We start from the raw sequence: 72,089 nt of genomic DNA, 5'->3' as shown, positions 1-72,089 counted from the left end.
TCAGGGATGGTGATTTGTGAGTGGGCCCCTAACCCTTTAGTGAGAAAATCAAATTATAATTGCATGCATTCTACAAGAAATGACTGTACTGAGCATCTGAAGAGCCTCCACTTTCTGAAATACATTTACAGAAGGTATTTATTGACTCACCTTCAATCCCAATTGAGTTCAGAAATCTGAAGTTTGAAGCACAAGTAGTTAATACAAATGATCAGTGGCAAATATTCTGGCTTGTTTTAAAATGTAGTCGTTTCTCTTCCTTCAGAAAATCTGGAGAGGTGGAAAAACAAGTTTGTTGTGGGGAACCAGTGAATAGCATCGTGTCCTCAGTGCTTAGTACAGAAAAGGTCAGACTACAGTGAGGGCTTCTAGAGGAAAGAATTTCAGATTTCCCAGAGCTCAGTTGATGCTTCTTTTTGCCAAAAGGAGTTTAAAATCAGTTTCACACTCCCCCAGCATTCTTTCAGGAAAGAGTAATGTAAAAATTAGGGTGACAAAAGCAGCTGTACCTTCACTTTGGGAAAAAAGAATCAAATTATTTGGCTTCCAATTCTTAAAAAAATATCATGGGAGTTCCAAATCCTTCAGCTGCTGCTGCTTCATCCTCAAAAGGTGACTGAGTCAATAATTTTGGGAACTTATTTTTGCATATTTACACTGGTAACAATATTGAAGTGCAAAATAGTGGTCAAGAAACCTTATCTGTGCAAATGGTGACATCACATTCTCATCTCTGCCAGCTACCCTCTGGGACTGCAGCCTGCTGGGTTTCAGTGTGGGTTTTGTTCTTCATTATTTTGATGTGGCATTGCTAATGAGTTGTGAAATGTCTTGTGCTGAGCATTCAGAGCCTTGAGCACATTCCTGCCTTTGGCAGCTGTAGGAGAGGGTTATGGCAGAACTGCATTTTGCCATCTGGATGGTTTCTTTTCCAGAGGCCCTGCAGGGACAGGCAGAGTGTAAATCTTTACTTGGCGCTTTCAAAGGGTTAACAAAGGAATTAAAAAGCTTCATTAGCATCGGAGGAGGATGGCAGTCGGCTGCTGTGCTTACACACGCTGCAGTTTGAGACAATTTTGGCACTAAGGAGTTGAGAGGCTGAGGACAAGTAAAATGTAGCAGGTTTTGCAGGAAAAGACAGTTACCTTAATGAGTACATGGGCAGTGCTGAAGGATTGGAGCACAGAACAAGATTCTTGATAAAGCCATCTGGACACAGGGGCAGTGAGGATAGATCAGGAGGAAGGAACCAGTTTATAACCTTGTGCAGCAGTATTAGAAAGTTGCTAACAATGAATTTTGCAGCTCTGATCAGTTTTTGGATTAGAATACCATTACATAGTTTTTGAAGTGATAGATATTCATTGAAATCCCAATCTAATTTTGGATACTTATAATTCCATGCTCAAGAGTCAGAGAAATTTAAACCATTACTGTGCACACAAACAACATTAAAAGGATGATATTAAGCTGGTGGAGATGAATAATGTTCTTTAATGCATTTCTGTGCACGTGTGCAATTTGCTTGGTGTTTTGTTTCTCAAAACTATTTTCATCTCAGGGATTCATATTGATATTTGCATAGGTCAGCAGTAGACTGGGAATCATTAAAGCAGCAGAATGTGTCACTTTAAGCTAATGAAGTATTTACCACTGCCAGCAGCAATATTGCTGTGAGTCCACAACAGCTTTGCCAGTGTTTCATAAGCATTTACTGAACAGCAAAGAAAAGCTGAGACTTGGGACTGAGCTTCTGGTTCTGTCTCAACAAGGGTTGATACATTCCAGGGGACAGAAACTTCCCTCAGTGCTCCTTTCCTAAGCCACACTTTCTAAGCTGCTGTGGTTGATCTTTACCAGGCCTTAGCCCTGAACCATCTCCTTGGTAGGGGGTTCATCTCACTCAATGACATTATATTGGGGTTTTGTGGCCAGTTTTTTGTAAAGGGGAGGGGGAGGAAATGCACTACAAATGTCTGTCTTACCTGGTTTTCTAAGAGCCTCTTATAATCAAGTACAGGACAGTACATGTTTAACCTATTTAAAACATCTATTTTGGGCTGAGAAGTGTTGTGCTTTGCTAGCGTCTTAAAGGACCTACCTGGTTTAATTGAAATAACTACCAGCTACCCCAATTCCAGGACAAGTGTGCTTCTTCTTCTCTCTTCCTACTGTACCTTCTCCATCAGCAGCTCTTCAATATTCTCCTTGATTCAATTTCTGCTCAGTGATAGCCTGGGATTCAACAAAATCATTTGATTGGTATCTGACCTTCCTCTTCTTCCTGCCTTTCTTTCCCTGCCCTCATGTCGTTTTCTTTGCACAAGGATGTTAATGACCCTTGAGGAGGAGTAGCCATGTGAGGAGGGGCTGAGGGCCCTTGGTCTGTTCAGCCTGGAGGAGACTGAGGGGAGACCTCAGTGCAGTCACAGCTTCCTTGTGAGGGGAACAGGAGGGGCAGGCACTGATCTCTGCTCTGTGGGGACAGTGACAGGACCCGAGGGAATGGCCTGGAGGTGTGTCAGGGAGGTTTAGGTTGGGTATCAGGAAAAGGTTCTTCCCCCAGAGGGTGGCTGGGCACTGAACAGGCTCCCCAGGGCAGTGCTCACAGCACTGCACAACACATCTTGATTTTGACCACACTGCTGAATAAAAGAGGAGCAGGGACTGATTTCTGGCTCCCAAGGTCCAAGCAGCATGGGCAGGCTGGTGGCCACAACACCAGGTCCCACTAGAGCAGATAGTTTGAGTCTTTGACCTGTCCTGAGGCCCCTCTCACCTGAAACTCATGTGGTCCTAAATCAAAGGGATTATTTTGTGCGGGGCTCTTTGCAGGCCAAAGGCTTGCAAGGAATTAACCTCCACTGCAGCTTTTTGGAGAGTTCTGTTTATAACATGTAAAGAAGGGCATGAATTGCATGCTGTAGGGCATGACAAAAGGATATATAGGTGTATTTAAGGACACAAAGCCTGGAGACATGTTAGAAGACTTTTTTAGTTGAACAAGACCAAACAGGATAATCATCTGCTCAACAGTATATTTTTGTACCAGTTCTGGGAATGAACAGTCTATCAAATTTTATATCATGTTTTGGGTGGTCAATTTGGAGGATTGGAATGCAGTACTTAGCCTTCCTCCTCTTGTTTAATTTAGAAATATAGACATACCCACAGAAACCTCAAATTCTTTCTACATGTGCTAGTTCATGCATAAGAAACTGTGTAGTTATTTAAGCGTAAAACTGGGAACTTACTAATTTGTTCTACTACTTTGAATCAACATTAGCTTTCCAATCATGGAGTAGAAAAGCTGTAAGAGTCTCCATTAGTCATGTATGGGGAGTTATAATTTTATATAGTTACATCTATATTAATATTTGTATAAAAAATTTTTATCTAGGCACATACCAGATGCACAAAACAGCACCATCCATCCTCTGCCAAGTGTGAAAACCAAAAGCACAGAAACACTAGATCTTAAAAAGTCAGAATTTTCAGAAAAAAATTAAAATGCAGACCAGCATTTTTCTGTAGCTTCCATTAAAAGAATAATTAAAATGAGACAGCTTAGAAAGTGGCTCTGCTGGGCAAATCCCTGCCCAGTTCTCTCCAGCACTGCCCAGGATTCCTAGAGCAGCAAGTTCCTTTGGCAGAAAACAGTAGCTCAGTGCTCAGTAGGTGAGAGCAAGGCACTAATAAACTTAAATCTGCACCAAGTGTCTGGGAAAAAATACACAACTCTTGCTAAGTCAAAAAATACTTTGGTTGTTATTCTCCCAAAGAAGGAAAACACTGGAGGTGCTGGTATATTGAAACCAAACTGTGATCCAGTTCCCTAAATTGAGGTTAGTAGCCTCTAATTGTCTCAGTTCAGTCAGATCCAGCACTGGAATGTCATTGCATGTAACACTGGAATTATGTGTCTGACTCTAGCAGTTACCAGTGCTTTGAAATGCAGAGACTTTTTATGCAAAAAGAATAAAAGAGGAAAATTTTGCTGGAAAACTCTCTCAAAATCTTCCCTAAGTTTTGAACAAAAGTGTGGAAAAAGGTCTACTCTGTGCTCCCAAGGATTATTTTTCAGTCAGAACTTTTTTGTTTTACATTTTTTTTCAGAGCTTTTGAAATTTATGTTTTAAAGTTTAGTACATTGCATTAATAAATCAGAACCTTGTGAAAACAAATTATGAGGCATAGTTACATGTCAAAAAGATAAATCAGAACTTAATGGCCAGGATAGAAGATATTTTCTAATCAGTCAACTCGAGAACTAATTAATGCTATAATTTGTAAATCAACCAAAGAAATACATCCATGTTCTTAGCTGGAATGCATAAATCTGATGGCAATGTTACACTTATAATTTGGATCATTTTGTCTAACGTTTATAAATCAGTCTGTTAAATAAGATTTGAGCAAGATCTATAAATTAACACACTAAATTAAAAGTGTTTGGTTTCTGATGGTAAATAAGGATTTACAAGCGTTGGAGGTAACCAAACAAATTTACATTCCTCAATTAGATGGTAGTTAACCATTATAAATCAAAGCTGTAAATAATGTTTATCTCCTCAGATGTTCATGTTTCAGAAAGCCCATCCTAAAGAAAAAGAGAAAAGCGTTGAATTTAAATTGTTTCCTCTTTAGCATACAAATGGAGTACACACTAAAGACTGAGAGAAGCATGACTAGATTCTCCTATTTAAATGGCCACAATACCAGCTTTTGTTCTGCTTTCTCTGCAAGCTTTGCAGCAAGAGATATCCTGGAATATAACTTGCTATAAGACTGTGGTTCATACTATTAAGCATATCTGCAAGCAGGAGAATGTTTTTCTCCAAAAAAGTGAACATGACCTGACAAGACAGAAGAGAATCAGACTTCCCTCTGTGGATTTTCATCCTTCCCCTCCCCTGCTCTGAGTGTCTGTGCAAACAATGGAAAGCTGAATACGTCTCATGCCAGAAGGCAGCAGGTTACTAAAATACCCATGACATATTTATGCAAGAAACATGCTGTAGAACATATGGGCCTTGGGAGCCTTTCCCACCTTCTGTCTCTGTGTATTTTTTTCAGCTGAGAGAAGGCCTGATGAAGAGATTCATTTAATTGGGAAAATGAATTTTAGGCCAGAATGAGAAAACAAAGCAATCAAAACAGGGGACTGTAGACATGAGCCTGAACTTCAAAGCACTTTAGTAGTTCTAATAAAATAAATTTTGCAAACTCCAAGTCAAATTCCTAAACATAATCCTGCGTTAACAGGTGGAGAAATCTCAGCCTTAAGGAGGCGGAAAACAAATCATCCATCAGGAGCCACCAATTTTGAGTGCTTGACTGGACAAATACATGCTGGGCTCCAAGCTAAAAACAGGAACATAACAGCAACATAAATCAATGGTTTCTTCTGAAAATGAGGCCATGGACTGGGGAAGACTGGAAACATAGCTGTGTCAGCACTAGAGCTCACTCCTGTCTTGCTGCTGAAACCACACTCCTTTCTGAAGACCTTGTCTCAAAACCTCCACTTAGCAAGAGAGCTTTAAGAGTGTAAAGAATCACAGAATGGGCCAGGTTGGAAGGGACCACAAGGGGATGAAGGGATGAAGGCCCCTCTCAGATATCTCAAGGTTGAACAGGCTCAGCTCCCTCAGCCTGTCCTCAGTGAGATGCTCCAGTCCCTCCATCATCTTTGTCACCCTCCCTGGACCCACTCCAGGAGCTCCACCTCTCTCCTGTCCTGATGAGCCCCAAATTGGACACAGCACTCCAGGTGATCCTCACAGGGCTGAGCAGAGGGGCAGCATCACCTCCCTGACCTGCTGGCAGTTCTCTTCCTAATGCACCCCAGGATCCCATTGACCCTCTTGGCCACAGGGACACGGTGCTGGCTCAGGGGCAGCTCATTGTCCACCAGGAGCCCCAGGTCCTTCTCCCCAGAGCAGCTTCCCAGCAGGTCAGTCCCAGCCTGTCCTGGTGCCTGGGGTTGCTCTTCCCCAGGGCAGGACCCTGCATTTGCCCTTGCTGGGTTCCAGGAGGTTCTCTGCCCATCTCTCCATGCTGTCGAGGTCCTTCCCAAGGGCTGCAGGGCTCTCTGGGGTACTGGCCCCTCCTGCCAGCCTTGTGTCACCAGAGAACTCTCTGAGGAGGCATCGACCCTCATTGATGAATAAGTTAAAATAAGGAATAAGAATGAATAAGAGAAATAATGAATGAGATAAATAAGTTGAATAGTGCTGGGCCCAGTACGACATACTGGGGGACACCACTGGTGTCAGGCCTCCAACTGGACCTTGTGTCACTGGCTAAAAGCCTCTGGGATCTGCAGTGCAGTATTTTCACACTTCATAGTCCACACAATGAGGAAGAATTTTTCTGCATATTATTCACCCTATACAAATTTAGAAGCATCCACTCATATACCCAGCCTGGGATCAGTTGCTATTGAAATTAATTGCTGAGAACCTAATTACAACAGGTGAATATCTGAGCAGAGTTAGTAAGGAAAGCAGCAGCAGCAAAATGAAAGCTTCAATTTCTGTCACATTTTTGCTTCTTTTACTCCTTTGCTGCATCCTAATCATCTCCAGGGTCTCCATCTCCTAAACTAGGATTTCCTATTTGTCTTTAATAGGGTAGAGTATAAAATGCCAACCCTGATTATTAACCAGGTTTCCTAGATGTCAGTCCTACAACATCACTCTCATGTATCAGTCAGCTCATTTGAGGTTTGGATGAGCACAGTTAGCATAAGACAAATTGCCCTAATCATTGAAAGTAGTTTCAGTAAGTAATTTTGAACACAAACTCTAACAGTTTGTTGGACTCTTGGGAACAGAGCCTTGGGAAAAAAAAAAAAAAAAGACTGTACATATACAGAGAATTATCCACTAGAAACAAAAAATAGCTGAATATGTTTCATTTTTAAGAATGCTATTTATTTTTAATTTATTTTATATGTTAATATTTTATATTGTTATTATTATTTAAATTGTGGTAAATAAAATAAGGTTTTATGTAGATGGATGTCTTTTCTTTCCTCTTTGAAACTGATTGTGTTACTAACAGTTTCTGTATTTCAGCTATGAAACTGGATAGTACCCTTAATTTAAAGATTCCTGGGCAGCCATGGGTGAGGAAGCACACAGGAATAGTTACCATTTACATTTATGTAATCAGCACACATGGATAAGTGTCCCTGTTCAGGCAGCAGGAGATGTGCTGTCTACAAGCACGCTGGCCTCACTTTACTGGGAGAGCCATGCATCCCTAATTTAGCTAATTAGGGAGTAACAAGATGGGAGCTTTATATTTCCTACTTCTCTCCATGAGGGGTCAGCCAAGGTGACTGCTGGTGTATATTGGTGCTGTTAAGTCTGTAGTGATCTGTGAGCATCTGAAAACTTCCCCAGTTCTGGTAATCCAAGTGAAAGGACAGCTTTTTTGCAGGAATATGTGATCTCACTTTTTCTGGATCTCCTGTGGAAGGGGTCAAAAGTGAAAAGGGAAGTGGAGAAAATTACCCACCCCATAGCTGTCACTGCACAATTCAACATTTCAAGCAAAATATATTTTAAAAAAAGAAGAAGAAAAAGAAAAAAATAAAGCGGGAAGATTTCAGAGAAGAGGATAGAGAATTTTATTTCTAGCAATTGCAAATTTTGGTCAGATTTACATTTGGGCAAATATTATCTGACAAAACAGGCTATTTGATGCACTTGGGATGGACCTTTTGTTTAGCTCTTCTTCAACAGAAATTGGTAAAATACCCTGATAGATACCATTCAAAAATGGGAGCTAATACTGCAATAGCAGCACAACTGAAATCCCTGGAGTCAGACCATGAATCTTACAACATCACATACAAATTGCTGAAACAGTAATCATGACAGTTTTGATGCAAGTAAGGTGCTGCTGCATTCAAGGTAGAACCTTCAGCTTCCTCTGTAGGGTCACAGTATTGCTTCTTCAGCGAGCAGAGAAATGTTGTGCCCAGCTTGTTTTGGTACAAAAGTGATGTAGTGATTTCCCTTTATTCTCTGGTTTCTGCAGTGGAGGAAATGATGTGGGCAAGTTCACAAGGAGCAAATATCCATCACCAGCTTGATGTATTACCATAGATTTCCATAAGGATAATATGATATATTAGACAGATACCTGCCTAAAATGCATGTCACATTTGAGGCACACCATGCCTCCAGACCCCAGGCTCAAATGGCCCCAGGTGTGGCTGAGAGTCACTGCCACTCCCTCCTCAGCTCCCAAGGCCAGGAGCAGTGCTGGTCTACACTGTGTCACATCCCATGAAGTCATTTCACATGTGATGTGATGCAACCTGACACAACATGTTTGGAGGGCTGAGAGAACGTTATCTCTGTGTCCACAGGCACTGAGCACCAGCTCCTAAGCCTGAGCATGCAGGCAGCGATTCGGGGGATCAGTGAATAGGGCTTTTCTTTTCTTTTGGGGGATTACATTGAGGCATAGTCATGAATCATTTTTTACTTACTTTACATAAGTCATACTAGGAGTCTTAAAATTCAGGTTTTATGCCTTTTGATATATATTTTTGCACCTCATAAGAATCAGCAATCATGCAGAGAACTTGAGCAAACCCCAGGATTCCAATGCCGGTACAGACGTCTGGGTTTGAAAAAACACTCCTTTCAGCATTAGATTTATGAAATCTGGAGGTGGTGGGTTTCTAATTTGTATTTTTTATTTATGTTAGAAACTCGTTTATGTTTACCTAGTAGAGACCCATGAACAGGCATAGACCTATTTGTACAATGAGTGAGGAGGATGCAAAGGGCTGAGTGGTGACCTATCAAAATTAATAAATGTAGATTCTGTTTCCATCTTTACCTATCCCTGAGAATACGATACTATCACCTGATTTTTCTCTCTGGGCTACAAATAGTGAAAGAATATCATAAAACAAAATCAGTAGATGTCTACTATTTTTAAATATAAGGATCTCTCAGTCATATTTTCTCTGCTTTGATTTAATTCTCACTAGAAATAAACTTCAAAATAAAAGATAATTTTATTTTCAATTAATCCAACTTTTTTCTTTTCTGAAAATGACAAATCAATGTATTTTGACAGCTCTGGCATTTTTACCAAATGTAAATGTGATTAAAACAATTCTGTCAACAGATGTATTCTGATCAAAAAGGCATGACAACCAAAAGCAATGTTCCTGGTCAAGTTAACCTGATAAATAGTTGGTGATTACTTATTTTTCTCCAATGAAGGCAGTTAGTGTTACTGACTGCTGAACATGTGCTGCACTTGAAATTTAGTTGCTTTAAATACATTTTCACTGAAACCCTACACGGAGACTGGAATAGGAGTATCTGCATCACCTTCCAATCCTCATTCTCCCAAATGTTTTCCCCTGGTAGGCAGGTCTTGGGTTTTGTGTTGCTGGAATGGTTCCCGAGGTATTAAAAAGTCTTTTTTCCCAACCCCGCAACCAAAGAAGAAGTTGAGATTCCTCAGCTCTGGTTTTCAAGGTTGTTTATTTTCTCTTATCTAACACATTCTTTCTATGACCTGCCGAGGTCTGTCCAGAAGCTTGGGTTGAAGCACACTGCCCACCCTTGGGGCAGTGTTATCATTTTATAGTAAAACCTACATGTACTTTATTTACAATAATTTTTCAATACCTGTCACCTATGTTAGACAGTTTGTCTCTACTCTAAACCAATCCAAAAGTGTCACCATCCCAGCAGAAGATGGAGGTCAAGAAGAAGAAGAAAGACAAGACACACCCAGATTCCTCCATCTTGCCTCTTGAACCTCCATTCCAAATCCCCAAAATTCTACTTTTTCACCCTGTGATAAATTCACTAGCATTCTACTCAAACCCTTGTGGCTTGTAACTCCTCACACAAAGTTGGTAATTGTTTCCATGGGTTAAAATTGAAGGCACAGGTGTCTTTGACTCCACGCCAAGGTTTCTGAGCCCCCAGCCAGGGTCTCGAGTCCTCCAGGGCAGCCAGAGGAATCTCCTGGGTTCCGACAGGCAGGCACATAAAGAGCATTTCCAGCATGGCAATCCTAATGTCTAATCCTGTTTGGGGTGGCTCTGTCTCTGGTCCAGCCAAATCCCATGTGGGACCCAGGTGTCAGCTGGAGGTGGGGGCAGCACTGTCCGGGTATCTCTACCTAGAGCTCCCCCAGGAGCCCAGGGCAGGACAGGGAGATGGAGGAGAGGGGCTGGATGGGGCTCAGCCACCCTCATGTCCAGTGTGTGCCTTGGTGCTCACATGTCCCGTTCTTGACTGTTTCTGATGGCCTGGAAAGGCTCGGGATGGCCTTGGGACAGCCTGCGCTCCAAAGGACGAGAAGAATCTTCAGGTTTTTTTCTCGGTCTTCAGTGTTTATTAGTTTTTATCTACAAGATTTTCTCTCAGCCCGACAGAGGTCTGCACAGCACGCCAGCCATGAGCACACTGAGTGCCCTCGGGGCGGTCACTTATCTTTATACCCAAAACTACGTATAAGATATTTACCTATTTTCCCCAATACCTTTCACCCTTATTGACAAGTGCACTTTTAGTAAGAACCAATCCCAAAGTGCCACCACCACCACAGAAGATGGAGGCCAAGAAGAAGAAGAAGAAGAAGAACAGGACACACCCCAATTCCTCCATCTTACTTCTCTAGACCGCCCTGTACCGAAATTCTAAAACCTGTGTTTGACACTATAATTAACCTATCCCTTCACCATTTATCCCACTGAGATCCTCCCATCCTCATACAGGTGTCGTCTCCTGTGCAGGATCAAAGTCCAGCCACCAGACACTTCTGGCAACATTCCAGGACATCCGAGCCCCCCAAGGGTTATCTCGGTGACTCTGCACATCAGGACTGATGTGCTGAGATCCCACACTCAATGGCATCACACAGCTGTTGGTGGGGATGTACCCCAACTCTGCTCACCCTGCACTGTCTGAGCCATCTGCCTTAGCTCTGGTAACAGAACCCTAAGTCCTGCTGTAACCTCTCTTTGCAATAGGTCTAGAGGTTTCCAAATCCCCTGCAGCCAAGATGTGCAGGGTGAGAAGGGAGCAGGCAGCCTCCGAGCCGGGGGTGGTGGGTGGGAACTGATCCCTTCCTTACCTCAGGAGAGTAGAGCTGTGGCTCAGTGCTGTGAAACCACGGCCTGCAACCAGCCCCAGCCCAGCCTCCCAAACACCTGCTGCTTGTGGCGCTGCTCACTCAGGTGTGAGTTACAGGTTGTGAGAGCCAGGCAGAATCCCTGTTTGATTCCCCTCTCTCCCTCCCTGTGTGGTACCCACATCTTTTCTACTCCCAGCAGTGTGTACGTGCTGAGAGCATCCCTGACTGGAAGGGAGATGTCTCAGTCTGGAGCATCCAGAACTCTCAGTGTGTTCTGTTGCTATTTGCCATTAGATGATGCCTGTCCCTTTGATCAGTCCCTGTCACAGGTTCCCATGTGAATGTTCTTGAATGAGCAAGTGAGTGAATGTGCCTCAGAGAAAGCAGGTTTTAGGGGAAGGTTGCAATTCCAGCTGACTCAGAACAATTTTACTGTCACCTTTTATCAAAGGCAGAAATCAAAATTTTTGAAGGAAACATGAGTAAGCTATACTGTGCTGGAAGTGCTCTTTTCAAATATATAGGCACATTTACTAAATGTAGAAATACAGACATACCTATAGACCTGCTTATCATAACATATATGCAGGTAATATCTCATTTTTCTAACTAGTCAGTTCAATTCATGATTTACAGATGCTTATATATTCATTAGGCCATTAATTTAACAGGTTGACTGGAAGAGAATAATTATTCTAATTTCATCTAATCATGAATACCTCCTGCTTAGTCATCTAGTGACAAGAAAGGAATTGCATTATTTTCTTTTAAAGGTGAGAGATTCAATGTTCTCTGACAAAGCATGGCTTGTATTGTCTCACTGAAACCATCATTACTAGTTGTTTTTTGAGCCTGCATTTCCACAACTGACAGCTCTGAGACAACTGTGTAAATAGCATCATAAATAATAGCCCCAGTAAGGGCATATACACTGTGCTGTCACTGCCCCTCATTAGTGGAGAATTTACATTTTATGAATAAGTGGCAAAAAGTAATTTTAACTGTTGACTGAAGTATCAGTAATTTTTAGAAGGGCCAAAATTTCATCATGTCTGTGAGAGCCAGCTGCACGTGCTTTGCACTTCCCTAATGCCTCTTCTGTTTTCTGAATTGTTTAAAAGACAGAGGGAAGAAACAAATTTCCCTGTACTGAGTTTCCCACATCTGCCTGGCTGAAAAACCACACTGATAGATGGTGAAATACAGTTATGATTTTTTTAACATGGAAGGCAGGAGATGCAATAGCTTTTAGACTACACTTAAACCTAAATTAGAGGCAAAATGCTTCAGCACACAACTGAAGCAGTACAAGGGAAGAAAATGCAAATCCCACACCCCCCTGGATAATTAGTACCCTACACAGCCCTGCACACTTTCTAAATGTTGCATTAAATAAGTACATGGAGTTCTGATTAACCATTAGATTGCTGACAACTTTTTTCTCACTTTGATGGGCATTGGACAGATTTTTCTCTTGGGAAAAAAATGCTTCACATAGATTTTTGTAATTTGTCTCTGCTATTGTAATTTTCTGCTATTGTAATTTTCTGCAATTATTCTAAAGCCCATTACTTCAAACTGATTTTGCTACCTGAAAGAATATGACCTCACAGTGTGTCTAATGGTATTTTGATAGCAGGAAACCATAAAAATTAGAAATATATGTAGTTAACTTTACACTGTAAAGGAAGTTAAACAAATCCCACCTTTTGTGTCTGGGAAAACAATCAATTTGCCATGGGAGCTGCTCCAGACATATCACCGTTGGTTTTGGTTTGTTGTTTTTTTGGGGGTGTTTTAATATGTTATTGATTTTTTGAACAGTTGAGTATGGTTTATAATAGCAATAATCTGCATGAAGCCAGCCATCACACAGGATAACACCAAGTGTAGAGAACATTAAATTATTAACTTTTGCCTTTACTAGTTAACTGAGAAATTAGCTTGAAAGGTGGGGGTTAGTTTTTGTTCATTTTGTTGTTAGCAATGAGTGACATTAAGGTGAACATTACTTGCATATTTCCAGGTGCTTTTGGAGTGGAGGGAAAATATAAATGATCAGCTGTCACTTTATGGTTTTCTAAGGCATTAGCTGGCCAGTAGTTTTGCAACTGGATCACATAAAAGCTGCATTTCATCAACTTATTTAAGTATGTGTTTACTTCCTACTGGAGTTGCATGGACTGAAAGTTAAACACGAATTTAAGGGTTTTGGCTGACTTGGTTTGTTTAAAAGAGCTTTGTTTCCTAAATGAGATGTGGCAAGGGCTTATTTGCATGTATCCTAACTCAAAATATTGGAACCTGGTCCTCATGTTTTGCCCTAAAGCAAGTAGAATACTGGCCAATTTATCATGTGCATTAGATGTGAAGGATCCTGGGTTGTGTTCAATTCTGGTATTATTAAGAAGCCTTAAGACAAGAATATTAAAACTATGAAACACACAAATTATTACAAAAGCATATTTCAAGTGTACCTCACTGCAGGGTGTAGCTGTCATCTTCTCATGCTCTGCTATCTGCCCTGCAGCACTTTTTACTGACTCCATCTCCTTTTGCTGCTTTTTACTTTTTTTACCGTTTTTTAATAAGCATATTGCTTTCTAACACACCTAGCCTGCAAGTTTAGTGAGAAGATCATGTTAATTACTGTTGGTTGTAGCTAATTTATTATTATTCATCTTGTTGTGGAAACTGAAAGTCGAGAGTTTTTAATCCTTTAATCACAAAACTATTTATGCCATGGTGTCATTGCTTGTACCGTGTTCTAGTTCATTTCTACAGAGGTTTGAAGTGCTCCAGAACAATTTTGTTGGCTTATCTCCCAACTGGTTGTTTCATTTTTGTATATATGTACTAGACTTAAAATTTTTGAGAAAAAAAAAATCCAGTCACTGTTATATAAAACATAGCAAAATTTCATATTCTTTTTTTTGGTTTAAAATATGTTCAAGTTGACAGGGAGTTACTTACAGGTACAGAATGTGAAAATGTCCAGGCTAGGGTATGCTCTGATCCATAAATATGAAACACTACAATAGTAATAAAGATAATTTGCAATGGTTTGATTCTGCTCTTCAGTCTGAGGTGCTTGGTTCAGGCCTCTAAGCTCATTTGTCTTTAATCAACACCTGTAAAACCTACAGTTTTAAGGGACTCATTATTCATAGGGAAAGCTTTTCTTTCTTGTATAAACCTGAAAATTGAAACAGCAGCCATGCAGCTCTCAGCATGTACAAAACTGAAATATATTCTGTGTTTCTTGGTGAACTACTGGGTTTGGGGGGCCTTTCTTGGTTTTTGTTTTCACATGAAAGTATGATATGCACAAAAGGTGCCACTCTTGAAGGATTTATTGCTAAAAGAACTCTGAAAGCCAAAGGACAGTAAGCATTTAGGCTCTGTCTATCAAGTCTGATATTTTGACCACTTTAAATTGTAGTCTTCTACTTTTGGCACTATTTTTGGTAATTTTTTAGAATTAATTCAGTGGATTTTGCATTCAAATAACAAAAGTGGGTAAAATCTAAGCTTTAAAGGATTGCATATTGGTTGTTAAATAGTTCATTATGACACCTCAAAAGCTGTGTTTGGATGAACTTAGTGGAGCTATTAATTACTTTCTGTACTTATTACTATTAATATAATTTATACAAGCCTTGGAATTAAATATGTAAATAAGATATTAAGCTGGCTGAGTATTTAAAAGGTTTAAGGGAAAAAAGGCTTATTAGGCTGTTTAGTGTTTAAGTGACCTCCAAAGGACAGATAACAGAGTAGACCAGCAAATTCAGATATTCACTGCAAAATAAATTAACTTGTTATTATCACATATTAACACATTATATATCCCTCACTCTGCCAAATTATGATTACTTGTCTGGAAGCTATAAAAACGTAATTAATTTCTCCATATTTTTATTAGAATGCAAATGCATCTACACAGAAGCAGGATGATTTGTGGGTGGGTGGATACCTTGATTTCTTTTAGACTGCAGAGTAAAAGAACAATGAGAAAGACAGGAGAGACAGCACAGTAGAAGCTAAGGATTTGGAAAGACCAGAATGCACAAGGAAAAGACAGCTAAATCTAGAAAGGCAAGCTTTGGTTAGGTCCACATTACATTAGATTTTCTTGCCAGCTTAGTATATTTTCCGTACAAAATATATTTTTTAAATTTGTGTTTTCATTCATAAACTAAGAGCCGTCAGCTTCCATATTAACTGAAGCCGTTCCTCTCTCAATGGCTGCACTTCAGAACCACCCCATCCCAAAACTGGAGGGAAGCATTGCACAGCCCAGCTAGGTTTAAGCAGATAAACAGACGCGTCTATCAAGCAGAAATATATTTGGAAATAAATTTCAGGGTAATTCAGTAACAGGAATCCCTGGATTAAAGGCCATTTATGAAATTCCAGCTAATGGTGTGACAGTGACCATGCAGTGAGGATGGCACTGGCTCCTGGTGCTCCTCTCAGGAATGTGCCACCTGTGGGCTGGGACCTTCTGTGTCCTCAGCACCTCCACCATGCAGCTCCCTTGGCACAAACCTGATGTGGGATTTGGACTTTTCAGCCATCAAGTGGAGGAATGGTCATGTTGAGCGGTATTGTGCAAAAGCTCACAGCTCTGCAGGGACTAGAATTCCTTGTCAGATAGCCAGTACTTTCCATTTCAGAGGCACTGGAATCTGTCTACAGAAGTTGTTAAAGTCGTCTCAGAATGCTTTGCTTTTAACTGAAAATTCTAGTAAACCACTGATTTTGAAAACCTCCTGCCTTTGCTTTTAAGCAGAAAGATGAGAGTCTGGCTTTGGATTCTTAATTTGAATGGAACAGATCTTAATCTGTTTTCTGATTACCTGATTTCAGATTTATCTAAAATCAGATAATCAGAAAAGACAAATTTATTTATCTGATTAAAGATAAATTTATTTTTCTGATTTCAGATATTACTCAGCTTTTCAGTTTGCAAATCTATTCTTATTCTATATGTTCAAATTTACAATTGTAGTATAAGTTTTTAAATTGTGATTTTTAAATAGCTCTGGAATGTTTAGTAATTGCCACTTGCAGCATATGAATTATTTTCATCTGTCAGTATATTAAGAGACAAGGAAACATTCAGAGGGAAAATGGAAATATTTTTCTGGGAATTATGTGAATTGTGTTGAGAAAATAGAATGCAATCTTAAAACAGAGAAGACCGGGGCTGAAGTAAATTCCCTGACAAAGACCTAAAGAAGTCAGAGGCAATATGGTTATCTTTCATAAAGCAAAATATAGCCTCTTATTGAATCTGATGCACGGTATAAAACCTGGCAGATTCCTCTAGTGCCTGGATGATTGCTGTTCTCAGCAGCCATAAGAGAGACAGGTCTTTGTCTCTTGATCTTGTTAAGGACACTCCAGGCTTTGCTCAGCCCTTGAGAAAGGAAATGTCTTAGACTGCTCTGCAATGATTGTGTTATTGCCTGCAAGGAAAGTTGTTTACCTGGGATTATATTTTATGCAATCATATAAGGACGTGGCACATGATACAAAAAATTCTGGAGACTTGGAGTTAAAATCTGATCATGCAAATAAATTGAGGCCTGTGGAGAATTATGTGGAGAATGTTTCACATTTGGATGACCCAGGGTTAGCTGTGAATTTCTTTCATCTCTCATTTGTTGGGGCTTTTTTTGTCAAACAGGCTTTTAAAACTCTTTTCATGTACTGCTTTGATGCATAAATAACAACAACAAGTCAACATCAACCATCTGTTGCACATTAAGAATTTTCATTTTAAAGCATCCACTGGTGCCCGGTTTAATGGTCTTTTTGACTTAGTTGCCAATATCAGCAGGATGAGCTTGATAATTGACAAGGGCATGTAATTGATTGTCACAGGTGGAAATGCACCACTTATTACTGTGTACACTGAGAACAGAGTCTCCAGAGATGGTGGGGTTTGATCTCTAAAAATGTAAATCATTTTGGCTTTGAGAGATGAAATTTGGACTTTGAGGCACAGAGAAAGGCTAGCTGAAGGAAGGATAAAAGGGTCCATTGAAGAAAATGGAATCTGAGCTGCAGTCTTGCTATAAATTTCTGGCAAAATACCTTTTCTGCAGACCCAGTTTTCAGCAGCAGCTTTGACAAAGGACAGTGAGCAGCAGTGGAAACTCAAGAGCAGAGCAGGTGCTTCCAAGAAATTGTCAGTGCTGTCATCCAAAAGCAGTAACCAGGATCTTGTGTCTGATGACAGTTGAAAAGGCAGTGTGGGAAAAAAAAGTCTTGTCAGCACTGGAATTGCTTTTAAACACGATGTTTGGCTTGTTCCACAAGGACAAAGGGGAAATATGCATCATTTCTCATATCCCAAGCTGAACAGAAATGGGAAATTCTGCTATGTTTTGAAGGGAAAATGCAGGCTTTCAAGTCCAATACAGCAAAATAAAAGAATAACTTTGCTTTTGTTTTCCTCACCTTCACAAATGGAAGCTAGAAAGAGCAATAAAGTAGTTTTCTTAGAAATAAACGGGCAGAAGTTTTGCACTCACCTATTTAAAATAGCTTTTTAATCTAAGAGTCAAGACACATGCTAAGCTCTTTTATGTTCAATACACTTCAAAATTTTCACCACAGATGGTTCACCTGTGGAAAATATTTCTCATCAGTACTTGAAATTTCCCCTCACACAGCAAGGTAGTATCTTCACAAGGTAGTGGAATTCAGGAGCTACAAATTACAAGGGGAGACAGGAGATGCCCAAAGATGCCAAGGCAGCATTTGTTCTGAAGCTGGGAATAAGATATATGACCTTCCTGTCATCTCCAGGAATGATAGATAAGTGAAGTGGGCTAATGGAGCAACACAAAAGTGCAGTGTGAGCTATTCATCCAGAAAAATGTTATCTGCATTTTAATGTTAGGGGTGGTAGCCACCTTTGAAGCTGGTCTAAGAAAATAAGTTTTAGAAGTTTTGCTACTTCACTGTAATGGATGACTATACAATAAAGTCAGACCTGTTACAACATCAAAAAAAATACCACTACTACAAAAGAGCAGTGACACTTCCATGAATTTGGGCCAATACAGCTTGCAGCTTTCTCTGAGCTTTTGCTTTTCCTTGAGGTTTTGTGACATTCTCTGGATAATTATATATGCACAATAAATTCCTTACTGGAAGCCTGCTTCCCCCTTTAGCAGGTTTTGGTTTTGGTAAACATGCCATTTTTACTCTTCTTCATCCTCCATTAGCTTAACAATGGGGGAAAATCTGCTCCAAAGAGAATCCTGCAGCACACGCTGAATGTCATCATTTGTCCGGAAGTTCATTTATCAACTAAATATTTCAGCTGAAATAATACATTTTCCTCTCTTGAATACTTTGAAACAGGCTCTTTAGCTTAACTTTTCCCACAAGATTGCAACCACCTTGACGCATCATGGTCAAAGACTTGTCTAGTTTGACCCTGCCTTGCTGAAGTTGTTGAAAGTGAACTTTAGGTTGGCATTAGAAGTCTGCAGGAAGCTCACAGAACAATCAACACAGCAGCCCTGCTGGATCAGGAATAAGCCATGTATGAACTTCCTTCCATTTCCATCCCTGATGTGCTGAATGTCACCACCCAGACTGGAAATCCTTGTGCTGGGACATGGACATGAATGGGGCTCTGTGGGACATTCCCGGGTGCCTGACCAAGAGAATGTTGTCTGTGCTAAGTGTGAGAGAGCTGCAGAGCTGTGCATAACTCCCACCAGTCACAGAGCCCAGGCACAATTCCTTCAGACCACTGCCCTGCCCTGCTGCAGCTCTTGGAGTTTCTGTCCTGCCCACATGAGATTCTGCTCTGGTCTGCATAAATTCCTACAATTCGTTGGTGATCTGTACTTTTAATGGCAATCCAAATAATCCTTTTCCTTGGGGCATCTTTTGTGACTGAAGCCTGTGAATTTGTTTTTCTGAGTTTATCACCTCACTGATTTATTTGTACTTAATAATCTTAATCTGCATAATAATTTTAGAAAAAGTATTTTCTTCCTACTGGAACTGGTCTCCAACAATTACTTTTATCTAAGAATTTTGTGAAGAGTGGAGAATAGAAAAATTCTTCCTTTTAAACTGTAAAATGCCAGAAGTGGACTCATTTTTATAAAAGCTGTCAAAGTTTTGTGAATCATGAAGAAATTAGCAAGACTGCAACCTGTTTGTAGATGTCTTGTGTGGATCATTGCATACATTATTTTTAATGGCCATTTTTACCACTGTTAGCTCAATCAACACAAGAATTATATTTCTGAAAGCTAAGACAACTTGGACACATTTTCCAAATTTCTTTCCAACATGTTGGAAGCAAAGCAAACTACTGTGTTTACTGAAGAGGACAGCTTTCCTGTGCAAGTTTATTTTTATTCCACTTCTTTCTCAGTTACAGGGAAAGATCCTATAATTATCGACTATCTTTTAGTGGTGATTTACTTGACGAAGATTGATTAGCACAATCAGTCACTCTAAAGCAATTTTCATCACCAAATATTAGATGGTTTCTTTCCCTGCTTGATTAGCAGTCCTGCTGCAGGTTACACTGTAGATGTAATTCTATAAACATGGTTTGCAAAGTGTTGTTATATGAAAAATCCTCATCTAAATAAGGAAATTCTTAAATATTTATGGGTACTAATTGTGTGCATGCACATATGTGCACATGACTGTGTCTCTGTATATATGCATATGAAGAAAATCTGAAAATGATTCTATTCTAAATATGGAGCTAAAGATTTGTATTCAGAGACTAATCTTCCATATGTGTATATTGATAGTATTTTTGTTTGATCTTATCATCCTGCCCCAGCATAATCTGGGTAAAAGAAATAAAAAAGTCCTTGCATGTGCTTAGCAGAAAATAATTCAGATTTGCCCTTATCTGAAAATAATTCAGATTTGCCCTAGCTTAATACATTTTGGCTCAGGAAACATGTTGTGCTGCTTCTGGTTGGAGTAAAGTTCTCCACCCCTTATTCTGCACCGTTTATGTCATGCTCACATCCTACACTATCCAACAATTTAAAGGCATGTCCAATACAATCTCCACCACTGATCATTTTGGACCAGGCTATAGGGTTTAACATCACAATTAACTCCTCCCCTCGCTCCTAGGCTTCCTGCTATAGCAATTTCATAACACTCCACTCAAATCATGAATTATTTTCACATAGCTTTCATGTAAAACAAGCCAAAATCAGCCCATATTGTTCAGACTGATTTGGTTTCTTGTGTTTTTTTGTTTTGCTTTTTATTTGAATGTTTGCTTATTGAGCTACTCTGTTATAAGCTTTCAGCTTTAAAGGCTCCACAGTTTGTGCCTGTTTTCTAGGGCTGACTCAGGTGAACTGCTATTCCAGCTGAAGAAATCACGTGTAATTCCTATCCTAAAATCTTTCTCAGACTGATAAGAAAGCAGAAGAAACTGTGATCAACCACAGATTCAGCAGAGCTGCTAAAGTGTCTGCAACCCCAGGTATTGCAAGGCAAAGTGCATGGTATAGATCAAATAATGCAGCTCACTCTCAGAGCCATGTAAATAATACATTTGCCTATAAAAATGCTATGTGTGCATTAACAAGCCACATTTTATAAGCAACTGAACAAGACTGATTTTGTGTTTTGGGGCAGTTTCCTCTGCTGTGCAAACAGAAGGGCGAGTGAACTGCAGGTGCCACACAGGGGGCACAGAATATCTGTCTGATGGGGGGTTCCTTGCCTTGAGCAACTTCTTAACCTGGGGCTGATCTAGAAAAAGGAAAGAGACTTTTATTGCCAGACCATGCCTGGGGCAGCAGCCTCCCCCCAGCAAGGAGCTGTGGCTGTGCTGGGAAAGGAGAGGCTGAATGGGAAGCCACTGTAGGGGATGCAGGACTTGGGAGAGGGACGAGTTCCAGGGGCTGCAGCAGGGCCCTGTCTCCCACCTGTGTGGAGGCCAGCATCAGGAGGCTCCAAGTCTCCTTCAGTTCCTGAGATCAAATTATTTCCTGATTTCCCCAGAATTGATTTTCCTGCTGAGTAAATTCAGTTCTTCACTTTGGTCTTGACCTTCCTTTCAGTGCCTTGACTTTCTGTTCACTTCAGTTGGAACTGGCTACTCAGTTCCAGCAGTGGACACAGGATTTCAGACCAGAATTTTTTTATGAAACAGAAATGAAAGCTTTCTGAAGCTTCAGTGCACTTTCTCAATTTTTAAATGGGACAAGTCATCCAGTCCATAGTTAAGCAGAAGTGAAAATATCTGTATCTATATCTGTCTCTATATATATTCTACTCTCATATAATTCACAAAGGAAGATAAACCCAAGACAATTTTTCCAAAACTGAAGAAGGCTGCTGTTTTTCCCTTGAATTGCTAAATTTATAGCCCTGTTTACAGTGAAAACTTAGCTCTATTTATATCTGTTACTTTTCTGTGTACTCATGTTGTATCTAATATAAGAGTTAATGGAGTTGTAGCTTACCACATACAATAAGCGAACATTAGAAAATTAGGTTTTTATGCAAAATCACATAATTGATATCTTATAAAATACTGAAAAAATCATATTTTTGCACATATATCTAGATTTATATAAACACCCAGTGCTAGAGTAAAATGTGTAAAAATTATTCCCTCTGATCTGAGGACAAAAACTGTGTGTTCCCACAGGAGTCTAAGTTTGAATTCTTGCTCACCAAGTAGCAAAAAATAATAAGTGAGCAGGCTAGTACACACAATTTTTCTAAGCACCATACCTGGCTGTAAAACTAAAAATACAAAAGACTGAGGAAAGAAAAGCAGATATGTAACATTTTAGAAATGTATCTCTGTTGTATTACTGTAACACAAAAAAAACCCCAGTGACAGAATTATCACAAAGAAATGTTATTATTCTGTTTAATTCCATCACTCTTCCTGACAGACAGGCTTTAAGTCACTACTGCACAACACAACAAAAAGATTAGAACTTCTTGAGTCTCCAATACTTCATTTTTTCAACTTCTAAATGCACAGGATATTTGGAAATATCACATTTATAATGTACTTTTTACAATGTAGGAGACGTCAGTAACAGAAATTGCCAGCTGTCATGGTTTAAGCCCTGCTGAAAACTAAGCTACACTCAGCCACTTGCTCAGCCACCATCTCTTCCCCTGAGCCCACTGGAATGGGGAGAAGAATCAAAGTAAAACATTTCCCTTGAGATAAGAAGAGTTTAATAATCAGAAACAAAGTAAAACACTGTAAAAATGGTAAATGATAATAAGAATGATGAAAAAAGTGAACAATAAGTGATGCACAATACAACTTGTCCTGGTTTAGGACAAATTTGGGAGAGAATCTCCAAAAGGGACCCCTCCAGAAAGCAAACCCACACGGCCCCTCACCCCAACCAGTTCAGGAAAGATTCCTCAGAGAGAAGTAGTGGAAAGAACCTGTTTATTTAACAGGCACAGCACCCCCAGCACACAAAATGAACAATACAGGATGACACCACTCTTTCACTGCTCTGACAAAGATGACAAATTCAGAAAGTCTCTCTTGGGGGTGGTCGCTCTGTTCTCAGTCCCTCCGGCGCTGGGGCAGCTGCTGCCCAGAGTAGGCCCCGCTGGGCCACAGGGTGCAAACTCTCGGTGTTCCCAGGGCCCAGCCTGGAGCAGGTTCAAGTTGGTCCAAGAAAAGGAAAGGAGAAACAGTCCAGGAAGAAATTTGGACTGCTTAGCTAAACCAGCTAATGAGCAGAAGCAAAAGCAAGCAGAAGCAAAGCAGAAGCAAGAGCAAGAGAGCAAAGCGAAAAGCAAAAGCAGCACCATGTACTGCCCTGTCTCTGTTCCGCCAGGCTGATAAGAAAACCCAAACAAAACTTTCACTCTTCAGAGCCAGTCTTAAAGGCACAGAATAAAATATGCAGCATAATAGAACACATGAATGGGGATACAAGCATCATAACATCACCCTCGGACAAAACTGCTTGCCACTCACTGCCCAGGGCCAGAGCCCCCCTCTGAACACAGATGAGGTCCCACCTTTTACACTGAGCATGATGCCACCCTGTCTGGAATGTCCCTTTGGTCAGCTGGGTCACCTGTCCCAGCTGGGACTCCTCCCAAATTCCCACTCACCCCCAGCTTCCTCACCAGCGGCACAGTGTGAAAAGCCTCAAAGGCCTTGGCTCTGTGTAAGCCCTGCTCTGCAATAACAAAAATATCTCAACGCTGTGTTCAGCACAAAGCAAAACCACTGCCCTGTACCAGCCCCTGGGAAGAAAATTCACTTCACCCCAGCCAAAATCAGCACACTAGCATATTCATTTCCAACTGTAACATTTTGCAGATTTTTTGGGTTTTTTTGCAAACTCTCACCATCAGAAGCAGTGACGGCAACATGCAGTGAGGTTGGGGTTTTCATGTTAGGCCTTATTCCATTTCTGAATCAGCTAATCACCTCTGTATCACTAATACTATACACATACCACAGGTTATGACCCCTAAATTTACACCAAGAATTTAGCTGAAAGCAGTGAATGCATATAGAAGGACTGCAAAAGTTTTTAACTAGCCAAATGAGAAATGCTGAGATTATTTCAAGTAGTATTTGTGGCAAATCACTATATTCCACTTGAAAAAAAAATGAAGAAAACTCACTGATCTGTAATGATTCCTGTTTCTTGCAGAAGCTTTGATTATTGAGCTGGAGAAGATCTCTCAGATCACGCAGTACCACCTCCTGTGTGGAGCACAATGTTCCAGAATGTACAGAAAGCCAACAAGAAATGTACCTAACTTATTTCTGAACACCATTAGTGAAAGTGACACAGGTTCATCAGTAGAAAGCATTTTTCCATCATCTAATTGCTTGTCTGCTAAGAAATGTTTCCTTTCATCTAATTCTGACCTTTTATTTTTAAATAGTTAATTCTGATTTGATTTCTAAAAAGAAAGCAAGCTTTTCTTTAGCTTTCTCTTCAGATGTAAGGAACTGGTAAATAGCTTCAAAGACTATTAAGTAATGCCAACATAGTGCTCCAGTTCTATGATATAAGATAATCACCTTTGCCATAGCTGAGATTTCATTGAGACACAAAAAAAAAAAAAAAAAAAAAAAAAAAAAAAAGAAAAAAACCCAATCTGGACAGATATTGGATTTAGAAAAATCTCCCAAGTAGTCAAAAGGAAAGTATTAGACATAGGAACCAAATCCAACCTTTTATAAATAATGCATTTTCTGCTGAAGTGAGGGATACATGCAGTTTTTGTTAGATCTGTGTGGATACTTTCAAAATACTCTGACAGACCAAATATTGGAAATCTCAATTATGTATTTGCACTGAAGAACATACTAGTAAATTAGATTTATTAGCACAAAATCCTGTAATAAGCTGTCAAATTCATTTGAATTCTCCCTGTAACTATTAGAATTCACAAAAGCAGGAATTAGAAAATGCATAACCAACCTCTAATTCAAGTCCTGAGCTGTGTCTTTGAACTGTGTGTTTTAAGTTGCAAATTAAAGATGATATCAAATCAGGAAATAATAAGTATCTTTTATGACTGGTTTTCATTGTGATAAAAATTTTGCAGGAAACCTTTTAAATGATAGGCAGGAAATGAAGACTTTTTCTGCTGTAGAACACTATAAATTCCCATTTCAGTGAGTGATTACAAGCATTGCCTGATGTCAACTGCCAGTGTGGTTGTTTATACCCTGCTCAGCTCTCATTTTAGATCCCAGGCTTATATCACAGTATTTTCTCTAAATTCATAATAGTTAGGACTAAAATGCGCCTATAAGTCACAACATTTTCCTAGAGACCATCTGGTGTCCAAAGCCATGGGAGTGTTGGCTGCTCTGCCTGACCCAAGAGGACATTAATCTTAAATGTATTACTCTTCATTTAGTGGAGGAGAAAATGAAGTCAAAAATTTCTCCTTTGGTTTCAAAGAAGAAAAGTTAAAAAAAAAAGGAAGCATTTGAAATAGATGTCAGAAAACTTAGTGATAATATCTAATCCTGTGGAGCTGAGGTTGAGAGCTTAAGAAGCTTGTTTCTAATTTTCAGATGAAGGATAATTATTACACAGCAAAAAAGATAAAAACCCCACAGTAAATGCTGCAACATGAGAACTGAGACAAAAGACAAGTGATTACAGAGAAATAGCCCTTTTGTTTTGGTCACAGCTGGATTTATAAAACAAGTCATCCTTTCCAAGGAGTGAAGTCATGCCTGCTGCTGTGAGGGGTTCAGTCCTGCACCCCATGAGCTGCTGGATGCATCCCCAGGAGCTTCTCTCCTGGAGCTGGGGGTGTTTGCCTGAGAGCCCTGGGCTGGAGCTTGTACCTGGGGACACCTCTCTGAGGAGATGTGCTGCTGTATTCCTGCTGGGGCAGAATGCTCTGTCCCTCCAACAGAGAGCCGTCGCCAGCAAAAGTGGATTTCTGCTTCCTTTCCCAGCTCTGAGCCTCAGCAGGGGCTGCAGCCACAGCCACCAGCTCCATACGAGCACCTGCAGCTCCTCCTCTCTGCATGGCTGCCTGGGGATGTCTTCACCCAGCAGCATTTTTGGGCCACTTTTCCCCTTTCCCTTCAACACAAAGCTAACCCATAATTTTAAAGCTGCCCAGGGTTGGTTGAGAATTTTTTCTTGCACTCTCTAAGGAGAATCCCAATGTGTAGACGATGCTCAGAGCAATTCTTTTTATCCTCATTCTATGGGGAACTAAATAGAGCATTTCCCTGCCAGTGTTAGCATTCACCTAATCAGACATGGTTACCTTCTTTGTATTTATTTTATACAGTGAAAAATACTCCATTCTTTTTCCAGAAGAGATTAATTTTATTTTAGTTTTTTGTTGTTCAACTTTTGGGTTTTTTTGAGAGAAAGTATCATATCTCAAATTGGAAGATGTACACTTAAAGACATTATAACACTGGAGATAATAGAGCAACCACTAATCCAGCAAGAAGTCTGGGCATTGTCCTTAAAGACAAATAATAAACCCCTGATTTGCTGGTGATGATGCCAGCTCTAGACAGACAGTGACAGCTGAGCAGCAGTGATGGATGAAGCAATTTCTGTGTCTGTATACATAAGCTGTAGTAAAGCCACCAGGACTTGGTATTCTTTCCAACTATTTAAATTGGGTTTTGCCATGAAAATTAGCAGACTTAGACCCCTAATCATGATGAGTCTGATTCTAAATATCTACAAGAAAACATTTAAATAAATAATATTCTTAATCCAGCTGTATTAATCCAATCCTCTCCAACTGTATAAATATCTGACACCCAAACAAATATTTTTAAAGTGAGATACACAGAGACCTTCCAAGCCTCTGCTGTGTGGTTGATTTTAATTAACTAGAGGAAGTGTGAAGCTGCAAAAAGATTTAGAATATAAAAATCTTGAAAAGAGATGCATTAATGAGCATTGGTGGTATGTATGACCACCGCCAGTAAACAAGAATATAAGTATTTTCTCTTACCTGCACAGAATTACTGACATTAAAAAGAAAATAAAGTCCAGATGCACCAATGTTGTGACCCTCTTTAACTGTACTCAAAGTACTTTTTGTTATTTCTCTGGCATACTGGATTCTAGCATGGGGAAAAACACTTAGAAAGGACTTTGATCTGAGAGGAACAACTGTTTTAGAGACTGACACTTAGCAGAAATGATGATTAATTTTTGCCACACCATGTATCGTGGCTGAGCACTACAATCTATTTCTTCATTGTAACCATTTGATAGCAATCTATGCACAGTGTTCAGATCTAAAATTAATAGTTCAACTATTGTAAAAGATCTTTGGCTGACAGACAAAGTCTGATAGAAGATAACAATACCAGGATCTCTGCTAATAGTTGTACTTCCTGTGGCTAAACTTATCTGAGTGGGACTAGAGTACCAAGGTGGTCACAAGGAGATATATTAATAATTCATTTAAGGGACTGAAATTCCTCTCAGTTTATCCCATGGGATGTGCTTTCCATCCCTCACTTTTAAAATACACAGGGATGGTAACTACTCAATGATAATCCCACTATCAAGAAAACTAAAGTTTACTTTCATTCCAACTGAGCTCTTTTACGAGATATCTGATCTTGTTTTTGGAGTTCCATAAAAATGCACAAAGTTACAAGATTAATAGTCAATTGTGAAAATTTCTGTCATTTATATACAGGCTCATATATCTTGATTTGTTTATCTTGAATTGTTTATCTTGTTTATAAAGATTAATAGAATTATAGTAAGTCTCATTGCCTATGAATATAATTACTAAAAAATTGACAGGTAGTTAAACAGGAACCTTTAGCAGGTCCTGCTGCTGGGTACATGTTGCTCCATTAGAACCTCCCTGCTGAAGTGCAGACATTCATTTTTACCAGTGCTTAAATGAAATGTTGGATTCTGAACCACACTGAAGTAAATTGAAAGGAATAGTGGGCATCAATGCTATTTAGATTATTTCTACATTTTGCATTTATATGGGGCTTTAACCAAGACAGAAGAACATGAATTTCTGACTCTTTTCTTCCTCCACTGAAAATGTGTGGTATACACAGATATACACACAGTTTATAAGTATATTACATTTTCTTTTTCTTTTATATGCATGTGCATACATACATTGAAAAAAAAAAGGTAAAACTATAAAATATTAAATTTTCCATTTATTTACACCATTTTCCACAACAATAAGTACATGAAAAGGTGATTTAAAACCCCCCTGTAATTTAAAATAAATTATAAGGCAGTTCCAACATCTAAATGAATGCCTGTTTCTGGAAAAAAATAGATTGCCTTTTTAAAAGGATGAAGGCACCTTCTGCTGTGACTAATCTTATCCAACCATCTGAGAAAGGCATAGCAGGAAGGAATTTATTGAGTGTAATTATTCAGTATGCAGGTAGCAGTAAATAGCAAACAGAAGCTTCTTAGGGCATAGAGTCAATAGAAGAAATACTTATTTACTGAGGGCTTTTGCAAGTCTGTTTTCAGAGCAGAATCAACATTTAGCTCTTAGGAAGGACACATCATTATCTGCTGTGGAAAGACTTTGGACTAACAAATTAGCATTGGTTTTTGTCCTTGTATTATCACTCTTAAATATAGCAAAATATGGATAATACAGAGGTCTCATTTTATGTAATATAAGAAACCACAGTTCTTTAAACAAGCTGTTAATGCAATAAAACCAATTCTAATTAAAAGCTCCTGCTGCATTATCCTCTTCTCTGGCTGTATAGGATGTATATAATTTCAATTACAATATTTTGAAATCTATCAATTCATCATCTTCTAGATGGCTATTGTCAGAAGCTTTATGATCTAGAGATATAGGATGGCTAAAAATGTCATTTAGACTTCATAGTCCCTTTGAAAGGAAATCAAGTATTCATTACATTGATCTCTTCACCATATAGAAAGGGAGCCTAAATGTGCTTTCCAGAAATTTAGCATATGCAGCTAATAGTAATTTTCCTCTCCTCCTATTTCTGCTCCTTTTTAGCCTTCTTTGGCTGCTTCAAACAGAGAGGTGAGTCTTCTGGTAAGAGGTTAATCCTTATTTCTTGGCCTCATTCTAGTAAGATAAGAAGTTACTGGAAATAGTCTGTAGCTCTTGTTCCCCTGCGAAAGAAACTTCCTATTTTTGTAAAAGGTTCCTTCCTGTCCCTCACTCTATCTATGTCTATCAATTCTAAATTATCTTCCAAGGACTTGAAGACCCTTTAATTTTATAATTTCATTTTAATTCTACAAACGTTTTTACCTTTTATTTTAGCTCCTCGGTTAGGCAAATGGAATAAAATAATTTTCAATTTTTAATAAGATATTTTAAAGGATACTTTATTTACTATTATTAAAATGCTATTCTAAGCACCTTTATTATAGAAATCAAGAAAGCTTAAAGAAAAGACAGTGCTGATAGTATCACCTTTCTTTTTCCACTTCTTTCAAACCTGTGAAAGATTTGCATATACATCACTTGGATATTTCACTTTATAATGTCTTGTAAATTCTTAAGGGAATATGTGAAGAATTTATATGTGTGGTAATCTTATAGACAATGCCACATTGCTTGGTATTCTGAAAGCCTGACAAAAACTTAATTTGTTAATGGCTTAGTGAATAGTCACACTGGGGTTTTACATATTTTTTCCTTGTGTGCTAGTATTTTTGATAGTCGTTAACAGCTGTTCAGATTGCAATTTTATATTTTAAATCAAATTTAATCCCATTTACCTAAATGCAGACTCATTTTTTGTCATTCTTCTTTGTTGCTGGTACCAGATAAAGAAATATGGAATAATCCCCCAGTAACAGCATTTAATTCACAGCAGCTCCATGGGTTTCTGGGTGACCCAGATGTGTTATTGCACAATATTTCATCTCCTTCATTCTGCCTCTTTTGCATGACATATCTATTATTTAAAATATAGGATGGTGTCATCCCATATCTTCTTCAGTTTTCAATGTCTTTCCTCCCATAAATATTCTTTGCCCTCCCACTTTATGGCTTTTCATTGCCATGATATGAGCTTAGTCCCATTGCTTCTCTCAGTTCTGTCATCCTCATATTTACAGCCTTGCTGTTATCAGGTGAGGTATCTCCTCTGATGGTCCCATTTACAATCCTGTGCTGCATTTTTATGTTGCTTTGGTTTATTTTATACTTTCAATTGAATTACAGCTTTCACAAGTATTAGACTTTGACAACTTAGGATGGTGGATGGCTTTCATCTATTATATGTCCTAGCCCATGTTATTCTTAAAGCCTTATACTCACAGTTTGATCTCACTGTGAACTGTATTTAAAAAAAAAAGTCCATGTTTTTTTTGCTCATTCCATTCTCATTTGAACATTACATTTTTAATATGATATACCTATTAAATGACTACTAATTTTTGTGTCTTTATGAGTAATCCATATTTTCCATGTCAGTGATAGAGAGCATACAGACTACCAGGTGTCCACGACTTTGAATTCAGTGACATCTGTGGGTATCTGAGTTTCCACAACTGACTACTCTTACATTGTGATGGGGATTACAAATCCCATTGTACTGCAGTGACATTTCTGCAGTTTCATGTTAGCACTTCAACCTTGCTGCCACTTCTTGCACAGTCGGAATACCTCCTTGAACATAATAATTCTTTTCATCACTTTGAAGGTATTTCTGGCGTTCTATTTTTTTTCATTTTTACAATTTCTGCCAGTATCCTTGACATTTAGTCCCCACCCATCCTCACCTTCCACTCCAGCCTTCTTAACTTTTCATTGCATTTCTCCCTATTACCTCCCCGACATTTCTTCAGCTTTCCTCACAGATAACAGTGCAAAGGTATTTGGAAGGCTGTTGTATTTTCTTTTAATTTCTCTGGAGACTCTAAAGAAAAAACACATGGTTCTGAAGCATGGAAAAAAGGCAGAGTTCCCAGACACCTGAGTAGGAAAGGTCAGCCTGATCCAGGAGCTTCCATAAAATCTTATTAAAATCCTGCTACACATTAAGCTGTTTTTTCAAGTTCCCAAATGCAAATATAACAGCTACCAAAAGCAAGAACAAATCCATATGGCTCATTAGTACAAAAAATAAACCAATGCATAGAGTCATCATTTCAAAGGGATGTGAGATAGGAAGACTCTTGAATATTGGACAGAAATTATTGTCCCCGAATTGCATATCTATTTCTAATTTTCACAACAGTCCTTTGTGTCTTCCTCACACTGGGAAGTAATTTTCTAGCCATAGAATTCATCCATTTTAATTAAATAGTCAATTTGTAAAAACCAACACATTTTGCTACTACATTTTGAAATTCACATTCTTCTTGCTTCTTTCTTGGAGTGGGAAGAAGAGAAAAATTCACTATGACAAACCCAAATTTGCATATTTTTGAAGCCAGGGACATGGAGTCACTCCAAGTCATTATGGAGGTGCTAGTTTATCATGTCCACATGCACTTGTTCATACACAGCACCATCTGATGCTTTTGTGTGAAACAGAAATATTGGCGTCGAGTTAAAGTTGACACAAAATTCAGATAGTTTTGAAAATAATTATGGCACAGACAGTTTGGATCTGATCCCAGCCTTCAAGGATGTCATAGAATTTCCATAAAGCTGAAACTTATTAAAAAAGACAAAAAAAAACAAACCAGAAAAAACAACCCCATAAATTTAAAACCTTGTGTGGTCATACACAACAAAACAGTGTAGCTCACTTAAAATAGCAAGGAATGGAGATTTATGGGAAAATACTTTGAAATTAATTTCTGTTTTCTTTGGTAACAGTGAGGCACAAATTTGCAGCATTTAAAAGTTTCTGCTCTCTGCTAGCTTTTTTCTGGCAGCTTGTGAGACTGGTTGCAGCCCTGTTCTCCTGGCAGATGGAGCACAAGGAGGGAAACATCTGCCTCTGTCTGCCAGGGCACTGAAGGCACATCGAACCTAAAGTATGTGAGTACTCCTTCCAGAGTGGGAATTGGTGCTATAAAGCACAGAAAGAGGCTAAACAGTATTTTTTCTGTACCAAAACAAAGTGAATTGTTTCAATGAGAAACTGATGTAAAATCATTGGCATTCCCACAGAGAATTCCCTGTCAGGCACACTGTTTCAGTGGGGAGGCAAGGCAGTGGGATAGGTGTGATGTAGACTGAAAAGAAGAAATGACTCTTGCAACCTACCCCCATCTCACACTTGTGGCATTCACATTCTCTGAAAAAAATCCCTTTGCCCAGGATTTTTCTCCTGGGAAGCTGAGAAGCCTCAGAGAAAAGGAAAAAACAATTCTTATCTCATTTGCTTATCCTGTGTTGTGCTCACATGTGGGATGTGTTTGGAGATTGTTTACCCACAGGTGATTGTTTCATTGGATTCTGCTGTGAGTTGTTTTCACTCATGGCCAATTACCACCAAGCTGTGTTGGGACTCTGGAAAGAGTCACAAGTTTTCATTATTCTTTTTAGCATTCAATAAGTATCTTTTCTGTATTCTTTAGTATAGTATAGTGTTCTTTAATATAATATAGTATCATGAAGTAATAAATTTGCCTTCTGAGAACATGGAGTCAGATTCATCATTCCTGCCTTTGTCGGGGCATCCTGGCAAATCCAATACACACCCTTACTTCACAGTGGTGTGAATCAATTTGCTTTCAGTATCATGTTGCTGTTTCTAGTCAGTTTTTGGTCCCAAATGCCATTTTTTGAGTGCCAGACATGCAATGTAACAGGACCATGGAACCTTTTCCTCTCAGCCCCCAGACCTGCAGCTTCCTTCAGGCAGAGGCAAGCCCTCAGCACTTGGCTACCTGGCTTCCTAATGCTCCTTGTGCATTCAGGCTGCATCTGCTTGTGAATCAGACCCTTCATTCTTCGCACCAATGGGGCTCTTCAGACAGATGAATCCCACTCAAAACAGAGAGGCAATTTCCAACCCACATTTTGGATGAGCAGTGTGAAAGGTCTATAATGGTTCATCTCCAAAGAGCAGCATGCCACAGACATCTGTTCTGTGTGTGCCTGTGCAGGCACTGCTCACAGCCAAGGGCAACACCAGCCAGGCTGCTGCCAGCAGCTGGCTGCCATCCCACTGTGGTCCCACAAGGACAGAAAGCTGTGGGGATTATATAAAGTTTCTGTAAATGATAAATGAATAGGGAAAGCCTTGCTGCAACCCTGTACTCCTCCAACTGAAAAGGAAGTTGAATTTTTAAAAAATTATTGATTTATGTAATGAACACCAAAACACAAATGTTTGCCCCTGTGAGAGGATAAGAGGGGAGAAAGAAATGAACTGAAAGGAACGAACCCATACCCCAGAAGGGTATGGGTTATTCATTACCAGCCTCATTCCCAACTAGTGTGCATTCCTAATGTATTCATCTACTCAACTCAGTAAGAGATTGGGGTATGCAAAGAATCTGGGACTGGGTTTAATTTTCATGCTAGTCAAAGTGATTTTTCTTCAATCTATCATATACTGTATTTGACATACAGCTTTTCCCTTAATCAGTAATTGACTGATACATGCTTTGTGCTCTAGTGAAGGTAGATTTAATACACTGAACATCACAATGAGCTATTTTTTTCTTTTGAATGACAAATTTAATTTTTGTATGATGTACTGTACTATTTTTTCTACTAATTTCACATTCTTCACCAGCTCTTTGGTCCATCATTTCATAACTAATGTTTTCCTTCAAGTGAACAAGGATACTGAAAACATCAAAGGTGCCTTGACATCTCTCAATAGACCATGACAGCCTCTTTCATTCTCCATATTTCTTAATGTGGAGACATCCAGAAAAGGAAGAAACAGAGAACTGTGGTAAACAGACTTAGGAAAATGAACCACTGTTTTTTCAGTGATTTTAAGAGTGGAATTTCACTGTCCAGATTAAGTGGACTAGGGGGTTGAGCAATTTACCTGGCCAGCTAGTGGAGAGACACACATGTTAAAGGAAAATTTAAGCCACCTTCCACAAGAGAGTTTTAATTTAGTTTCTTTGTCTAAAACTGATTTTTTAAGTAAAAATGCTTTTTCCGGTTTCATTTTGAATCTTGGTTTATGATTTTGGGGTTTTTGCCTTTTGAAAACAAAGCATTTTGGTGGGAAAAAAAACTCACTTAAAATAGATCTAGGGAAAAGTCTTAGTAAATATCCATTATTTTCTCAATTGTCTAAAAAATTATCACCTTATTTGCTTTGCATTCAATTCTGTTAAGAAATGAAGTTCTGAGACTTCTCAATGCAAAACTTTTTTGGATGTATTTCTGATTGCAAGCTTCCCTTCCCTTTTATTTTCCCTACTTCTTGTATGACTGACAGAAGCCAAATGAAACTCTTTTACTGGCTGTCTTAATATGAATAACAAAGCAACTGGAGCTGTGAAGCACCACTTCTTGGCTAAAAACAAGTGGTGAGTGTACAATGTGGAGGAGGGAGAAAGAGGAAAGGGAACTGCTAGGTCTCAATTTTCTTTTTTTAAATGTCAAACATGCATGAAGATTGTCTGACAGAAGAGGAGATTACAAAAAATGGATGTAAAACACTTTATAGATTCTCAGGGTATCAAAAAAAATGCCAGACAGGGTTTTAAAAAAACCCCAGTTGGATGGCTGTCCTTTCCCTCATTTAGGAGAAAGATCTGAACAATTTGCTTTGAAGGCAGCACAAAGACTATGACAGAAATTCTGCCATATTATTATAATGAAATAGCCTTGCTAGATTAGTAATAGGATTGCCCTCAACAATCAGCCGTCCCGTTCCTCATCTGCATTTCTTCTAAGGGCAATACAGAGAGAGAGGAAATGCAAGGGGACAGAAGGGCTGGAGTTCAGGGAGAGGGAACTGCAGGAATGCTGCCGGAGGACAGACCTGGTGCCTTTGTCAAAGGACAAATGGACCACAGGAAGGCAAAAAAAAAAGCTTGAGGGAGCACAGCACTGGGATGGTCACACCTGGAACAGCAGCAAAACTTCCAGGCTTGGCTGTTCTTCTCATTAGCAGGAAACCTAGAACCACAGAACGGATGCTGGTGGGGGGAAATGGTTATCTAGGTGACCTTCACGTTAACCAAAGCAATCAAAGAGCACAGCAATATATCCCTTTTTTCAAATGTTGAGTTTTGTCATTAATTTTAATTAGATTAGCTCTAACTCTACAGTTAGAAGCACTCTCTTAATATAGGAGAGTAGAATGAACCAGCTTGCTCTCTTTAAATACTTTGTCATTTAGAGTACTAGGAGAAAAAAAAACAAAACAAAACACAAAACAAAACAAACACGAATGTCACATTACAAATGCAATGAAGAAACAGCAACATCAATTCAGCCAATGAAAAATACATTTCTGTTGATGCTCGAGGGCATATGAAAAGTGTTAAAATATATGAGTGAGGAAATGCACTCAGTCAGATGTACAAATGACAACAATTTGGGGAAAGATTCAAAACATTGTGAAAGAAATTCCAACAGGCATCAACAAGCAGAACAAATATACTTTCCCAGATATGATGTTTGGGAGGTTGCACAGTAGCTCATTCGGCCATATGAGGTGGCAATATATCAGGAGATAATGTTCCTATAACCCCAGCCTCTGCAGAAAAGAAAAAAAAAAAAGAAAAGAAATGAAAAGGATATTGAAATTTGCAACAATGATGCTCCTCTTCTTAGTTTTGGATGAATCAGTCACATTGAATTTTCTGTTTGTCACTAGCTTAACCATATATTTCCCCTTGGTACGAGTGTACCACCTGGTGCAAAGAGTAGTTTCTACTCACCTTTTTTATTTTCTTTGATATGTCATATTCTGTTTCATCACAGTTTTCAAAACACATTTTGTTTTCTTGCATGGACATAAAACTATTTTCCATTCCTACTAAGATAAACTTTTCACATGCTTTTTCAGTATCTGGCTCATTTTTTTCATAGTGACTGTGCATTTTGTGTCATAGCCAATACTAAACCACCCAAGGCTTTCTCCTGCCACATAGTGACAGGTTCACTGTGGATAAGGGAAATGCAGCAGCTCTTAGGTGGTGCTGTACTTCCCAGTTTGGGTGCTATTTGGCTTTGGAGTCTAATTTAAAACCAAGCACGTTAGCAGCAGTGACCTCAGCCCATGCATAATTCAGATTCTACCCCACTCCAGAGAAAAAGAACTCAGCTGCTGCCTCAGTGCTCCTGATATTATCACAGGGTCTTGTGCTGAGATACTATGCAGAATAGAAGTCCCACAGAAACCAACATCCTGCTTGCTTGGATCCTTTTTTAAAGGTTGCAAGGCTGGAACCCTCTCAGGGGACCTCTGTCACACAGCTTTTCCTATTGAGTCTGCAAAAACCTGATAATAGAGGCAGCTCTGGGAGAGGGCTTTGACTGCTTGCTACTGCTCTCCTGTAAGAGTCGTGTTCGTGACAGAACAGGGAAAAGCTTGAATCCCTCATGTTTCCCTATGCATTGTCCATCATATTCAGGCCAATTCCTTAAGCTCTTTGACTTGAAAGGACCCTTGGCAAGGTGTGTGACCTTAGGATGGCATGAAGAGCAACTCTCCACAAATCTGCAGGTGGCACTGAGCCAGAGGAGGAGCAGCCAAAGCACTGGGATTCTGAAGGAGCTGCTCAGGCTGCAGTAATGGTCCGGCAGGAACCTCACAAAGGTCAAGGATGCAAATCCAAACGTTGCACCTCAGAGAGGATTATACCACACACCAGTACAGGCTGGGGTATGAACAGCTGGGATCAGCTCTGAATGAAAATGACCTAGTGATCAAGACAGGCAGTGAGGGGAACAAGCACCACCAATGTCATTAATTTTAAAGCTCTTGCCCTTGTAACAAAGACAGCCAACAGCATCCTGGCTTGCCTTGGTAAAAAAGCAGCCTGCAGGTCCAGGAATGTGATTCACCGCTTCTATTCAGGATTTGTAAGACCATTTCTGGAGAGCTCTGTCCAAAATTTTGGCTGCCCAGTGCAGGAAAGGTACAGTCATGCTGAACGAGTCTTGCTGATGGCAATGAGGATGGTCAGAGCAATCTATATAAAAAAAGCTGAGAGAGGTGGGATCGTTGAACCTGGAGAAGTAAAGGCTTAAGATCATCTCACTATTTCCTGACCTGAAGACACAAAAATGGTGTTGCCAGACACATGAACTAGTACAACAGTAATAGTAGTAGCAGCTCACTTTCTTAACATCTTTATGTATCTTGGAAAAATAGTACTCATTGGAAATGCTTTAAATTAGAATTGTTCCATTTCAAGTTGTATGGAGATTAATACATTGCACTTTGAAAGATATTGTTGCTCCAAAGTGTGGCACTTAGAAGTGAGGGAATGACAAGATTTAGACGGATTTAATTCAGCTGCTTCTACATGTGCTCTGACTAATGTAAATGGTGGCATGCTAATTAATACATGAGCATGAGCTATGTTTCCCAAGGATCCCTGCCTCTCCAAGGAAATGAAGCAGACAGTAGGGCTTAGAACCTTTACTATAAATTCATTGAATTTTTATCTCTATACTGACTTTTTATTGAATACAACAGTATTAATTATCTTGAAATACTTTGATGGTTTTCCTGACTTTAGCATGTGTCTTCTCATAAACAGTAATTGTCATGGTCATACTTTCTGGAAAAAAAATCCCTTCACCAGGAATTCTGCTCCTGCAAGCTGAGAAACCTCAGAGAAAAATGAAAAAAATAATTATCTGATTTGCTTCTCCTGTGTTTTGCTGCTTTGAAATATGGTTTGGACATTGTTTATCAACTGGTCAGTGTTTCATTGGTTTCATGTAAATTGTTCTAACTTAATGACCAATCACTGTCAAGCTGTGTCAGACTCTGAGGAGTCACAAATTCTCGTTATCATTCTTTGTAGCCTTCTGTCTATATCCTTTCTCTATTCTTTAGAATAGTTTAGTATAGCATTCTTTTATATAATATAATATCATAAAATAATAAATTAACCTTCTAAGAACATGGAGTCAGATTCATCATTTCCTCCTCCAACGGGGGACCCAGAAAATCCACACAGTAATGAACATCTCTGTAAGGTTTAGAGATGGTGTATTTTTCCCTATTTCCTGAGAGAGATTCCATGAACAGACTTACTGAGATTCATTGGAACTGCCCACTGATGGTAAGAATGGGCAGTGCTTTGCACCTGGTATTTGGAAATATTCAACAAGCTTTTAATATCTTACATGTTAGAAACATCCTTGTAACTGATTTCATTTTCCAGTTTGAGCTCCGAAAATGAAACCAGGTAAGTCATTCAGACATTTCAAAAAGTAACTTATTTGTACAGATGAGAGGCACACTGTGTGAAATTGCACTGAACCACAACTTATGTAATCAGCAAAGGTCAGGTCTTCCTGGGGACACAGAGGAGATCCTTATCACTTCAACTAACATCTTCAGTGGCTGCTCCTTCTCTGGACTGACCACCCAGGGGGGCAGGGCTGACTTTTGCAGTTGATTTCACATCCATTGACCATAGGAAAAGAGATAGTCACAGTACTTAAGTCAAATTTCTGAAGCAATGGTGCTTGTTACTTTGTTATGAACTCTGCTACTTTGGCTTTCTCGCTTCTTCTCCCATTTTGCCTCTATCACTTAACCTTCCTTGTACATTTATACTGCCCCTGCCTTCTTTCCAGCCCTCCCTGCCCTTTGTGATGCCCAGGCTTTCCTAACCCTTGAACCCCCAATGCTGGAAGGTGGCACCATGTGGGCTGTTTATAGTAAGATCTGTGAGCAGTGTCTTTGAGGCAGGCTGACATGTCCCTGCTCCTTTTTGCTCCCAGAGTGGCTCCAGCACTCTCTGAGGTACTTTGGGAACAGTGGGAGGCCAGAAGGTGGAGGCTGGAGCCTGCCCAAGCGTCCATTTGCTGATACATCATTTATTCAGACAGAGAAGCTGTAAATGGATTCCACACACTCACCTCAGATGAATTCTTTGGAGACTGTGAGATACTAAAACATCTCCCTAGAGCACAGTACACTGTACTGAGCTGTGCAGGCTGTGCTTGGGTTTGTTTTTGGGGCAGGCTATATGTCAACCTTCTGCTTCTCACTGAGTAAAGTGCTGAAATCTTTGGGATTTTTTTTTTGTAGATGGTGAAAACGTCTATTTTTCAGACTACATTTGACTGAATTTTAGCTGTAACTCTTAAACAAGAAAATCAGCCTGAGGCAGGTATCTGGTATAGGCAACTCCAGCACAAACAGCAATAGTTTAATTAAATAAAAAATATTTTTATAAAAATAAAAAACTGAGTTTTTACTGCCAGAAAGTACTGGCAACATTAATTATAGGTGCAAGTGTTATTTCTGTATATTATATCACAAGTTTTCACATATTCTAGCAAGGTGTTTACTTTTGCTCTTCCTTTTATTTGAAATACTAGATCAGAACCATGATTCTACACTTCATGTGGTTTTGAAGTCTTTAGCTTGGCACATCTACGTTCTTTATAAATTATTGTTTAACTCCTTTCTTTCTATTTTTTTTTTTTTAATTATTTTTGCTACGTTCTTCTAATACTTAACACTTTATGTTTTGGATGTAATAGAAACATGACTCCAACAAAGAAATTGTTTAACATATGTGTCTGGTACATACCTAGCGAAGTAAGACCACACCTTAAACAAATCCAAAAACCAACAAACGCCACAAAATTCCACCTCCAAATTTCTAATTTATTTCCACGCTCTAGCAGCAACAGCTCAAGGAAATGAGTTTCTTTTTCAGAATTAATGACAGACTGGTGGTAGCTGAATTCACAGATACCTATGGCCAAGAGCCCATTAGAAATAAACCAAACTTCTGCTAACATTCGGAGTATTATATGCACTGTGATACACCTGCTATGGAATCAGGGTACTGAGCTTTGGGGGTTGTGTTTCTAGCAGAGGAGACGTCTAAATGAAAAAGAGAAATTCTTGCAATATGCTGTAAGTGTTCTCTAACATAACACCACTGAGAAACCAGGACTAGACCTCATATGCTAACTCCTACGAGCAGCTGTAAGAGCAAAGCTGTTGGTGCTCCGAGAAGTTTGTCATGTAAATAATATTTTTTCTTTCTGTTTCAGCCTTAAACTGTGAACAGAATGAAATTAAACTTGGAAGAAAGCTGTGCAAACCACTAGGTTTTAATCCTGCACCTTTTGAGATTAATGTGAACATCCCTCTAGTTAGAAGGTAAAAAAACCCTCTAAGTACTATTAATAGGGATAAAATAATTAGCACTCATGGACAAGATTTTCCCTGTTTCTTCACTAGATAATGGCTTTTCTGGCTTAACTTTTATCTTCCTTCTCTCTAGTTCTCCCTCAAACGTAAGTAGCAGCATTCACTTTAAAATCCGCAGGTTGACTCTTCCTGCTCTTCTTTTTTTCAATAATCCTTTATGGACATTACACTCCGCCTTCGTGCCTGTGTGTGTTTGTATCTCGAGGAAGAGCTGCTTCAGACAGTGAATTATACTAGTACCTTGTTTAATAACTAACCCAAACATTTGCCCTTGACATTCTCAGCACCACAGTGCTAATTAAACAAAATAAACAGAGACTAAATGGAAACCAGGCAAAGTACTTATCCTTCCTCAAAGATTTAATTTGGGATCAGCAACGCCGCTGACGGGAGACGGAAGCGCGAATCGCAGGTAAGCCCACACACGAATAATGAAACGCTGAATTATTTTTTTAAACCCTCCACTAATATCTTGTGATTTAAAGGTCACTCCAGAAGAAGAATCAAGGTGAGGAACGGCTAATCCTGCAGCCGAGGCGGCCTTTCCTTTCGCCCCGTTCCTCGCTGCAGCGATGCCGCGGCGGGGCCGGGTGTGCCGGCCCGGGACCCCCTCAGTGCCGGCCACACCCGGGGGCTGTGGGGCCGCCGGGGCAGAACGGGCGCTTCTCCCGCTCCCAGCGCGGTGAGGCTCCCAGGGAAGCCGGGGAGGCCGCTCGAGGGCAGCGGGAATCGATGCGAGGCGATGGGAGCGGCCCCGGGCGCCGCCTGCGGCCGCTGAAAGTTCCCCAAAGTCGGCCCCGGCGGGGCGGAGCGGGGCCGGCAGGGGCCGCGCCCCCGCCCCTTCCCCGCGGAGGCCCGGCCTCCCCCGGCAGGGGCGGGCTCGGGGCGGAGCGCTCCGCGCCGGGCCGGGCCGGGCCGGGCGGCGCCGGAGGGCCGGGGGAGCTGCTGCACCTGATACACCGGGGCGGGAGCGCGGCGGAGGAGGGCGGGAGGGAGCGGCGCTGCCGCCGCCGCCTGCGAACGCCTCTCGCCGCCGTTAGACAGCGCTGGTCTCGCCGCTTCTCCCTCCGCCCGCCCCTTCTGCGCGGAGCTAGGCTCTCGCTCCTGTTCCCCTCGGGGCCGGCGGCTGCGCGTCCTCCTCGTCTCCCTTGGGCCCCATGGCTTCGGCCGGCAGCGGCATGGAGGAGGTGCGGGTCTCGGTGCTGACCCCGCTGAAGCTGGTGGGGCTGGTGTGCATCTTTCTGGCGCTGTGCCTGGACCTGGGAGCTGTGCTGAGCCCCGCCTGGGTGACGGCGGACCACCAGTACTACCTGTCCCTCTGGGAGTCCTGCCGCAAGCCCGGCAACTTGGACAGCTGGCTCTGCGAGTCGACGCTGAACAGCGGTGAGATTCGGCTGCCCCAGCTGCCCCGCTCCCCTCCGCCGCCAGCCCTTGCTGCTTTCCCCTCCTCGTCCGCCTCCCGTTCCCTTGGCCGCACCCCGGGCGCTGAGAATTCCTTCCCCTCGCCGTGCCCTGGCTGACCCACCAGCATCCCTCGAGCTGCCTCTCCTTCACCCTAGTCTCCTTCGGGAGTGTATCCCAGCCCTCCTGGAGCCAGTCCCCCCGGACCGGAGCAGTGCCCGGGGCCGTGTCCCGCTGCCCCCTCCGGTTCCTCGCCTCGCCCTTTGCCGCCCCGGTCCCCGCCCGGCTCCCAGCGCAGGCAGGAGCCCCCTGCCTGCACCTTTGTCCGCCCGCCTTCCCTTCCCTTCCCTTCCCTTCCCTTCCCTTCCCTTCCCTTCCCTTCCCTTCCCTTCCTTTCCCTTCCCTTCTCTTCTCTTCCGAGCTTCTTCACCCGTCCCCATCCTCCTCCTCCTCCCCGTCCTCCCCCAGCCGCCCCGACCCGCATCTCGCCGGCGCTCGGGCTGGGGCGGAGGCGGCGGCGCTCCCGGCGTGTGCGGGAGGGGCAGCGCCGAGCTCGGATCGTGCTCGGGCTGCGGGAAGTGCGAGGCTTCAGTGAGCGAAACGAATCACATATGGTGGTGACTGGTTCCCTATGTGCCGTGGTACTGTCACAAAAGATCCCGAGTTTGAACTAGTTTTGATTATTTTTTCTGCGGAGAAACTGTTTGGGATCGAGTATCTTATACTGTCCCTCCGCCCCCATCTGAGAAGTCTCAGATTCTGGAAAGTTGGGGCTTCCTAAACCCAAACCGGTTGCTACTTTGTCCAGAGTGGGGACGCCTCTGCTTGGACTCTATCCATCACGCCGGGTCTGCTTGTGTGTGTGTCTTTCTCTATCACGTACTGATCTCCCTATCGTCTTTCACGCTCCTTTGCCTTCATGCCACACTCCCCGTTGTGATTTCTTGATGCTCATTCGTACTTCACCTTTTAGGTCTTTGATCACAGATTGTTGTTTTTCTTAACGTCATTTCACTATTGCTTGGAGTACTTCAAAAACGGGTTGTGAATGATAAAAAACAAGCTGCCTGTTGAATATTTTTCAGTAAATTCTTTTGTAGTGTGATAATTGTTTTGGTTTTCATGGGTGGTTTTATTTACTTTATGCCTGATAGCAACTTCTGGAGCCCCAAGAGAAACACTGGTAAATGCAGCCAGCCTCCCCCCACATCGTTTTTATCCCCATTCCTGTCCACACAGACACACTTGCATTGATAAATCATCTGTTTGGATTGCTGTGCTCTTTGGGTAAATCGTGCAGGGACAAGATGTGTATTTTGGGGGGGAAAGCAAAGGACTGACTATATTCTTGGTGTGTTTGTTTTCCTGTGTTCTCTGAAGTCCTTGTATAGGATCTGGGAAATAACTGATCTCAGTTTGAGTTGGAATTACACAGGTTCCATGGCTGCTGTGCTTGGTTTTTTTTTTTTTTTTCTTTTCTTTTTTTCTTTTTTTTTTTTTTTTTTTTTTTTTTTTTTGTCGTGTGCAGTAATATTTGAGAGTTAAAATGTTGTTTGAGATTTTGTTTTAAGTAATATAAAATGAATTGTAAAGAAATGCCGGTTTCAGTCAGTTACCAGGGTGTCTGCACAAAGTTTGGAGTGCTTTCTTTTCCTTCCCTGGTATAAATGGAAATTTATGTAGGAATGTCAGCTTCTATGTGTCTCCTTAGCAACGTGAATCCTTTGCCCCTTCTCCCTGTCTCCTGAAATAGTATCCCCATGATTACAGAAAGACTTTTCAGATGGCTTGAATGAGAACCTGCTTCCAATGCCCCCCAGCCCCACACGCTTTGCTGCGCTCCCCCCTCCATCCATCTCCCGTCACGCATGCGTGTGTACAGACACACACAGACAGACAGACACAAAAGTGGGATGGGGAGAGGAGCAGGACAGCTCATGGAACAGCATAAAGAGACACTAATCTCTCTTGTTCCTCTCTTGGTCACCTGTCTGTCTGTGGAAGATGAATGGGTGAGGATGGATAGGAATGAGATGTAGTTTTCGCTGGATGCTGTGTGTTGGAAAGCTGGTCTGTCCTCTGCTGGTGCCTTCTTCTATCGTGCGCAAATTCCCGCCTATCCAGTTTTATTCAAGTCCCTTGAATGAGCTTTACCCATTTTCCTCAAATACTTTCCAGTCTAGTAGAGCCAAATTTCAGAAGCTACTGTGGAAGAAGGGAATGGTTGTTTTACTTGAGGTGACTGGGATAAACCCTTCACTTTCCTCATGCTCAGCACAGAGTACTGCATTCTGACTAGACCTGTAATATGAGAAACTGCACTGTTTTCCTCTTGCCTTTGCTACTGTGGTACAGTTGCCATTAAAGCCAATAGGAGGGCTCCCACTAAATTCACCAAGTTGGATTGGGCTCATATTTGAGACCATCTTGAGCGCTGGCATTAATATTTTAAGTGCACTTTCCGCCTACATTGTGAATCCAGCAAGCAGGATTTTGCAGATAGTGGAGAGCTCCCACAGGGAAAGCTCTTTTAGCTTGATACCAGTGCAGGCAGCTTTGCAGCTAGCTGTGAGAAGCAGCAGCACACAGGAAAAAAAAGGCATCTTCACCCATGGTTTTAAGAGATTTACTCCATCATCCCTTGAAGGAGAGCACCTCAAGTGGCACCATCAAGGGCATGCTCATACTAGAAGCTGTTAAAGCATATTTGAGGTTTAATTAAAAACTTCTGTTGTAATTAGATGTAGGACCCCTGACTGCTGTCAGAAGGGCAACTTGGTAGTGGAGAGCAGAAGGAAATGCACAGAGCATGGTGGCATTGGCTGTTGTAGCAGGGAATAATCTCATTTTTCCTGGAGCATTGCTAGTGCTTGGAGCATGTGTTCACATGCGTTCTTTCACTGTTCCAATGGCTTTTTTGTAACTTGCAAGTGTTGTTTGCTCACATACTACTTTTAAACTTGTGGAAGTACTTCACAATAATTATGGTTCAAGTATGTAAAATAGTGAGTCAAATTAATTTTTTGGCATCTGAAAATTATAAAATATCTCATCTTAATTTGCCTTTTTTTTCTTTTGGAGTCCTTAGGATCTGAGTAAATCTCCCACTAGCAGCAACTTCAGGAGATGAATAACAAAGTTGCCAGTGTGGAAAGCTTCGTTACAAAATCTTGAAATTCAGAATTGCAGTTGTAAAGCTCTGAAGTTTCACCACCTGTCTTGGCATATAGCTGTTTTCTGTGATCAAAGCTTACCTTGGCTAATGCACAAGTTGTCTTTAGACCCACTGTATTTTAAACTTGTGTGTTTTGAAACAAATTTATTTTTTTAGACCTTATTTGAAATGCGTTATAGGTAGTTTGTGATGGTTTATTTGCAGATTTATCAAGAGTTATATGTGAATATTTATTCCTGTCACAGCATTAAAATTAAACGCATCCCATACAAAACTGCCTGGTATATCTGTGCCATCACAGGTACTTTTCTTCTTCCTGCAGATAATTAACAGTAAATTTGAATTTTTACAACAGACTGCAGCCACTATGGCTCTTTAAATGAAAGATACACAAATGTAATGTAGAAGAAATAAAGGGCTCCATAGAATCTGACCTGCAGGTGAACATTGTCTATTTTGACTTAAATATGTGTATATGCTATTCATAGAAAACAATGGCTCCTTTGCAGCATTTCAGTTTATTGTGAAAACAGCACATACAAAAATACATTTGAATGGTTTTGATTAACTGTATTCATTTTGGAGAATGTGGGGTATATGGCTTTGTTACTTTACAACCTGTGGATTTCCTTATGCAACGTTCAGTTTTCTTCAAGAATATTATGCCCTTTTACAACTGCCCATGAATGCTTGAAAAACAGAACATCTCCAGGAAATACAAGCAACAGAGTCTCTGAATGTGTATTAAACTTTGTGATGAGCAAACAGTGAAGGTAAGCTTAGCCTGTAGCACAGTGCTACAGTAAACAAATTGAGTCTAGTTTTATGCTTGTAATTTTGTTCTAATTTGTTCTTAAAATAAAAGCAGCATCAGAGGCTGTTCATTCGGTAGCACTTCAAGGGCTTAACCTTAATTACACATTAGATGCAGATATCAGAATTGACATGCCAGAATAGTCTTGGATGGTATCTCCTTGTTCAGAATCTAAGGAGCTGTTCCAAGGGGAAATTGCTAGCTCAAAAGCAACTTCCTCATTAGAAAATCTGGATCATTGCTCAGATTTGATGTTGACATGTATTTGTAAAAAGCTCAGCAAAGCTGGTAGTTTGCTATAAAAGAAGAATGAATGTGATTTTACTTACCTGAAAAAAGAGGCTCATACAATCTAAGGAGGAATTAATAAAGCATTCCTTCTGGTTTTGAATACTGTAGTCTTTCGTTTTGTGTATTAACTCTATAATCATCCCCAGCACTGTATCTGAAGATGGATATATAATCAAAAGCCATACTACTTCACACTCAGTGTCTAAGGCTCTGAGCAGGCTGATCTAATTTTGAAGTTGAGTCTGACTTGAAGGTTGGCCCTGTTTTCCATGGGGAGCTGAACTAGGTGACTTCCAGACACCCTTCCCAACCTAAATTATCCTTGGTGATTCTGTGATGACAGACATGCCTAATGTCTATCTGGCTTCTGCCTCTGTTCGTGCCTAATGTCTATCTGGCTTCTTCAAACTGTGCAGAATGCCTTGAATTGGCTTAACTACCCCTCTCAGCAGCCCCTGATAGAATATTTCAAGGAATGCTCCTTCTCTTACAAATGGACCCAAGGCCATGGGAGCAGCAGATCCTGTTCAGTCTGGACCTTTTAGTATGGTGGAGGCTGCCATTGCAGCCACTCTTCTCCAAGCAGTAAAAGACATGGTTAGAGCTCATCTGTGATGTTTGTGTGATCAGGGCAAGAGCACCTCACACCTTATCAGTGATAATACTCTTAAAAGAAATAAATAAAGACTTGTAGCTATAGTGGGTTATTACTACTGCTGTTGTTCATTGCAATTTTAAAATCAGTAATGTATCCTGTTGCTTTAATTTTTGTTTATTAAATATGATGTCCCTGGAGTTAGGGATAATGCAAGAAGTTTTAATATTTGATGAGATTTTTATATTTAGAATTGCATAGAGAGTGGCCTTGCCTCTGCTACTGATTTGTGGCCCAAGATGACCACATAAGATTCAGAGTAACAGGAGGTTACCTGTAAAGTCCAGCCAGCTGTATTGCTTTATGTATTTCACTTGTTCCACTTAAAGTCATTCTTCTGATGGAAAGTACAACTCAAACTCTTTAAAATGCTAATTGTTTTTCTCAAGGAACAATGGAATGTGTTTCGAAAGTTGCAGAAGATTGCCATTCTTCTGGAAGAACATTGATAACTGTGGAAAATAGTTACTTCCAGTTCCAATGCAAAGCATAGTATTTCAGATTGCTAAAATGTAGTAGCTTTTATAGAAGAGGTCAGACATACTGAGCTTACTGTGAAAAGCTTGTATAACACATCTCCCACACTTCTTTCCTAATGGTAGAGTTCTAAGAGTTCCAGGTTTTTGTGAAGTTCTCAAAGTTGTGGGTGTGTGCAGTTGTTTGAGGGTTTTTTATTATTTTTATTGAATGAATGAATATAGAATAATTAAAATGACATAGTAACAAGCAAATCTCAGAAGAATGCTGTGTATCCAATAGAGGAAATGCCTGAGTACATGCTGTACTATTCTGTGAATGAATTACATGATTTTCTGTAATGCTGTGCTTGTCTTCAAGTCCTCTGTTGGCAAAAGTAGTGTGCAATGTGTGTTGCTTATAAAAGGTAAAATAAAGATCTATACAATGGCACCATTTAATTTTTTATTTGAAGTTGTGCTGTGTTTAAAGGACTTGGTGATTTTAGAAATAAAAGTGGACCACAGAGCAGACATACAACATTCCTCACCCCAACCCACACCTCTGCAAAGTGTATATATTTCATATAAACAAGGAATGCAAGCTTGATTCTTCACAAGAGGTGTGTGTCCATGGGCAGATGAGCAAGCACCTGCTGTGTTTCAGGTTGCTCATGCATCTGCAGCCCCCAGGCATTTAGACCAGTTTGTTGTCTTGCTGTCTCTTTCACACAGCAGTAGAGCTGCTTACCATATTTTTACAGATAACCAAATTGTCCCCTGTACTCCCAATGGCATCTTTGGGTGGAAGGTGAGGGACACTGTCGCAGACATCTTTTCATGAAAAATCCTTTCCTTAGGATTTTTCCTCCTGAGAAGCTGAGAGGCCTCAGGAAAAAAATGTAAACAATGATTGTCTGCTGCTGTGGAATGCAACAGGTGCATCTGTGATTGGTCTCATGTGGTTGTTTCTCATTAATGGCCAATCACAGTCAGCTGGCTCAGACTCTCTGTCCAAGACAGAAGCCTTTATTATCATTCTTTTCTATTCTTAGCCAGCCTTCTGATGAAACCTTTTCTTCTATTCTTTTAGTATAGTTTTAATATATATCATAAAATAATAAATCAAGCCTTCTGAAACATAGAGTCAGATCCTTCATCTCTTCCCTTCTCCAAGAACCCCTGTGAACACTGTCACAGGACACTGCTTTCCATGGTGAGGTGAGCAGTCTGCATAGTGGCTGCCTAGTTCTTCCCCCAGACTATCAAGCACATCCTTTCCAGGCTGAGGAGGGTAGCTGGGAGGAGAGCACTGGAGCATCCTGCCAGTGGGCTGTTTGTTATCTTGACTGCAATAGTCAACCTCTTCCTCTCTCATCTCAGTTACTGTCACCCTGATTTTTTAAGATTTTCTAAGCCTTCTGGATGTTTGCATTCTTGTAACAAACTTTCTCACACACTTTCTGTAGATAACTTACTGTTTTGCATTCTTTTATGGAGGAGGAAAAATTTGATGGACTGTTGGTTTGTCCAGTGTCATTGGAGAGGTGGCACTTTCACCCTCCAGTCCACTGTCACTTTTGGAAATCTATAAATGTTGGAGTCAGAAAATCAACTTCCCTTTTTACCTTGAGAACAGCAGTGTGTCCACGTCGTGTTGTTTCGTGTCTTATAGTGACAAGTTACCTTGCTCTTGAGAAGAGGAAAGCCACAGGAGGAGCCCAGGTGAGAGGGTTGCAGCTCTGTAGGGAGCTGCTAAGGCCTTTTTCCCTCAAAGGTGGGAGAGCCCTGAGTCTGGGCCACCATCCAGTGATGGTCAGCATTCCTGTGCATCAGGGGAAAGGTGCACCAGCAGCAACAGAGCGTTGGAAGGGACCAGTTAAATAAGAGGCTCTCTTGAGCAAGACTCAGATCTGGGCTTCCTTGTACCTGTTTGTTCATGGACCTCATAAATATTTTTGTGCCTTGGGTCTAGCAGACAGAGGAGGGCAGTTACAGCCTGCCCTAGCAATCGGGAAATCCACTGGGAAAAGGGAGCAGAGGTGTGAGATTAGAGTCTGGAGCAAGGGCTGGGAAGCAAAGGCCTTGCAGCTTCTGGAAAGCTCTCTAGCTCCTGGGTATGGCAGCTAAGGAGTTCTCTGCCCTTCCTCCTTCACTGGTTGCCTGCCCTCATTATCCATTAGCATTCTGCGCCTCTGAAAGACACAGGGTCTGCAGCAGAAAGCTGTTTTTTTGGATTTCTCTCTGCTTGTTCTCTTTTTCTTTGACTGATTCTAAGTGACTCTTCACTTGGCATCAGGAACACTAAACCATCCTACAAGCCTCTTGTACAGTAAATGCAAAATGACTGATGCCTTATGTGGAGCCTCTGAATTATCCTTAGGAGGCACTTAAGCATTTTGGCACCCAGCATTAAATGCTTAAATTTCTCTTTGGGTGTTGTCAGTGTCCTGCTGAATTGGAGCTATGGGAAAGTTTTCCTGTTGGTCCCATGGGTGTTGTGCAGCACTTGGGTTACCCAGGGCTTTGTCCCACGTGCTGCTGTGTGTGGATAAAGACAGATTTCTTAGGAAAAATGTCATGTTCTTCTTTTTAACATATCTGTGACTTAATGTAGCTGTTTCATTTGTTTAAATTTATGGCTTTTAAAAGAAAGCTTTGGTGTAAAGTGAGTTTCCTCAAGGAAATTGTGCTTTCAGCCAGAGCTGGCTGGTTTCTGTAGCTCTGGTAATGCTAATGCTTTTCAAGTGTCCGAGTGACTGGAATAGCCACGTGCACAAGTAATTTTCCTACTTCAGAAAAATCTTATTCTCAATCCATAAAATAAAAAGAAAAATACAAAAGCCAGAGTATGTCTGTGCAGCAGCCAGCACTAGTAAGCATACTATATTAATCAGTGAACAGAAAATACTTATTTATTGTCATTTTTGTACAAGGCTCCAATGTGAAAAGCTGTGGCTAGAGGGGTTTATGGAGGTTTGGTGTGGATCTTGCCAGGAAGCACTTGTGCCTGCAGTGTGCAGAAGTGTCCATTGTGGGATCCCAAAGGACTGCACTTGCAGGCTGGCTCTGCAGGAGCAGAGTGTGGAACCCAGGAACTCACAGGCACTTCCCAGCTTTAGCCAGCATCCCCTTCACCCAGGGCAGAATTCTTCTGAGCAGCTCTTTGAGCACCATCATTCTGCCTCAGGCTGAGGCTCCAGAGGTGACCTCTGTGGAGTAATTTGATGTGAGACCTTAATGGCCCCTGCTGTTCCTCAGCTTTCCCACAGAACTCCTTGCACAGAGGCCTGTGCTCAGGATCCTGCTGAAGAAAGAAGAAATCTCATTGGTCATGCAACCAAAGCACTTCTAGGAACTAGAGTTTGTCTTTATGTTTTTGTATATGTACTACACTTCTCAAACTTGTTGGCTATTTGATATCTAAGTCTGAATATGAAGCAATTGGGAATATCTCTAGCTATCCTATTTATTTAAGTTGATTTTTATGATACTCAGTGGGTTACATTTAATTTCGTATGTGTGGGTGCCTCAAGTTTCTCTGCTTCACATATTCTTTCAAAATCATTTTTCTTGATTTTAAATGCTATATTGCAAATTCTTAGAGTATTTATTGTCTGAGGTCAGGTACTTGATAAATAGAAGCATTGCAATGAATCAGAAAAACTTACTTGAGTGTTGTGGTTTTGTTTCTTACCCAGATTTTGTTTTGTTTAGAAGGTCAGGCATTCCCTTCATCATGTGTGAAGCTGCATGCATTTTGGTACTTCAGCCTTTATGAGAAGACTTGGTGAAGAGCTGTTGAATGGAAGAAAGGAGTATTTGATTGTTTAAGAAATTAATTCACTTCACATGCACTGTCTGGAATAGCCCTATACACAAATGCTTCACATATTCCACAATATGTTTCTATGCTCACCACTTCTACTTCTTTTACTTGGTAGAATACCACGTTGAAAAAAATATTTAATTTTGGGGTGCCTTACTGAAAACATGACATCTGTACTAGCCTTTTGCATTGATTTTCCATGTATTAAAAGAAGGACCTAGTTATTAAAATAGACATTTCAGGACTTTGATGTGATTTCTTCTTCTTTTATGCCTTTCCCTGATTTTTTCCTAGTAGCGAAGTATTATTTTGTCCAAGGAATTGAGGAAATAGCACTGCTCTTAATTAAAAATCACAGCTCAAAGCCTTGGGTCATTTCTTTTGGGGAAAGAAGCGAGGAGAGTTAGAAATGTCAGTGTACAGTTGACACTGTGCCTCTGGGTCACTAAGAAACAGGCAGAATTTCCAAATAGCAAGGAGACCAAGCTGTCCCTCAGAAAGGCTGTTGTATGAGGAACTAACTGAAAATAAACTCTATCATCATGGTTTGGTGGCTTTTTATTTTTTTTTAAACTGAAGATGGTAATTTTAATAATTTTTTTCACCAAATACGTATTGAAAATAGATCTCAAGTGCCTAGGTTCATATTTATATATATTTCCAAATACTGAAGCCCACATCCCCAAACTTATGGGCAGATTGTTACAGTTAAAAATATGCAAACACTGTAATCCCTGTCAGAACTGCAGTATATCTTTCTTATGGTTATAGACTCTGGGATGCTTCTTGGGGAATTTCAGACCTAAAAATAGGATACATTAAGTGAGACTTTCCTTAAGAAATCTCTCGAGTTACCTAATAATTGTCAAAAATGTCTTAATTCTAGTTTGCATGGGATAGGTGGCACTACTAGTGTAGTTCTTAATGTATTGCTAAAATGTTGGAACATTTGAAAAATCTAGTTTATCTAAACCAATAAAGGAAATCTTACTTGGGCATGATATTAGGTCACAGTGCTTTTTCAAGTCTAAAATTTTATTAACATTTCTGTGAGTTTTACTAGTTTTTTTACTAGTTCCTAGTACTTTTCTTAGATAATAGATGTGTAGTTTAAAAACCTGTACTGGTGTACAGTGAAAAAGACTGACGTGTACTCTTCAAGTGTAACCAATTGTGTTCTGAATGCAGAAAAGTAATAATTATCATCTGTAAGGCCCCATTTTACCTCTGTTTTTTCATATTTCTGTCTCTGTGAGAAGAAGCAGTCTCACTGAACTGCTGAGGCTCCTGAACTTACAGTTCTTATTAGTAACTTCTTTGCAAGATTGGTGCATGCCTAGAAGAGATACAAGCATATTTTGGATGCTGTAAAGTAGGCTGATGATGTTTATGATCTGTGTGCCAGTAGCACTGTGTAACAGAACAATCTCCTGATCCCATTCTGGTGCTGTGTCCTGTAAATCACTCTTGGGTAGTCTGAGAAACACTACAGATCTTTTTGTAGAAAAATTCTGTTTCCTCTATGTGTTTATATTATAGATATTTGATTTACAGGATGCTCTGCCTTCAGAGCTAGTGGTTCTTTGGATCTTTATTTTACTTTGTGTGAAGACCAATGGCCTGGATTAAAAAAAAAAAAAAAAAAGATAAAAAATTGCTGTTAAGTAGAAGACCCCTGCAGAAGATTTTGCTTTCTTAGTCCACCATAAGCTTTATTTTGTCACCTAATAAATGGCTTTTGGAATTGAAAGTTAACATTTTTCCGAGAAGACAAGGAAATTTAAACATTTAGTTACTATGGCAGCCACTATATGAAAGTTTATTCCTGTATTCTTCATGCACTAATGTCTGACTTTCACCATGTTCTTCAGCCAAAGTCCCTGCAGCTCAAGGCAAAGGCTGGTAGCACTGTGTGCTCCTGTGAAAGGGACTAAAATAAGCAGGCAATTCCAGATGTGCCCAGAGCACAGCATTCAGTGCCTGGTCCCCAGCTGGTAGTGAGGAGCAGTGAGAGCCTTGGTTTTGTCCTGCAGTCAGCATCTCTGAGTAGGTTGTCTTACTCAAGAAATTAATTTTTTTTATTCAAGGCAGTTCTTTTTTAGTTAGGAGTGTAGGTGTCTCCCAACACTCATTTGTCCTTTTACCTCCCACATCAGTGCTATAGTAAGGTAGTTTGTTTATTTTTTAACCTTTCTAAAATCTATATATTTGTCCTGGAAGTTAAACTTTATTCTAACCCTGCACTTATATCATCTTTGCCTAATTTATTATCAGTTTTTTGGTGATTTTTCCAGTGTTGCTTTGGAAAGCAATAGGATGCTTAACCTTTTTTCCATTTAGTTGCTACTCCAGTGTCATACACATCCCTTTGCATTAGAGTTTGGCACCTGATCAATGCAAAGATAACATTTAATATTTAATTATTTGTGGTGACTTTCAAAACATTTTCGTTTCTGAGTTTTCCTGTCTGGCCCTTTGATTTATTTCATCAATTTTATGTGTCTTTTAACTTTGGTGTGATATGGATTTATGTGGCTGGTCTTTGTGCAGTTTTCCAGTGCAAGGATTCCTTTCATATTGTTCCAAAGTGATTCATTCTGATTATTTATTTCTGAGTTTTGTATCTGTAATGCACTTTGGTATTGGAAAAATCCTTTCTAAATCATCAGTACACTAACCTCTTGGTGTTTCTGAAGGCTCATGTTAATATTAAAAACCATTCATTGAAACATCTCTGTCCAGTCCTAAAATCATATTTCCATCCCCATAGTGATAGTGTAGCAGTGGGACACACAACAAACTGGCATTAGAGATTAAGAAATTGCATGTTGATGATAGGATGAAAGATTGTTCCCAGCCTTGGGGTTTAGTCCAGTAAGAAAACACGGAGTAAAATATCTTGGAAGGCTGAGTACTTAGTAATTAAATTATTAGTAAAGGACATGCCTGGATTTCTGGAAAGAATGAAAATAAATGTGTGTACTTGCACAAACATACCTTTAAAATCACTTTCTTTTCAAGCAATGTTTTTATAGCTCTTCTACCCACTTTCTTCTAATCTCCTTCATTTTTTTTCATGTAATATGTGAGGGCTTTTTGGTGATAACAGCTGCCAGCATTCCATTCCCAAACTCCACAGCTGCACTGTCTGTATCTTCAGCAGATTAGATTCCTCTTGAAACTGGATCCAATGTTTATTTAAAACAGTGCTTTTTACTCATTCCCAAAAGACTATGTTCATTGTTGTTGTTGTTGTTTTAGTAACCTTAAGATACCTACATTTAATTTAGAAATAATAATCTTATTTTCTGTGAACTTGGGCATTTTATTCTGAGTATCACATGACTGGATGCATTTTCAAAGTAATGAGATGCAGAGGATCCATATATGCTTTTCCCATGAGCTGAATTTATATCATCTTCTTGAACTAGTAAATAGTAGTGATAAGCAGTAAATAATGATCTGATTCTTTTTCTTTATGCCTGCTACTGGAGAGAGGAAAGGTCTTAGATATTCTTTTGGGAAAAGAGACAACCCAGTGCCTGTGCCTTTCTAAAGTCCCACAGAGGCTCTTAAGTTAGATTTTGAATGTTGTACACATGCATCATGGCCATCAGCTTACAAATGGATTCTGATTTATGTGATTTAAGACTGCAAATATTTTGTTATAACTGCATCCATTATATATCAGAATAACTAGAAAATAGTCTGGGACAAGTGCAGAGGTTGTTTTGGGGGGAAGAAGAACTTACTCTTGAGGATAACTGACATTTTAAAATGGTCTTGAGATTTGACTGGGTCTGCAGCTAATGATTGTTACTGCCTTTAGAAATTCTTGACTTCCAGCTATCTTTTAGTGTTGAAAAAATATATATATATATATTTTTTTCTTTTAACCTTTGAGCATCTCCTCAGTTTTGTTACTCATACTGTGGCCTTGGTATTTCCCAAGGGACAGGTGTGTATGATGGGGCTTTGTGCATTTCCCTTGCTGTGTCATCCTGATCAGCTCATGCAGAGGTTTGAGTTTCACTCTCTTTTGTGAGAAAGTTACAGCAGACTGAGGGGCAGCTAACATAACACCAGCTAATTCTGAGCCAGCCTCAATTTCTCATTCTAAATTGGATAAAAACCAGGACACCAAATTACTCAGTTTTACTTGAGACAAAATCCCAACGAAGCCAACTAAGGCTTGAGTAAGCGTGGGAGGTTGTGGCACTTTGCTTCTGAGTTACATCTGCTTTATGAAGGTGATTCAGTAATTAAGGGAAAAAGAAATTCAAGGCACAGCTCTTTATTTACTCAATCCTCAATGCAGCCTCTGTGTTCCTCATATTCTCTTGTTTCTGTCAGGCCTGTGGGCTTGTTTTACTGAAATTACATAATTATTTTTTCCCCTCTTTGTGTTTTTTTCCCCCTAGACTGGCAGATAGCTACTCTGGCTCTGCTGCTGGGTGGTGCTGCCATTATTCTCATAGCTTTCCTGGTTGGGCTGATCTCCATCTGCGTGGGATCTCGGAGGCGCTTCTACAGACCAGTTGCAGTCATGCTCTTTGCTGCAGGTAAGCACTGGCATCATTAAAAACATTTCCTGAGAGCAGCTGAACCTTCATGGAGGGAGATATGCCTCGTTCTGCATACTAATTCAGAGGTGTTTGGTTACTTCTGTCTTAACTCCAGTGAGGTTTCTCAGGCTGTAAGTTCTGCACAGCATTAATCATTTTTGCAGTTGCACTATTATTAGTTCATAAACAATTATTTATTTGCATTATATTTATTGTTTTATGAAGTACATGCAGCAGGAGAAACTATAGAGGATAAATCTTAAAATACCATTTTTAATCTGTGACTTTGTGCTGCTTGATGTCCCCATTTTTATTCTTTGTGCAAAGCCATTTTTATTTTAATGTTCTCTCTTTTGCAATTTTAAAACAGGGAAATTAATACCCAAAGGTGAGCCCTGGAAGCTCTACATGTGAAAATAAATAGGATTATCTTTCAAGGTGTTTATATATGCCCCTGTGCCATAAGGAATTAATTTTGTTGTGTCGTCTCGCTTGGTTATTAATTTAACAAGCTGTCACAGTGCAGTCCCTGTTTGGTTTTAAAAACACAAAAATGGAACAGTTTATATAAACTATCACAAAATCTTAAGGGAGACCTAAGAATCTGAATTGTCTGTAAGACTGGTCCAGTGAGGTACAATTAAAATATCAAATCATCTCCTTTTATACATATTCTGGTGCTTTGGGGCTTTGTCAGCATGGATGTTTCAGATTCTCCTGAGACTCACCAACCATGGTTTGCCTTCATCCTGTCACTCACATCTGCATTGGAGCCAGCAGCTTAAGCCCCTTCTGATAGCCCATAATGAAGAGGATGACAGAACCTTTGGGATGTATTAAAAAAAGCCACTTAGAGGGAGATGAGAGGATGAGAATGTGGAATTGGAGGAGTTTGGGATGAAGCAGAACTCCGGGAAGGCTCCTGCTGCCCCCTGCTGATAACATTGCCTTGATGGAACCAAGCCCTTCAAGATGCACTTTTATGTGCTCTGGACATATTCCTAGACTGCATTTCATTTGCTTTTAGGAAATTAAAGCAACCTAGGATCAGATTACCTGAGTGGAAATCATCTGGTTTTGTTCTGTGTGTTGCATTGCTTGCTTGGTTAAATGAATAAAGGTACTGGTTAAATGAATAAAGGTACTAGTACTTAAATTAAGTGTTAATTCTGAGGTTTATAAGGTATGCTGGGCAGTTAACTTTGAAGGAAATGGGGTTATATAATTTTGTAGTGGTTTCTTGTTTGGCCTTTGGCTTCATTTCTCATAACATCATATAGTTAACTTGGTAATTATTCAGCCATACATGCCTGTCTTGCTGTGTTGCTCATTCAGTAGTTAAGTTTGTACTAAAAAAAGAAATTGCTTTCCACAAGAAAAGATTTCCTCAAATCCTACTGTTTCTCTTCATGTGCTCTCCTCTGCATAAAATTGCTTCTAGTCTTTACTACAAAGGGTTGATGGTGAAGGCTTTTAATGCTTACTTCAATCTAAGAGGAAATTAAATTGGTTCTTTAGCTTTTGATGGTGTTTACATCTTCCCTTTGCCTCTGTGTGTGTGCATGTGCATTTTGAGGAGCCATAACCTGAAGCATATTGGAGGAGAGATGATGAGCCCAAGACAACCTGCCCCAGTCTTCTTCATTATCTAGCAAATCTGAGGAGAATCCTTTCAGGATTTGACACTTACATTGTTAGAAGACATTTCCTACAGATTTTATCTTTGATGTCAGCAATTGTAGAGATGAATATGGATGATGTATCTTGAAAGAATTATGGAAAGAATCCCCCACTGAAGAGGGGAAGGTTAAATTATAGCAGTTTGTGCCTTATACAGCTTTCCATGGATTCAAGCCTTCATCTGTGGATTTCACAAATCTTTCTGGATAAACATCACCCTGACCTGTGAATGTGCTAGCAAGACCAAATATTCTGTGTAACTGTGCTTGGGAGTCTATCAGCTGCCTCTGGAAAAAGGGCACAGTATGAATTTCCCAGAGACATTTAATGATGTGTGGGTGTTGGGTAGAAAAGGTCTCTGTGTGGAAGAAAGGACAAAATGGACAAGTTATTTCCAGGTGCTTTATAGGAGTCTAAACAGTTGGCTCCAGGCTATTTTTTTTCCTTCAAGTTTTGATTATTTTTTTTTCCCTCAGCTTCAGCTTTCAGTTAGCAACTCTGTAGGTGAGGGAGAAGATTGACTGAGTGGGACTGGAAGAGATGACAAAGAAAGGGACCAAAAAAACCAAAATTCAACCTAGATGCTGAAAATAAGCCAGCAAGTAATGAAAAGATGTGAATGTGTCTTCCTAGAGCTGACAGTATGTATTTTAATGTTGAGAACTAGAGGAACACCTCAGGTGGTGGAAAAATGTGGAGCAGACAGGGAGGCAGTGGCAGGAAATCTTGCATGGAGCCACCTTGGCTCGTGTGCCTCTGTGCTCTAGTGAGTCTCCAGCTCATGGAGCTGCTGGGTGTCTTAGAGCTCATTAATCAAACTGGCCCTCAAAGTGCAGGCTCACAAACTTGTCAGTGCAGGAGTTTCATGATACACTTACTGTTTAACTAAGTGCTAACCAAGTCTAACTTAAGGGGCAGAAATAGGAAGTGTGCTTGCTGAAAGTCCATAAAAGAAACAAAAGAAAAAGTAAAGATGCTTGCCTTTTGGTGCTGTTTCAAAAATTGTGACAGTGTTTTGAAGACTATCCTGGTGACATTAGTGAGCTTTTAATGCATTTCACAAGGTGCTTTTCCATGCAAGATAGGGAAAACAGTGGCTAAGTGAAAATATTACAGGTAAGAGAGTAATATAAAATGGTGGCAGACAATAACTGAAGAATACTTAAGGAGGTATCTTTTAATTCTGATAGAGAGAGCACAGTTGGATTGCATCCTTAGTTCTGTGCTATCACCTGTTTTCATAATGATAGAATGAAAGTTAGTGGAAGATAGAATGAAAGTTTACTTGTCAATTTTACAATGGAAGTAGGAAAAATTGCAAAAACATTGAAAGCCAGAATTTGATTTCGTGAAGTTGATGGAATGGTCTGAAAAAGTAGGACTGACTTCGGTAGAATGTAGTTCAGGTTGCTACAAGGCAGCAAAAAGAGTCATAATATCAAAGAAATACTGTTGGGGAGAATACTCTTTAGGTTATGTGCTCCAATCTCCTTTTTGAGGCAGCATGGTCTCTAACAGTGACAGCTTTGTCTGGCCCAGTTTTGAAGAAATTCAGGCATGAAGATGTCACAGCCTTTCCAAGCATGTTGTCCTGGGCCCTTGCTGCCCTCCTTGTGATACTTTTTTCCTTGCTGATGTCCATCCTGAATCTCTGAGATTAGTGTCCACTCTCATTACTGCCAGCTTGCCTGGCACTGCAAAGAGGATTTTTCTTTTTCCTGTCACTGTTGCAGCTACTTTTTCAGGTAATCTTTGAAACACCCAGCACTGATTAATGAAGTGCTTTACTCATCTGAAATGAGCAGGAGGTAGAGAACAGAAGTACAGAACTTACTAGCCAGCACCAGCATTTTCATAATTACAGATAAATTAGAAAGCCACATCATAAGTGGGTTTTTTGATGTCAAAATTTACAGTCAAACATTTGTACAAAGAAAAAAAAGGATGACTGAAATTATATTTTCCTACTTTTAAAGCATTTCTTATGATTTCTGCATCTTTAATATGATGAGTATGTATAATTGCTTATATTTCATGTGAATGGAATAAAACTGGTATTCTTGTTCCTATATCACAAACATCATAGTGCTTCATAAAAATGTGTCTACATTTGGAGTGAACAATCAAGTTTGAGATGATTAGTCTTCTCTGAACAGCATTTGAGTAGCAAATTTTTAAAGATTTCCTTTGCAGTCTGCTTTTTTTACAGGAAAAGAATTGTGCTTCTGAAGAAGGATAGTACACACTTCCCTTAGCAGGAGTTCCTTTAAATTCATTAGAAATAAATCAGAAGTTACAGGCATTGCTTTCAACATCTTTTGGGGTCATGCTGGTCATTTCTCATAACTTTGCTGACTGCTGTCTCTAGCTTGCACAGCTCCCTTCCTGCTCTACAGGGAAAAACAATGACAGGAGGCAAAATCAGTGCAAAGTGGTGACAGTGCTGTGGAGGGTGGCTGCTCCCACCAGCCACTTGCTGCCAGCACTTGCTCTGAGTTCTACAACAGCAAATCTGGATCAATAGTAGGGAAAGCTGGAACCCTCACTCTGGAAATGTCAAAAAACCCTCTTGTGTGTGTTGCTGCTTTAGCAAGATGTTCCTCTTCCAAGAGAATCACTTTTTTTCGGTTGTGTTTTGACAAGTCCAATCTGTAGATTGAAATTAAGCATACTTCATATGTTACAGTGTGGAAGGTGGAGACTTCCTTGGTTTGCACTTGACACTGACACACATGGAGCAGGTTCTGCACTGACTCAGCAGAGATGCTGCATCCCCAGTGCAGGAAGGCACTAAAGAAAAACTCATATATTTCCATACATTTTCAGAAATCCTTTCTGACCTTGAATGGTCTTAAAGATGTGTCTGAAAGCTGAGCATATGTTGAGGTGCTTTTGGATGTAAAGATGCTCTCATTATACAGAACTAGAATGCATAATCTTTTCATAAGAATAGGTGCTTTTCCCAGTGTAGCCTGCCAGAGTTTCTCAAATGTTGCACAGTATTTTGTGAGCTGACAGACAAAAAATTATATTCAAATGGAATAATATTAAATAATACTTCAATAAGTGTAGACTTAAATAAAAGTCCTGAGGATTTTGATATCCACATTAGAAAATCCACTGTGCAAACATTATGGGAGATTGCCAGTCTCAAGTAAGGGTCCAAAAACTACTCTGTAGGCTAAGGTAGATGAGCTGAAATTTCCAGTGAGTGTCTTACAGAGTTTTATCACTGAGGTTCTGATGAACATGGGGTCTGATCTCCCCACAGCAGCCCTGTCCTCAGGACAGGTGAGCATTTGTCTCCAGGGCTAATGAAAGGGGCCAGTTGGGCAAGGGTGTGTGTGAGTGAAATGGCCAATGTGTGTCTGTAGATCTCAGAGGCAGTGCTATAGGAAGTATTGATTTTGAAGCTTTTTAATGTCTTGGATTTGACCTATTTTATTATCTTCTTTCATCAAACAGTATTTCTAATCCACCCCCTAAATTCATAATAGTTTGCTGGCTTGAAGTTTAGTGACTGATGAAATTTTATAGTTTCCTTGGTATTCTGTGCAAGAATGTCATTAATTCTGCTTACAGAACACAGTAATGAATATGAAATATGTGATTCACTGAGTCTCTACTGAGCACAAGTATATATCACCTATGACAATGAATTATTTCTAGGATAAGTAAATTATTTGATTCTCAGCAACATTTCTTAATACGTATTCTCGCTTCTCGTTTTGACTTATTTATAATGGCAATAGAACAAGTTTTGCTGTTATGGAAGGAGTAATGACTGCAAACTCAAATACAAAGGAGAAACAGAAAAGAATTTGGGAAATGCCACTCTCACTGTTTATTTTGTGGACATTTGAAGGATCATCATTATATCACAGTCATAATATTTGTTGATCAGCAAGGGAGTATGGAAGAGCTGCTCTGTTGTCTGTGAATGAAATGAAGGTGGTTTTAAAAGGGCAGCACTTAGAAGCTAAGAATCTCCAAAAGCATTCTAAATGTGAATTTTAGTTATTTAATATTTTCTTTGTTTTAGGGAAGCAAAATAAGGCTTCTTCTGACATTTGTATTTTTTTTTCTCTTTCAGTTGTTCTTCAGGTCTGCAGCTTAGTCCTTTACCCAATCAAGTTCATCGAAACAGTCAGCTTGAAAATATACCATGAATTCAACTGGGGCTATGGCCTGGCATGGGGTGCAACTATATTTTCATTTGGGGGTGCCATTCTTTATTGCCTGAACCCTAAGAACTATGAAGACTATTACTAGAATAATTTAATAAAAAGAAAAATTAAAAAAAGGATTACCCCATCTTTTCTAGCTCACAGTTTTTTTAGAACACTTGTGGAGCACCAAACAGTCTGCTCTGTTGATAAAATAGCCTTTGCCTTTTGGGTGTGAACACTGTAACCAGCTTTTACAACCATTTAGAAGAACTGCAAACACTAGGATTGCTGATCTTTCATAGGCAGATGCTGCAAGCTGCTGATACATAAACTTCATTTTTCCTGACAACAAGCAAAAGGATCTACGTGACAGCGATCATTGTGAGGAAACTAGTTGGAATGAGAACGCAATGCCAGCATCTGCTATTGCCTTCAGGGGAGCAGCTGGTATGGGCTCCATTTAGAAGTTTCCCTGTATCATAGAGGATTCAGATGTCTGATAAGCAGGCAATGGCATCGTGTACAATAGGCTGAGTTGGCCCCTTGTTACTTGCTCAAACACGCTCTTAAGGAATTAGTTGCAAGGGACTGTGTTGAGGGCAGTGAATGTAACTGGTTAATGACTTGTCTAATATCTGCATTCAACAGTCTGCTGGTGGAATAATTTAAAAAAAAAGAAAAACGCAAACAAGCCACCAACCCACACAGGATTTCATGAATTAGTAATCGACATCACCGTGCCAGCTGTAGCAGATTGTTGAAGGAAGTCCAAACCCAGAGACATGTGCTTCTGACTGTGTAGTTGGAAGTTGTCTCAGTTCTCAGTGTTTTGCTGGAGGGGTGAAGATAAAGGGGAATAGAAAAAGACCTGTTCTGTCCCTGGGACATCTAAAATGTGTGAATGAATTGCAGTTGTCCTGAGTAACCATTTAACTTGCAAACATTGTCATGAAACGAATGCATATGGAACAAGTTCAGTTATATTTTTGAAAGGTATTTGTTAGTATAAATGAATATATATAATGCAGATATATATGCAGAGGGAGAGAAATGATTCATCCTAAAATTGTAATATGACCTGTGATGCAGTGGTTAAAATACTAACTTTGTACACATTCTTGAAAGTCTTGGATTGGTACCCCCAATTTTGATTGGTGTTACAAAATAAACACACAATGGTTTGTCTTCTGTATATGCCCTTGTACAGACTCTGTGTTATGGGAAATGCTTAAAAGTTCACATCAAGTTAAGGTAGAACTGGACAAAAATAACTTCTTGCTATTCCATGTGTAATATAATACTTGCTGAAAATACTTTTCTAAGGGTGTTGCAAATTTAAAAACTGCCATTTTTTAAAAATCTGGTTAGGTTGTGAATGTCCCTGATCATCAAGAATACAGCTGAGACCCCATCATGTCCATATTAAAACATTAGCACTTCAGGAGGTAATCTCTTGTTTTTAAAAACTGTGTTTCTAATGGACTTTTTGGTGATTATCTACATCTGATTACTCCTTGCCTAGTGTGTTTCCCATTTAAAACATCCAGAGACTGTACTCATGAAATTAAACCCAATATAAAATAGGGAGAACCTTCACATGAATTTAATCCGCATCACTTTTATTTTTGTTTACAATTTGCTTATTTGGATATTTTCAATTAATTATAAGCATATTTTTATACAACTATAATCTTTAGAAATAACTATTTTTTTTAATGGAGAAATTTCAAATATATTCTCTGTGGACCTCTACACAAGCAGATATGCTGGGGTTGCACATCCACCTCTACACAAACGGTTTTGCTGGTTCCATGGAAAAGGCTCCTGAAATAATGGGTGTTAAGATGGCATCTCTTGTGTTTCTGCTGGGCCACCATCTCCAGGGTGCTGAGAGTCTGCAATGACCACAGGGCTGCCTTTAGGAGGTCACTGTGCAAGTATTGCTGGCTTGTGGAGATGGTTTATAAAACTCTGGCACACTCTGGAGTTCAGTCTTTACTACTGTGGCAGAATACTCAGAATCAGCAGTGGTGATTAATTAGATTAGATGGAGCAAAATGACAGCTTGACATGGAAGGGACTGCATGGCAATGCCTGGAGAACAAAAAGGTTGGGAGGAAAACTTGGCTCCAGTTATTTCACAGGCACCAAGAGAGCATTTGTAACTCTGCTTTATTTCCTGAGACTGACTTGAGGCAGATATTCAGTACATAGTTCACTCAGTATCTTTCTGAACAGCTGTGTAGTTCTGCTTTTATTTAGCAGCATGGAGAACATTGTAGTTTGGCATGGGAATTAGATTAGTGCAGAGAAGCCCACTGTGAGAAGATGTCTGTACCTTTCTAAGGAGATGGTGTTTTGGGGCCAGCATTGTGGCACTTGTCTGTGCTGACAAGAAGGTGCAATGCTGAACCCACATCGTAGCCACTAATTTATCAAATAGTTTTTCTTTATGTAGAGTTTGAGTGAAAGCAGCTGCCAGGCCTAAGGCAGATGCAAATGAATGGTGTGTGCTCTGCAAGGCACTGGCTGTTAATGTGAAAGGCGTTCTGGCACAACAATTTACAAACGTGAATGCCTAAAGACAAGGTTCTTGATTCACAGTTGAGTCAGAGATCTGATTTTCAGTCCCAATGTCTGCTTTTCCTCTTGAAGGTGATGCAGTCCACTAGAACCCACCTCAGACTCCTCAGGACCTTTGTGTTTGGGCATTCAGTATATGGATTTAGGTACCTACGTTTAGCTTAGGTTGCTACTGCAGTGTCTTTTTTATTCCTCTTTACCTTTGCAAATTTTGGCAAGCATTCTGTTTTTCAGAACAGAACTAAAGGTAAATGCAACTCTGTGCTGATTCTTGGGTTTTTTTTAGCCACGAAAAAGATGCAAGTCTGTGTCCTGAGTGTACGTACGACAAATTAATAATTTTGTATGTTGTGCTTGTGTCATGTCACCATTATTTCAGTTCTTGGACTTTATCTCACTGGCAGAATGATTCTCTCCCACAACAAATCCATTTTTTTTTCTTCCAAATATATATGAATAAATATATATATATAGCAAACTTGCAAGCAGGGCTAGTTATTTGTATTTTTTAAGCTTAAAGTATACCGTCCGGTGCTGACAAATACCCAGCACCTCTTCTGGATTTCTTGCACAACTTCGTTTAGCTTTTGTAAATTTTAAAAACAAATATAGAGAGACCTATGTGTTTGAAATATAAATGATATATATGGATTAGCATGTAACTGTATATTATTAAACATGCAATGAACTGACTGGTAAGTGAAGTCTAATCTTATGGCTAGCAATGTAATTTATTCAGACTGTATTTTTGTACAGCGCAGTGCACACTAACCTATTGCCTCTGTGTCCTCTATAATGCCTAAAACCGTGCCTAGAAATTTCATTTATGTCTTTCAAAGAAAAGAAAAGAGATGATTAAATGCTTCATGTTGTTGATAGTAATGGTTTTTCTGATGTTGTTCTTTATTTATTTTTGAGAAGTGTATGGTATGTTTATTAAATGAATCCATCAAAATATGGTTCGTTTTAAATGGTCATTGTTAGCAGGGAAAGACTGATTTTTTTTTATCTAAACTTTTAAGTTTGCAGTTTTAATACCATTTCTGCATTTCACGATTTTTGTAGCTTACATAAAGTTTTATGTGAAAAAGTAACTGAAATAAAAAAAAAAATTGTTACACTAAGAAAATGTGCCTGTTTTGCTCTGAATAGAAGATGTATGCAGCTCAGGTGGTGTGGTTTACTGAGGAGGAACAGGCTCCTTAGGCTAATGAATATTCCTGGTATTCAGTTAATTACATGCTGAAGGAATCTTATCAAAATACACAGAGGGAGAGATGGAGGGGTGTCATTGGTAGGTTCCTGTATCTCACCTGGCCATAAAGCAATAGCACAGGGTGAGTTTCTGGGTGTCACAGAGCCCACACTGCCTTTATGAAGATGCAAGTATTTTAACATCAGAAAACCAAATGCTTTAAATGTAAATAACAAGGCTGTGTTGAAATGGGAATCACTACCGAGCACCTTGTGCTAGTGGGGGGATTTATTCATTACACACAGGTTTTGTTCTTCAATTTCCAATAACTTATACTTTTGCCTATTTTGATTCTGAAAGCTGTGTTACTTTTCATTGTGAAAAAACACAGATGCTTCGAACCTGAAAGGTGGTGTTGCAAAAAAAGGAAAAGCACGTTTAAAGCACTAAGGACATGATACTGTGTTTTCTACTACTGGGTAATGTAGAAAACTGCATCACTGATATCCCCCAAGTGGGGGAGCAGCAACCTGAGGCTGCCAGCAGAAACCAAGGGGAGAATAGGAGGCAAAAGCCTTGCTTGGCTTCAGCAGATGAGTGCTGAGTGAGTGCAGGCACAAGGATGGGTGCCCAGAGTGGAAATCAGCTCATAGGAAAGGAACTCAGAGCAGGGAACAAGCATGATGGGGGTGAACAAGGATGGGAGGTGTCTGAAGCTTTGTTCTCCTTTGAAATGCTTTGAGAGAGGATGCTCATAGGGAACTATGAATCCACTGGGATTGAGGGATCAAGTCAGGGGTAATGAAAGGCATATGTCTTGAAATCTGCATTAAAATTCTTGTAGTTGTGGCTTTAGGGGGCACATTACCCAAGGGTTTGACCTTATTTTAATGCCCAAATTTTAGCTGATTTGTGTTCCTATGTGTTGGCACAAGGTCTTGCAGCCTCCTCCCTCTCTCCAATGAGAGGGGAAGTAACAAATCAGCACTTCTCTGTCAAAGCTGCTGAATAGTGGTGCAACTTAAAACACCTGGAGTGGGACTATTGGGACAGGCAGCTGAACTGTTTTGGGTACCTGATTGTGGCTACTTTGTGGTGCCATGTATGTTATGTCACACTAATGGGTCTGTAAAAGAGGACAGTAGGGAGAGAACTTGTCTTTTTACCCTCACCACTCTGTGAGGGATCTAATCCTCTGCTGAAAGGAGACTGCCCTTCCCTGCAGGCAGCCAGGCATGGATAAGGATTTGGAGTTGGGGTACAATAAACAACAAGAGCACAAGTGAGCATTAAACAGGGAGCCCTCAGGCTCAGGTCAAGGTGACAGACACCTGGGAGAAGTAAGTGACCTTCCTGCCTGTGGAGCTGAGCCTCGAGGGTCACAAACACACACAAAAGGTCTAAGTTTCAATCCCCTGAGAGGAACTGGACAGCAAAGCAGATTTGGAGGCTTTTGTGAGCTGAAACCCTTGATGCATTCCCACTGAATGTGAGCTCCCTGTGGTGCTTTTGCCCTTGTGGGTGCCTTTGGTCACTGTGGACCTTGTGAGAGCTCTCTGCACTGCTCTGTGCATCACTGATAGAGCCCTGTCCCACTGTGCTGGGACACTGCAGCTGGGCAGACATGGAGGGCTCTGGGATGCTCCCCAGCCCTGCCACAGATCAGGATCCCACAGATGAAGATTAGATGCAGGCAGCTGGGACTCCTGGTGAATGTGAAACCAGCTGGAACTGAGATAAATTGTAACGGTACCGAGAGGTACAAAAGATTTTCTGCAGCAAGAGCAGCCTTGGTATATAACAATGATGAGGAGTACTTTCTGACTCAGAGCTGCTGTGGGCTTAAAATACCTTTGTCTTCATGTTGGTGTCACAGGAGGCAGAATCAGAGCCATTTTCTTAAAGTTTTTTCATTGAGAGCAAGTCAAGTTTTTTTCTCAGGAAATTTAATAATATTGGAATGATTTAAAATACTTAGATGTATTCAGGTTGTGAAACTTCATCTCTTCTAAAATAATTTCTTGGCTGGTACATCTGTTTTAGGTTTTGGTTTCTTATTTCCTTTTCTACTACTTATCTGTTTTTCACATCAATCGGAAAAAGAAAGCTGAAACATTTGAGCCACTTGGAAGTTAAGAGAATAGGAGGGCAAGGCTGAGCAGAACACTTATCTTGGAATAACAGGAGTGTGGGGGGGCTAATTTCAGCTGTATCAGCAGATAGCTCTGTAATAAAAATGTCTTAAAAAAAGGTGAAATGAATAGCAACTGAGAAAAAATGGCCTCTCTTTCCTAAACACACACACTTTGTTTCTATCTGTTCCCATTTCTTCCCTTGATGCTACAAGAAAAGAAGAATTTATTTCAGGATTTGTCCTGGTTATCTTTTGAAGTAAGTGTGCTTGCTGCAAAGCTGTTTAACAAAGTAGCTGTTAAAGTAATATCAAGAATTTCTAATGGAAATGTTTAGAATACCTAATTTCTGAGGCCTAATTGGAAACAACTTAAATTATTACATCAATAAAATTTGCTTGAGGGAAAGCCAAAAGGGATTCATGTAATGAAACAGAAAGTTCTAGCTGGAGAAAATGATTTTCACTGTGGAACATCTGAAAAGCTTTGCAGATGTTGGATTAAAAGAAACACTGATGAATTTTTCTGAATCTTTTCACACATGGGCATTTTAACATAAAATATCATGCAGCTCACAAAAGGAATAGGCAAGGATATTCTGAGAAGCGTAAGAGTGAACAGATTGTGCTCCATTTGTTTGAAAACAGCCCTTACCTGATGGAAGTGCAGCGCTATTATACTCCCTTCCAAACATCTTGCAATTCCAGCACAGCCTATTTTTATGGCTGTTTTTAAAGCTGTAAGAGTGTGACAACATGGATGTTTCAGCCTCAGGTTTTAGAATGCCATTTCTCTTGGGAACCAAAGGCACAAATCCAAACTTCCCTCAGCTCCTGCCTTTATCCTGGCAAAGTCGATTTTGTGAGAAACAACTGCTCACTTTGAAAATTTAAAAAGGTTTATTAAACCTTGACAAAAATACAACAAAAGGTCTATATAAGGAAAAATTCACAGCACTAGGAACTACCTCATGCATACCACATGGCCAGTTCCTCTTCAAGCTGGATGCTCAGGCTTTTATACCCCTGGGGGCTGCATCAGCCAGCCCTGGCCTCTCCCAAAGTCTATCAGTCAGCTCTTCTTTGCCATTTATCAGTGCAAACTGCTTTCTTGTCACTGGATTGGAGCTCAGGTGTTGCCATGCCTCACCCCCTAAGCACCAAGCTTTGCCATTCCCAACTGCCCCCAGGAAGGGGAAATTGTACACACCTTCTTTTTATCTGTCTTAGGCAACCCAGGCTGCCTGATGGCAACAATACAGGGGGGAAAGGGAGCTATGGGGAGAACAGGGGACATCTAAACTATAGTAACATAGCCATACATCACTAAAGCTTTTCTTAACATTCACACAATTGTTATCCTTTAATTGTGAGAGCCAATCATCTCATTATCCATTTATAACAATGATAACTATCTATCTATATTTGATGCTCTTTGCAGCTTCTGGTTCTCGAGCCTCATGGACTAAAGCTAAACCCCCAGGAGTTTGGCTGTTGTGTGTCTGTACAGAAGCAATCATTGCAGCAGATGTGGGAGGGGGATTGGGAGGGAACCATTCCAATCTTCTCACTGTGACAGATGAGTAATATGATGATTGACTCTCACAATTAAAAGACAAATATCATGTATACATGCTAGGAAAAGTTTTACAGATTTATAATTGTGTTTTGTTATGTTGTTATCAGGGGGCAGCCTGGGTTTGGGACATTTGGGAGGGTCAGCATGTCACTATGGCAACATCTGACCTCCAATCAGGATTTGAGGAAGTGAACTCCACCACTGGACAGCAGAAAAGGAGTTGATGGGCAGAACTTTGGGGGGCAAAAGGGTTAAAAAGTGAAACCTCCATTGTGTGGATGAGCACATGGTGGGGAAAATGTTGTGCTCTTGGCCCCGTAGTATTTTCTCTATCCAGTCTTCTGTTGTATTTTTGATAAGGTTCTAATAAACTTTTCTAAATTTTGGAAGTGAGTAGCATTTCTCACATCACAAATTCCCACTGTGTCCCTGCAGCGGTTTGCAGAGCTGTGCCTGTCTGTGGATGTGGCTCTCCAAGGGGGATGTGATCCAGCACTGCTGCTCCTGGACAGCTTTGGCCAGCAGCTCTCACAGATGGGCAGATTGTCCCCTGCTTGGCTCCGTGAGGATTTGTGCACATTAACTGTGAATTGGTAAAGGTGTCACCTGCTCTTCCGGTGGTGACTGACCAAGTCCAAACCCCGTCAAAAAATGATGAAATTGTCACTTGGCGATTCTCAGGGGCACGTGTGTCTGTAAGAAATGACCTACACTCACACACGTCAGTTGATGAAGTTTTATACACATGAAAAATCTTCTGAGGAAATAAAATATTTTATTATGTTGACAGTGAAGGATATGCAACTCTCATGTCTTAGACTTATTCTACATACAGAGAACTGGAGTAGCATTGAACACATTTACATGCTTTCAAATGTATAAACTTAAAAAAACCAGAATATATATCATTGGAGAGTACAGAAATGCTATTATAGAATGTTGTTCCCACTACTAGTTTTTAGCAGAGCTTAACAGAACATAAAGTGGGTGATCATCTTAATAAGAAATTAGCAACAGGAAGATAAAAAATGAGAACTTCACGAGCAACAAGTGTAAAAGTTTCACTGTTTACAGGCTACACACCTTTTCAGACAAAGTTGGAGAAGAATGTTTTCTCAGATTTGGGCTTTAATGAGGAATTTTACTTGCTCTTTGGGCAAAGATTAAAACTAATGCTGCTTTGCAAACCTTATTGTCTGAGAAATCGAAATAGATACAGGTTAATTATTTGCTTACAGTTAAGTTTTTCACCCCTCTGGTTCAGTTTTGTGGGTCTCATGCAGCTGTAGCTCCTGAGAACAGTTACACTAGTTCTTTTACAGATCTCGTTTTTAGCGCTGCAGCAAAAGTTTACAAAAGAGTCAGATCAGCAGCCTCTGCCTCCCAACACAGTCACATATCTGGGGAATTCAGAGCAGGGCTCTCTGGAAGCTGCTAATTGCCTGTCAGTCATCTGGTGCACCAGCAGCTCACACGTTTGTGCTATCGACCTAGCAGATTAATAGCATAACCCAAACAAAGGAACAAAGGCTAAACTGTTCAGCTGGGAGAGGGAACTGTGTGGTCTTTTCAGGCCAAGATTAGCAGAGAAACAGAGAAATGGTGTTCTTTGTAAAACTAAAGCTGCACTGACCTTAACTCTGGCAAACAGACTGAATGAGTTCAGCACTATTTGCCTGCAAAACCTGAAACAGCAGTGCTTTAAAAAAAACTGAAAACAACAACAACAAAAGAACAAAACAAAAAGAAAACCCGAAACCCTATGTTGAAAAATCTTTCCAAGCACAATGAAGTAAAATTAAAATTAAATTGGTTTCAATTTTAGGAGTCAGCAGCATAGCTAAAAGGATTCACAGAGCAGTGCTAGAAACTGTTGACCATTATGCTGAATGTATTTATAGCATCTGTAAGAGTCTATTTTCAGGACAAAAAACAGCACTGTTTAAAAAAAGAGTGTTTAAATTTTCCTCTGGTATCTTTGGGACTTGTATTCTTGGATTGAGGTCAATCAGAATAAGGGTACTATTATTACTGAAATTAATATTTTTTTAGTTACTGGTAAATTCATCATAGCTAGGCATTCCATCTGAGACTAAGGCTCTGTTGTGCTAGAACTCAACCAACACCAAAGGAGAGCCCCTGAAAATTTCCAGTCCCTCTATACTGTGGAGTTTCCAGTCAAATTCATAATTAAGATGGCAGTGAGATTTGTTCTCTAAGTAGGGCAGTGCTGGTCAAAGAGAAAAGGGTGACTTGTGTGAGGAATGGCTGCTCCAAAAAGTGTTTTAGCCACCTTTACTGACATTTACTTGGGATTAATTAGTTACCATCTGGAGGCAAAAATTCCTTTCGAGCTAAAAGAGAGAATATAGAAAAAGGTCCTCTGGTCTTTCCTGATTTCTTGCAGCAGATTTTGTTTTCAAGGCTCTAATGCCATATTTTCCTTTGGCTTCTTGTTCCTGCCCACCATACCATGACCACAACCTCTGATGTTCTAATACAATATTTTTCCATGATTGCATGGTAAATGTGAATAATTTCAGTGATCCACTGCACAGTGAAGTGGTTGGGAAGTGTTGTCAGCTCTGACCATTGCAGCAGCACACCAGGAGGGGTGGGCAGGGGAGAACTGGCCCCAGCTGCACCCCTGTATCGATACAGGGAGCTCCTGATATGGGGAATAATGTGCTCTGACTCCATGGTTCAGAATGCTGAACAATTGCTTTATTAAATCTATACTATATTACACTAATGCTATATTATAACTACACTCAGGAGATAATACACTGTAGTAAAGAAAAGCCCATGACTGTCTGAGACAGCCAGGACACAGCTCTGAGTGATTGGCTAATCACTCAAAACAACTTTCACCCATATCCAATTAACCAAATCACTCTGGGTAAACAATCTTCATAACACATTCCACATGTGCAAAAACGGGAGCAGTGAATACAGATATGAATTGTTTCCTCTTCTTCTCTCTGTGCTTCTCACTGCCTTCCCAGGAAAAATCCTTGGGAATTTGTGCCTGCTGCTGTCTATGGAGGGAGCTGTGCCCTGTCCTTGTCACACCCAGCCTCTGCTGTGGCACTCAGGACAGCAGCTGTTCCTTCACTGCTGCTGTTGCAAGCCCCAGGTTGTGTCTGTTTCCCAGGGCAGATGAAACAGAAGCTTTGTAAAATGTTAAAAAAGCAAAAAATCAGTGTCTGAAACAAGAATCGGGTATTCTGATACAATCTGACCCAACAGGCCATTAGATACTCTCCCAAAGGCTCACTTTGTATGGAAAGCTGTCATTTTTCTTACTGATATGTTATTGCATCAGTGGCCTCAACAAACTGTACCGTGGATGAAAACGTGAAAACTAGTGTATATTTCAAAATAGCTAGTTAATAATTTTTGCAGCTTTTGGACTGAAAAATGCAAGTCAGATGGCCATTCTGAATGTTTGGCTTTGGAATTTTAAGGTAATTTAAATTATCAACGTGACTCATAGTGCCACCATTTTTGTTCCTTGATTCAATGCACAAGATTAATAAAAAAGGATTTCTCAATTTCAACCCTATGGGTGGATTCAATTTCTTGTTTGCTGTGAATATTCTATAATAGTAATTGGAATTTTTTTTCAGTAGAGATATTCTGTTCAGTAAGCTCATT

The 72,089-nt window shown here is 40.1% G+C and overlaps 1 protein-coding gene across 1 annotated transcript; it reads left to right on the top strand.

Annotated features, from left to right (window-relative positions):
* Nucleotides 1-40,883: 40,883 nt before the first annotated feature.
* On the top strand, nt 40,884-64,656 carry TMEM47 (transmembrane protein 47). The gene is made up of 3 exons (XM_058825278.1): nt 40,884-41,293; nt 54,952-55,092; nt 60,869-64,656. Exons 1-3 carry the CDS (start codon nt 41,068-41,070, stop codon nt 61,045-61,047), a joined length of 546 nt encoding a protein of 181 aa, XP_058681261.1. The 5' UTR covers nt 40,884-41,067; the 3' UTR covers nt 61,048-64,656.
* The last annotated feature ends 7,433 nt before the right edge of the window (nt 64,657-72,089 follow it).

The sequence above is a fragment of the Ammospiza caudacuta genome, chromosome 2 (assembly GCF_027887145.1).
Source record: "Ammospiza caudacuta isolate bAmmCau1 chromosome 2, bAmmCau1.pri, whole genome shotgun sequence".
NCBI lineage: Eukaryota > Metazoa > Chordata > Aves > Passeriformes > Passerellidae > Ammospiza > Ammospiza caudacuta.
This window is presented reverse-complemented; position numbering and strand designations above follow the sequence as displayed.

Bases quoted from the DNA above. Each gene is read 5' to 3' on its own strand.
- TMEM47 (XM_058825278.1), top strand. From the start codon at position 41,068: ATGGCTTCGGCCGGCAGCGGCATGGAGGAGGTGCGGGTCTCGGTGCTG. The intron at 41,294-54,951 runs GTGAGATTCGGC...TTTTCCCCCTAG, and splicing joins CGAGTCGACGCTGAACAGCG to ACTGGCAGATAGCTACTCTG. The intron at 55,093-60,868 runs GTAAGCACTGGC...TTTCTCTTTCAG, and splicing joins AGTCATGCTCTTTGCTGCAG to TTGTTCTTCAGGTCTGCAGC.